Here is a 70,062-nt window from a genome sequence, read left to right as displayed (position 1 = left end):
TAATAAGACATTTCGAGCTGGACTGGCTTCTTCACTACATACAGTTATTAGTTATTTCAAAATAGCGATATTCAACGTTAAATGCATACAAAATTATTTATTCTGATCCTAGAGGTCAGTGCCAGGAGCTACATTTTATTAAAGAGAAACGAAAAATGTGCAACGATAGCACAGCAGAGCAGGGAAGGACCTAAGAGAATGAGAAAAGAAAGACAGCAAATCTGCATGGTGGCCATTTTGGACCGCATGACCATTTCCTACGAAAATACAATGTGATAAAAAACAGGGAGTAAAAAGTGCTCGCCACAAAGCTGATTAACAACGTACAGAGCAGTTAGCTTCTTCACTAATGTCCTGATTTTTCATCACAAATTTTGTTATGATAATTGTTAGACAAAAATATATATACCTCCAGAAAAAAAAAGAAAGGCCACCAGAAGGCCAGGCTCAGTCGACAATGAGTTGTGTTGATGGCGTGGTGCCCTCCACCTCAGACTGAAGTCTGAGTTCCTCTGTTTCATGCACCAAAGCCTCCATTTCTCCTTCCACCTCTCTCTCCATCTCTGTGTTTGAGGGTTGATTGGGGTGGTCCTCCGGCTGGGGGTCGGGAGGACCCGTACCTTCCTCCTCCGGATCTTTAGTTGCACCCTGGATGGACTTGAGTTTCTGGTTCAGGTCATTGCGTTCTCTCTGCAGGGCCCTGCAAAGCTTCTCCAGACGGTCTAGCTTGCCTTGGAGGGCTTTGTAATTGTTATCTCGCACCGTTTTCTGCAAGAAAAATTCAACTTTTTATGTTTAGGCATACCATACATGTTCTTACTACTAACGCTGCTTTGAATCACTGTTCGTTGCATAAAGCCCTATATAAAAAACGGATTTAAATCACACCTGTCTTTGTGGTAGCCCGAGGCAATGTAAACATCAAACAAAATGCAACGGGAGTGGCCCATGCTTTTTATTGCCAAAAAACTAGCCAATTAGACATGCCCTCTGCCTGTCAATCATTTGTCAGGTTTGCTAACAATGGATGCCCTGACATGTCTAAGGAGGGCAGGATTTTGGAAATGTGGTGAGGTTAAAAGCATGGGTGGTGCCCTAATTTTGTGTATATTCTTGCAAAATTGCTGAAATCGTTCAGAACTTTATTTTATAAAGCATTCTACTTGTTCCTCTCACCTCTTCTGCCATCTGCAGTAGAGTCTGGTTGTTGGTCTCCCATTTGGTCCTCCATAGAGTGGTCTCTTTCTCAAGCTTCTTGATCTTCTTTGTCATCTATTCAGTCACAAACACAAACCGGTGTCGTGCGAAGCGGGTCTTTACATATAGATTTTTTCAGGAAATGTGTCACGTATTTCATTAAAGAATCAAGTGAAACAAGCATATAAAGGTGGAGGGATGCTGCTCACTCACTTTCTCCATCTCTTGCCGGAATGTGGTGAAGACCTCATTGCTCTTGGCAAGGGTGGTCTGAAACTCCTCAAACTTGTCCATGTAGAGAGTGAGCTGCTGCTTCAGCTGGTGTTCCTGCTCTTTCATCAGCTCACATTTATGTCTGGACTCGGTTGCGTCTTTTAGGAGCTGAACAAAGAGCAGAGACAGACAACAAAGGACACGACACATTATTGGACAATTAAAGAACCATACTTAAAGGGGTCATATGGCGCGAATACGTGTTTTTCTGTGTCTTTGGTGTGTTATAAGTTGCCCATTCATGTATTGGACATGTAAAATTGCAAAACTGTAAGTGTCTGAACAAAAGATGCATTCTATCTAAAAGCGAATGCTCACCCAGACCTGCCTGAAACACCTCGTGTAACCACACCCCCACAAATCTACGTCAGTTTGTGGTATGATTTGACTAAGACCGCCCAAATGTATACGCAAGTAAGGTGGGCGTACCTGTCAGTACAATTGCTTTTGAACCTGATGTTCCAAATATGGTGAGGCGCTACATTTCCGTCACACGCTTGCAGTATTCGACCAATCACTACGCACTGGTTAACTGGCCAATCATAGCACACCTCACTTTTCAGAGGGATGAGCTTTGAAAAAAATCTGCGCGTTTCAGAGAGGCGGGGCAAAGAGGAGATACAAACATGCACGGTGTGTGGAAAATACAGCATTTATGAACCTTAAATCGTGTATACACATTGCATTACATCTAAAACAAACCATAATATTCGTAATAATAGCTGTGTCATATGACCCCTTTAATATAATTTATTCACACAATATTTAATTATTTACATTTACTTGTTGATATTTATAACATTTAATATCAGGATCTGTATTTTAACAGTCTAGCATTATGGGTAAAATTCTCCCTTTGTGTTAACTAAGGAGATGTTTACAATCCTATTTTTAAATAAAAATGGAAAACTTTTCGTTTTGGTCATTAATTTACACTGCGTTCCAAATTATTATGCAAATTGGATTTAAGTGTCGTAAACATTTAATTTTATATTGTTCAATTAAACTTATGGATGGTATTGTGTCTCAGTGCTCTTTGGATCACTGAAATCAATCTCAGACACCTGTGATAAGTAGTTTGCCAGGTGAGCCCAATTAAAGGAAAACTACTTAAGAAGGACGTTCCACATTATTAAGCAGGCCACAGGTTTCAAGCAATATGGGAAAGAAAAAGGATCTGTCTGCTGCCGAAAAGCGTCAAATAGTGCAATGTCTTGGACAAGGTATGAAAACATTAGATATTTCACGAAAACTTAAGCGAGATCATCGTACTGTGAAGAGATTTGTGGCTGATTCAGAGCACAGAAGGGTTCGTGCAGATAAAGGCAGAATGAGGAAGGTTTCTTCCAGACAAATTCATCGGATTAAGAGAGCAGCTGCAAAAATGCCATTGCAAAGCAGCAAACAGGTATTTGAAGCTGCTGGTGCCTCGGGAGTCCCGAAAACCTCAAGGTGTAGGATCCTCCAGATGCTTGCAGTTGTGCATAAACCTACTATTCGGCCACCCCTAACCAATGCTCACAAGCAGAAACGGTTGCAGTGGGCCCACACATACATGAAGACTAATTTTCAAACAGTCTTGTTTACTGATGAGTGCCGTGCAACCCTGGATGGTCCAGATGGATGGAGTAGTGGATGGTTGGTGGATGGCCACCATGTCCCAACAAGGCTGCGACGTCAGCAAGGAGGTGGCGGAGTCATGTTTTGGGCTGGAATCATGGGGAGACAGCTGGTGGGCCCCTTTAGGGTCCCTGAAGGTGTGAAAATGAACTCTGCAAGGTATGTAGAGTTTCTGACTGAGCACTTTCTTCCATGGTACAAAAAGAAGAACCATGCCTTCCGTAGCAAAATCATCTTCATGCATGACAATGCACCATCTCATGCTGCAAAGAATACCTCTGTGTCATTGGCTGCTATGGGCATAAAAGGAGAGAAACTCATGGTGTGGCCACCATCCTCCCCTGACCTCAACCCTATTGAGAACCTTTGGAGCATCCTCAAGCGAAAGATCTATGATGGTGGGAGGCAGTTAGCATCAAAACAGCAGCTCTGGGAGGCTATTCTGACATCCTGCAAAGAAATTCAATCAGAAACTATCCAAAAACTCACAAGTTCAATGGATGCAAGAATTGTGAAGGTGATATCAAAGAAGGGGTCCTATGTTAACATGTAACTTGCCCTGTTAGGATGTTTTTGATTGAAATAGCTTTTGATTTCAGTAAATATGACCTCCTAATGCTGCAAATTCAACAAATGACCATTTTCAGTTTTTTACAACCTATGAAATGTTTTCAAACTCTGTTGTGCATAATAATTTGGAACAGTGCATTTTGAGTTTTTCATTTTTTAAATAAATACTGTTGTCAGTGGGAGGTTTGTTCAATAAAATTCCAAATGTACCCTAACTGTTGATTACTTGAAAATTATACTGACTGTCATTTGCATCGACAAATTAGGAAAACCAGAGAAAGATATCATTTGCATAATAATTTGGAACGCAGTGTACATGTCAACTGCGTTTTGGGGGCCTAAGGACTCCTGAAAAAGGAGACATTAGTTTTGAAGTGCAAATTTTTGAAAATAATACTGTTATCGTTTCCTTGTAAACTACAAAACACAACTTTGGGAAAGCACTGTGATGTCATGTACATGCATAGTACGTGTTATTTTACAAAGTGACATTGCCAACAACAGGCGTGGCATAATACATTGCATTTAGTTGTTTTTGTGGATCCGTATTAACATAAGGACAACAATGCATAAGTGCAATAAAAACTGGTCTCAGTTAGCCTACCACAGTATGCGAAACTAAATCTTTTTTTATAAATAGAAAAAGTAGAAAAGAACTATATACTATTACTACCTGTACATTATAGATGGTGTCATTGAACGCACGCACCTGGCCCAAAGTTAACATCTGGTCTGTGTTTGGTTATCAGTCTGGCTAATAATATAACAATATATTTTAGATTAATTTTTAGATTAATCATTTATTGTATATTAATTGTATTAAATTAAAACTACCCAACAGTTATTGATTCTTTGGGGAGGTCTACCAGAAGTTGTTGTTGCCACTGAAACCGTCTATAGAAATTTACATTTATGCATTTGGCAGACGCTTTTATCCAAAGCGACTTACATTACATTATCCTATACTTTTTTTTTGTTTCCAAGTATGTGCAATCCCCCGGGATCGAACCCACGACCTTGGCGTTGTTAGCGCCATGCTCTAACCACTGAGGTACAGGAAAGCTAGCTAGACAGCTCATAACTTAAGATTTTGTTTCTTTGGTAGCTTTCCCAACATTGTTAACAATCCTTCAGATGAACACTGACTCTGATCTGGTCCTGAACATACTCACAAACTCTCGTTCTCTCTGCTGTTTCTCCTCCACCTCTCGCATCAGCTCGACCGTCCGTTGGAGTTTAGCATCCACCAGCTGCTGCTGAAGTTCCTTATGTTTGAACACCTTGTCGATATGCTGAAAAAAGACCAACGTTAACAATGCGCTTCCAAATACCGCAGCACTTCATTAAAAAAAACTATAACATTCATTAAAAAAACAAAAAGGACAAGTGCTAATTTGAAATTTGACATTACCACATCCTACTACAAAACAACTACGTTCTATCTAGTTTGTGAAAATCAGATGACACTAAAAATCTGTAAGACAATGTCAAATTATAAAACACAATATTATTCGAGGCACAAGGTCAATTTTATATTTAATAACAATTATAACCTAAACCGAGAGTTACACCCCATGACCTGATAATGCAAGCATGCATAATCTCACACACATGGCTGGATCATCATGATTGCTTTCGTGGTTGAACCGTAGGACTGTGCTCAGTCTAACAAGCCCAAACATGCAAAACAGCAAGAATGCATGCGAATCGTGCAAAATTAAGCAAATAAATGTAAAACCGTGATTTGGCACGGCACGAAGAAATATAGAAGGAAAATCCATATTTCTGATCACTCACATCTGATCAGCAGTGTAAACGATGAAAGAAATGAAACAAATAAAACAGACCACTGGTCTGAAGCAGAGCACCTCTGAACTCTCTACGCACTCAAACAGAGAATCACAGTCAATTTGCATATTTGACAGATGTTGTCTCACCTCCTCCCGCAGCTCGTACTGCTCGATGAGTTTCTTGAGTTTCTCGGCCAGCTCCATGTTCTCCTGCCGCAGTTTGCTGTTGTAAGAGTTATGCTGCTCCATCTGGGCCTCGATCTCGTTGAGCGTCATCTGGAAGTGCAGCGTCGCCTCTTTGCGCCGCTCCTCGTACTCCCTAAACCTCTGAGCGTTCTCCTCCTGCCATCACGACAGCAGAAACACGTTTAGACACATAGTTCACCCAAAAATGAACATTATTTCCTCATTTACTCACTCTTATGTCATTTCAAACCTGTGTGACTTTCCTTTTTCAGCAAAACACAAATTTTTTTTGTATTTTATTATATTGAAGAATGCTGGTCCCCACTGATTTCCATTGTATGCACACAAAACAATAGGTTACTTTCGTAACCCCGGTTCTCTAAAACATCGAGTGGAGAGATCCACCTATGGGAAGGGCATCCGTACCTGACCTCTGTAGAAGCATCCAATTGCACCAAGTCTAGCTAGACAGACAGAAGCGTGCAGCCAATGCCAGGTAAGGCCCCACCCCTTTACCTGAGAGCATATAAGGTCTGCCTGCGCTGCTGTTCTTCAGTAAGTATATTTGCTTCTCGTGCAGCAAGCGGGGCAAAGCTGGTGGATCTCTCCACTCGATGTTTCAGAGAACCGGGGTTACGAAAGTAACCTATTGTGCTCTTTCATCATCTCGTGTTGGAGATCCACCTATGGGAGAGACATGGACAGCTCCCCGATTGCCCAATACACTCACAGTGAGGTTCTGAAAGCCAGAAAAAGGACGCTCACCCCCCAAGGGGGCGGTGCTTGACGCGTCCCATAATCATGCACCTGGCAACCCTGACGCACACACATAGCCGCTGTGCACATGCAGGACAGGCAACATGTATGAGGCACACACATGTAATTAACCCAGCAGCACATATACAACACCCAGGTAGGAATGTGAATGCATGCTTTGTGACATGAATGTGCATGGCCCACCGGCCCGTTCAACATTCGTTACTACAACAATGTGTAAACAGAAGGTAAAGGGATATAACAAGAAGGGGCTATGAAGACCCTACTCCTAAAACAGAATGTGCTACCAAGGTTTTGGTGACATCCAATCGGTAGTAACGCACAAACGTATGGGGAGAAGCCCAACTGGCAGCAGAGCAGATGTCCTGCAGTGATACTCCCCTGAACAAAGCCCAAGAGGCAGCTAAGCCCCTTGTGGAATGAGCTCTGATGGCTCCTGGGGGCTGCACTCCCTTTGATTCATATGCCAAGGCTATAGCGTTCACAAGCCAATGTGAGAGGCGCTGCTTAGATATGGGACTCCCCTTGTGAGAGGGCGCCCATGAAATAAAGAGCTGGTCGCTCTTCCGGAAAACACTGGTCCTGGACATATATGCCTGTAATGCATGAACAGGACACACAGCATTCAGCCTCTGATCCTCCACAGAGGAAAAAGGCGGAGAGAGAAAAGCGGACAGCTCCAACACCTCCGAAGTGAACGCAGGGAAACACTTAGGCATAAAAGCCGGGTTAGGCTTAAGAAAACCTTCTCTCCACTCAGAGAGAATTTAGTGCACGAAGGATGTACTGAGAGTGCATGTAGCTCACTGACACGTTTGGCTGATGCCAACGCCAAGAGCAAAGCCATCTTGAAGGACAACAGCTTCAAGGAAATACTACCCAGGGGCTCAAAAGGATATTGAGACAAGGCCTCCAGCACCAAGGAGAGGTCCCATTCAGGGACGGTTCTCCTGATGACTGGCAAGGAGCGACGGGCACCCTTCATAAATCTGCGGATTAAAGGATGCTGCCCGAATGTTGAGCCCTCAAAACCCACATGACAGGCAGAAATAGCTGCCAGGTAGACCTTAATTGTGGAAAAAGACCTGCCTTTATCCATAAGGTCCTGTAAGAAACACAAAATATCAGGAACTGAGCACTGATATGATGTGAGACCGCGCCCATCACACCACCCTTCAAACACTTGCCACTTACAACCACATAAGGGCCGTGTAGAAATGGCCCTGGCATTTTGTATAGTAGCAACCAAGCGCGTTTAAGTTTGTCCTCTCACGGGCCAGGCCCAGGCCCTAAATCTCCCCGTTCGCCTGAGACAATAGGTCTGTGCGGAGGGGGAGGCGCCACGGCTGGGTATATAACAGAGGGATTATCTCTGCCAGCCACGGTGCTTTGGGCCACCTGGGAGCTATTAGAAGGAGAGACAGGCCCTTCTCTCTCACTCTGACCAACGTGGGAATTATCAGGCAGAGAGGAGGAAAAGCATACAGCAGCACCTTGGGCCATGGGTGGGCCAGTGCGCCCACCCCGAGGGGCGCGTCCAAGTCCTTTAGCGAGAAGAACATAGGACAATGGGTGTTTTTGCACGAGGCGAATAGATCTACGGTTGCCTGTCCAAATCTCGGAGGTGCCAATCTCCGTAGAGTGGGTTCCCCTCGATAGAAGATCTGTGCCTGTGTTCAGGATGCCTGGAACATGAGTCGCGCGTAACGACAGGAAAACCACACACCCACCAAGCCACCCACCCCACTCCACTCCACTCCACACCACACCACACCACACCAAAAGCTTGTGAGCTAGAGCGTGAAGTTTCTGCGAGCGTAAGCCGCCCTGGTGATTCATATATGCCACCGTTGTGGTATTGTCGCAGCGTAAGAGCACATGATGTCCTTGCAGGCGAGGCAGAAAATAATTCAGAGCTTTCCATATGGTCAGGAGATCTAAATAATTTATGTGTGCTGAACGTAGTCTGCTCGGCCACAAACCGTTCACCCCAGCCTGTTAAGGACGCATCTGTCGTCACGACTTTCCGCATCACTACCGTTCCCAAACGGGTTCCCTGTGCGTAAAAGTCCGCGTCCCTCCAGTGGCGAAGAGCCGCCATGCAGGCACTGTTACAGAGCGGCAGAGATCGCGTAACGGGCTGAAATGTAGTGACAAAACCCATTTCATGAATGCTCTCATTCTCAGGCTGAAGCCCTAAGACCCTGCAATCTGAGGCATGTGCGATACTGCACTCTCGCCCCCTCTCTGCACTGCGACACACAGCTAATTAGAGAGAGAACGCACTCCTGGGAGAGACGCACTCGCATGCAGACCAAGCTCAGCTCCAAGCCCAGGAAAATCACACTCTGACTAGGTGTAAAATTGCTTTTGCTCACATTCACCCTGAACCCGAGAGATGTGATGTGTGTAAGCACACTGCAGGTGTCCCGCAGCACTTTCTCTTCCGATTCGGCAACGATGAGCCAATCGTCCATGTATGTCAAAATCCGTGATATTTTGACCGATAAACAGTGATATCGTAACATATGCCTAGATAGGCGAAACGAAGAAACTTCCTGTGTGGCGGATAAATGCTTATGTGGAAAAAAGCATCCTTGAGATCGACCGATGTGAACCAGTCGTTCTGTTTTATGGTGCGAGCCAGAGTGCTGTGGGTTAACATTCTGAAATTGTATTTCCTCAAATGTTTGTTCAACACTCGGAGTTGTCCAAGATGGGGCGGAGAGAGCCGTCCTTCTTTGGGACCAGGAAATAACGGGAATAAAACCCTTGATTTATCAAGCTGAGAGGCACCACCTGAATCGCTCTCTTCATTAAGAGAGAATAGATTTCTTCTTTCAGAATGTAAGCAGAGCTCTCCTCTGTGTGAGAAGAGAGAACGCCGTTGAAAAGCGGGGGTTTCATTACAAACTGCAGTCTGTAACCCTGCATAATTGTTCGCATCACCCACTCCGGAGGCNTGGGGCGGAGAGAGCCGTCCTTCTTTGGGACCAGGAAATAACGGGAATAAAACCCTTGATTTATCAGGCTGGGAGGCACCACCTGAATCGCTCCCTTCATTAAGAGAGAAGAGATTTCTTCTTTCAGAATGTGAGCAGAGCTCTCCTCCGTGTGAGAAGAGAGAACGCCGTTGAAAAGCGGGGGTTTCATTACAAACTGCAGTCTGTAACCCTGCATAATTGTTCGCATCACCCACTCCGGAGGCGCAACGGTCTGCCAGGCTGACTTACTATTTGCGAGAGGGCCGGTGAAGCGCCGAATTCCTCGCATACGATACTCTTGCGATGCAATGGCGCCATCTAGTGGACAGACTAGGGGCGGCATGCTTAGATTTAGAAAGAGGTTTTCTCTCTGCAGAGAGACGTACTCTCTCTGAGACGAATTCAATAGATTTGTTTGTTTCTTTGTGTTTTTTGTGTGTTTTGTGTTGGGGAACACCAGGGCCGAAGCCTTTATTAGTTGGGTGAGGGGAACAATGTGTGTGCTGTGTGGTGACACTGCTTGAGCACATTTCCTCGCAACTGATCCCCTGAACGTGGGGGGAAAGAACACAGCGTCCACTGAACGCACGGGCTGGGAAACCTCTGAGGGGGGGTGGCAGACCCCTCCACAAGAAAACCTCTCGGGACAGAAAGAGAGTCCGATGAGTTCATGGCTCGCGAACGAGGACTCTGTGCCCCTAACGGTCGGACATCAGGCCGGCCGCTTGCATTTAGAGTCGGTAGGGGTTGGGGGGTTTCCCGGTCGCGGCGGGAGACGGTCTTCCCAGAGGGTGGGTTACTCTGCTGTAGAGGGGGTTTGATGCGCGTAGGGTGGGTTACTCTGCCGCGGAGGGGGTTTGATGCGCGTAGGGTGGGTTACTCTGCCGTGGAAGGGGTTTGATGCGCGTAGGGTGGGTTACTCTGCCATGGAGGGGGTTTGATGCGCGGTCTCTCCTTGCTATGATGCGGGTTTCGCACCACGACGGGGGGTTAGGCAAACGCGCAGTGGGCAACTGATGCGGAGCTGCTTTCCTGGGGAGGCACAACTTGAAAGCCTCATCCTCTTTCTTTTTGTCGTCGCACCGTTGCTGCATCAAAGCCACGGCAGGACCGAAGAGAGCCTGGCCAGGCTCAACTGGAGCGCCCGCAATGTGCCTCTTCTCACTGTCAGAGAGTCCCGAAAGGTTCAGCCACAGAGCCCGCTCCCCAACCACAGAAAGTGCCATGGAGTGCCCGCAAGCTTGAACAGCCTGACGAGCATTGCGGAGGACGAGGTCGTTGACCGTAAGGTTCTCCTTCCACAAGGTTGGCGAGGGGGATCTTTTGTCCAGCTGCTGCCCCAAATCCTCCAAAATTTCCACCTGGTAAGCGGAAAGCAGGGATTAAACATTAAGAGCCCTGACAGCCAAGGCCGAGGATTTATAAGTGGCTTGATGAATGGAGGCAGAAAAAACGTCCATTTTCCAGGCAAGACCGGCTTCGGGGGGGGACGAGGCCTGGCGGGCCCTTGAGATGCCTGGCGATCGACGGCTCGACAGCGGGGGCTCACCCAAGCCGAGAGCCGCCATGTTTTTCACCTCCAGATCCGCGAGACCGTGTTTGAGGTTCAGCGGGTCGCTCCAGGAGTGCCTCATGTGCTTCGCGCACGCTGGCAGGATGGGGAAGAGTTGTATCCTCGGGCCGGGAGGGGGTCCCAGCACTTTCCCATCATACACAATTCCATCCCCAACCGAGAGCAAAGACTACTTGTCACATTAATGCTAAATTTACAATACTTGGTATTTAATGCTAAACTTACATCACACGACAGCAGTTTGAAGTTATAGCTGCACTCAGTGACTTTGATTGGAGGTTGCTGGGTGGGTGTTGTAGGGAGTGGGGGGGGCTTGTTGGTTGTGGTTTTCGGGGCGTTTCATTTGTTGGGACTGTGTGGGTCTGGTCTGGTTGGTCTTGTTTTGTGGTTGATGTCGGACAACAGCGGAATAAAGTTAATTATGCCATTACTATTTTTCCCAGGTTGTTCCTCTGTTGTCTGTTGTTGATCGCGGAATGGGACCGGGTTGGACCTGCACGGTTTCGGCGGGTGGGGCTTCCTGGGTCGCGGCTCGTGGGCTCTCCCTGTTCTTCGTGGACGTTTGCTCGGTGGCTTTGGTCGGGGTCACTGAGTGCAGCTATGACACGTCAGAGGAGATCTGGCCCTCCCGGCTGAGCCTGGTTTCTCCCGAGGTTTTTTTTCTCCATTTATTCATCATTGGAGTTTGGGTTCCTCGCCACAGCAGTGCAGTGTTGGCTTGCTCACCGGGAGACTGCATTTATTTATTTATTCATTTATTTATTAGATATTATTTATTATAATGATCTTGCTTGGTCTATAAACACCATGCACTGTGCTGTGTTTTACCTTTCTGTGTTTTTCTTATTTGCTCCTGTAAAGCTGCTTTGGAACAATGCACATTGTGAAAAGCGCTATATAAATAAAATTGAATTGAATTGAATAGAATACACATCCCTCTACTGGTCGGTGGCGCTCTGCGGAGCCAGCCATGCAATGTCAAGGAGAGCGGCCGCTCGTTCGCACACGTCCAGGAAGATGGACTGGGGTAAGGCCGCGGGGGGTTAACCTGGGGAACACCAGAGAGTGGGATGGCCTCCTCGTCCTCTGAGACCCCAAGAAGGCCCGCGTCATCGGCGAACGGGAGGTTGCACGCGAAGATATCCTCTTCGGGGAACGCAGGATTAGGCGGTCAGCCCAATTAAGAGATGTCGCACCCCGGGAGACCCCCGGAGTTGCGTCGCCGTCACTGTGTCCCCCATCCCAGTCAGAAAGGCCAAGCTCGATACACTGGGTAGCGGCAACTTTGAGTCGACAGCGCAGGAGCTTTTTCGGCAGCACAAGGCAATGGCTGCAATGCTCCGGGTTCTCCAAAGCCTCTTCTGCATACTTGAGGCCCAAGCAGACCTTGCAGAACTCGTGAGAGTCCTTAGCAGCGATGAGAGTCCCGACCGTGGCCGGGCAGGCCCGTGATGAGCTGTTCCCGGGAGCAGCGGCAGATTTAGAGAGCGACATACCGGCAAAAAACTTGTTCAATTCCGTGGCGGGCAGCCGTGGAAAGTAAAGGGGGAGCAGGTGAAAATAGCACGAGCGTGGGCGGCTCAGGATGTGAAAAACACAGCTAACCTGGCTAAATAGACGACTGTCACGTCTGGCGGAGGCTGATCAGACGATATGTCCTCCTGAAGACACGCAGTGAAAATCCAACCGAACTGTGTTACAGCAGAGATCGCGAGAAGCGAATGACAACTGAAGAACAGCAGCGCAGGCAGACCTTATATGCTCTCAGGTAAGGGGGTGGGGCCTTACCTGGCATTGGCTGCACGCTTCTGTCTGTCTAGCCAGACTTTGTGCAATTGGATGCTTCTGCAGAGGTCAGGTACGGATGCCCTTCCCATAGGTGGATCTCGAACACGAGATGATGAAAGAGAACCACCGAGACATTCCTCAAAATATCTTCTTTTGTGTTCCACAGAAGAAAGAGTCATACAGGTTTCAAACAACGTGAATACATGACTGCAGTATATTATTTCTAGGAGACCTATCATTCTATTTTCGGAAAAGATAAATGAGTTGTGGGCACCTTCAGGGTCTTGTTATGACGTTGAAGTTCTCTGCATAGACTCTCCAGCTTGCTGCGTGCCAGGACGGCCTTGCTGTGCTCGCTCTGCAGGTGAATCTTATCTTTGAGCACCTGGTTCTGCTTCTTCTGCAACACCTTCACCTGTTTCTGCATGCTGCGGCTCTCCTCCAGCTGAACCAGGAAGAATGACACTGTAGTATTTCACGTATGGACTATTTTATGATACTTTTTTGTCTTACATGAAGCAACATATACATACCAGGTCAGCATATTTCTTACAAAGGGCTGCAAGTTTCTCTTCTGGAGTGGCCAAAGCATGAAGCGCCTGCATCAGCAACAGAACTTCTTTGCCTGTGACAACAGAAATGAAGTGTGATGTGTAGAAAAGAACCTGCACATTTCTTTCAAAATACAAAAGGCACATGTTCAATATCACAACCAACACCAACCAGCTTTTTGTTCCATGGTTTTCTCAACACAAGGATCCAGCTCTTCAGGGTTGATATCCTCCCTTCCGGGTGTCTCCCCTCTCTCCTCACCGCTCACCCGCCCCACAAAATCCTCCTCGCTATTCTGGGATGGAGTCCCTACATCGGCAGGGGAACTGCTTCCTTCAACAAGTCCCCGGGCCTCTATGCCGCAGACCCCGATGACATCAGCCTCCATTTTTTCAGTCACCTACATTTGTGAACACAATAATATACAGATGACATAAACAAGTTGAGATTGTGACACTGATTTAAACTCGACTGACTGCATCCAATACAGCCCTATGTTTGTTTTTGTTGCAGGTCCATAAACAGAGCGAAGTGCAAACACACTGGCAGAGAGAAAGAGAGAGAGATACGACCACGTGCTGCAGAGAGAGGCAAATGCACGCGAGACAGAGGCTGTGTCTCACTGGTGACCTCACTACTTCCACTGCATATTTCGGTCATCACTGGCGCGTGCGAACGTGCTACCTAGGCAGGCAGCTCACTAGGTTTTGGGACACGGCAAAAAGTTACAAAGTAACTAGCGCAAGCATACTAAACGAGAGATTTCTAGACCTACAGATTTCTTACTGACAACGTCAATTTGTTTGTTTACAGCAAATTAAGATTTTTACACCGATTGCAAACAAATTCCAAAATGTATGAGCGCACTTCTTTAACCATTTTAATCAGTCTTCCGGTTTAAAATTAACTTAGCACTTCAAAACCATCATATTATGCAGTCAGAAAGCCAGACAAACTCGCTACCTCCACATTCAGCACCTTGTTCAACACACATGCGCATGAACTCAATGCTTTTATGATTTTGACACTACATCAAAACAAAAATCCGTTCTGTCATTACTGTGCCAGCACTATTATTAAAACACGGCGCCGGTGTAGATTCCAATGTAAACCGCGATATGCTGATAATGTGAATAGAAAGTGCTCATGTAAATTGGCTTGTCTGATGGTTAGCGCGCTAAAGCTACTTCCTTCGTAAATAATACACATTTGGGACGACAAGTTTCCATCGTATGTTTATAGAAGGTCTTTCATAGTTAATGTCTTACTGATTACGATATATTGGAAATAAATATGTAGCAAAGAGAAGGATGGGATACAGTACCTGTGTGTTTTCAGTATTTAAAGCGAGCCTGGCGTCTGAGCGCGTCGCCATGTTGTGACGAAACGCAGAAGCGAAAATAGAGGCATGAAGACTAATTAAAATTCAAACAGTCAAACACGTTTATTACATTTGCAACGTACTTTATTAAAAAACCGTGCAGTCATTTCTTAATAATTCATTAATCATCTCTTTCAATTTTGACAGATTAGTCAATCGTATATTTAGTAAATATCAATTACATATAGATAGTCTATAATGTGTTAGTTATGTGTTTTTGTGAAATAAATAATTACCTACATTATGCAGTACAAAAATAGATTATTTTTACCTTTTTATTGTTTTTTTTACATTCTTTCATGTTGAAAAACACAGAATCACGTCGTGTCAATTAACAGATTGCAACTTTTGCGTTTTAATTCATATCTTTAGACGGTTGAGTATCCTTATTAAACAGTTATTTCTGTTTCATAGTTACTGTACAGTATGTTTTAGAAGCACCTTGCTGGAATGTAACTTTTTTGCACTTCTCCAGAGTGGCCTGTAGGGGGCAAAACTACACTGTGAACAGCTCGAGTCGAGTCTACCAATGAACTACAAGAGAAGAAGAGAAAAACCTCTGGCGCGCCAGCGCGGTTGTCAAATTGTGTGAATGCAGTGTAGAGTTTTTTGTTGTTGTTGTTGTGAATAACAGTTGATCGCATTGCATGATTCTTCTATGAACTATTGCTGAAGGACTGTGGTTGTTTCTACAACTACGCCGAACAGAACACGTGGACTCGGGGTGCTGTTGATTTCTGAATGTGAGCAGTGTGATTCTAGGGAAAATGCCTCTTCTTAAATTCAGAGGAGTCACTGTGGACTTTCCATTCACACCATACCCGTGCCAGGAGGACTACATGAGTAAAGTCATCGAGTGCCTGCAGGATGTGAGAATAATATATAGGCATATATAAAAGTCACGTGTTATTATAGAACATCAATCACATTATAAAGTTCTACGTTTTCATTGTTTTAAACTTATATAACTTTTTGCATTAGAAGTCTCTAATTGTCATAATATTGGATTTCTTCTTGGTTACTTATCCTTTGATTTATATGTAATATGCAGACTGTGGAATTGTAATGTACTGATTTAGCACAACTGATTCATGCAAGGTCACACTGTGCTGTTCATTTTCCTTTAATAGCAATGATTTGCCTTGTTTCAGAAAGTAAATGGAGTTCTTGAAAGTCCCACTGGCACAGGTAAAACGTTGTGTCTGCTGTGTGCGACACTTGGGTGGAGAGACAACTTTAAAGACACCATCTCTGCCAGCAAGATTGCTGAGAGAATGGGAGGTGCTGAGATGTTCCCAGACAGACCAATGTCATCATGGGGAACGTCAGCCACAGACGGAGACACACCAAGTATTGTTTATTCATTACTTTAGCGTTAATACCCTATGTTAATATTTATTATTTGTTCATGTGAAGTAGAAGCTGGCAGGTGATTAACCTATAATGATGTTTTTCTTTTGGTTTAGCTTACTACACTGATATCCCCAAGATCATTTATGCATCCAGAACACATTCCCAGCTAACACAGGTCATAGCTGAGCTGAAGAACACATCATACAGGTTTACTTCTGAACTTACTTAGTGGAACCATTTTTTGTTTTATGCAGTTTGCATTAAACAATAGGCTGTTTTGATTCTGTCTGATTCTTTACAGGCCAAAGATTTGTGTTTTAGGATCTAGAGAGCAGCTTTGCATAAACCAGGAGGTGATGAAACATGAGAGCAACCACATTAAGGTATAAACACCAACCCAGTTAAGGAACCGGATTAAGGCTGTCAAACGATGAATCTCGATTAATCGCATCCAGAATAAAAGTTTGCATTTACATAATATATGTCTGTCTACTGTGTATATTAATTTTGTATTTATAAACATATAAACATACATGCATACATATTTAGGGAATATTTGCATGTATATGTTTATATTTATTTATAATTAAAATTATATATACACATTTTTATATGTTATGTTTTTCTTAAATACTGTATATGCATGTATGTGTATGTGTTTAAATACAAAATCAATATGCACAGTACACAGACATATATTATGTAAACGCAAACTTTTATTCTGAATGCGATTAATCGTTTGACAGCCCTAAACCAGATCGGGATCTTAACACATTAATGAAAGCATCATGTCTCTTCCACAGGTCCACATGTGTAGAGCAAAAGTGTCGACACGCTCCTGTATGTTTTATAACAATGTTGATGGTATGAAACAAACATTGATGACATGTTAATTTAAATGGTGTTAATTGCTAATGTCTGGCTTATAATTTTTTATTTTTTAATTTAGAGAAAAGCACTGACAAGGACATCATGAATTCTATACTTGACGTGGAGGATCTAGTGAAAATTGGCAAAAAGCAAAAGTTAGGCATTAACGTATTTGTGTCTGTAAAAATCTGTTTTTGTCTCACGTTTCAATGAGTTGTGAACAGTGACATTGATCGGGTTGTTTGTTTGTAGAGTTTGTCCATACTACCTGTCACGTTCACTCAAACAACACGCTGATATCATCTTCATGCCCTACAACTACCTGCTTGACCCAAAGGTGAGACCCCCCATACAATATATTTGTATAATTGTATATGTATAATTACAGTATAAATGTAATTGTGTATTTCCTTATAATTGTGTTGTATTTATATATATTCTTTGGGAATATGCTTTGTGCTATATTGTGATGATTGGATATGATTTTGTTTGATATAAAGAGTCGAAGAGCACACAACATCGAGCTGAAGGGAGCTGTGGTTATTTTTGATGAAGCTCATAATGTCGTAAGTGTCAAAGACCTATGGCTATGTGGCCATTTTTAGTCATTTCAACTAAGAACTTTTATTTGTGGGTTTTTTAATGTTCTGTCCAACGTTTGTCTATGCTTCTAGGAGAAGATGTGCGAGGAGTCTACCTCATTTGACCTCACACCATATGACCTGATATCTGCCATTGACGCTGTGGATAGAATCCTGCGAGAACAAGCATCAGAAATCAGCAAAACAGAATCTGCTGAGGATTTTAATGTGGAGTCACTAAACTCTGGTTAGCTTCTCATTAATTTGGTAGTTTATGTTGTCGAATTTATCTCACAAATATACCAGCAGACAATATGAGTTTCAATATGATGAGGATCTCTTAATTTTTTCTCTTATTTCCTTTAAACAGGATTAAAACTGGACCTTAATACAATTGCTAAAATAAAACGTAGGTTGCTCAAATTTATAATTGTGTTGGTAATAATAGGGCTGTCAAATGATAAATCACATCCAGAATAAAGGTTTGTGTTTACATAATATATATCTGTGTACTGTGCATATTAATTTTGTATTTATAAAAACATACACATATATGCATTTTTAAGAAAAATATAAAAAGGAATAAATGTTTATATAATTTAAATTATGGGTAAATATATATAAATACATATAAATATTTCATGAACATTTATACGTGTGTGTGTTTATAAATACAAAATTAATATGCGCAGTACACATGGACACAGGACGTATATTATAAACACAAACTTTTATTCTGGATGCGATTAATCGTTTGACAGTCCTTATTTAAAGCCTTCCAAGTTATTTTCAGGAAAATGTTATTTAGTACATTGCGGCTCAGTATAACGTTTTTTATGTTTTACTAATGAAAAACATTTGAGATTAATAATATGTATATAATGTTCTAGAAATTTTAATGGATCTGGAATCATCTGTAAATGGTTTTGAGATGCCAGCAAATAATCAAGGTATAACCAAACCTGGCAGGTGAGTATTTTCTGATTCCTCAATTAACCTTTGTTCTAAATTCATTTTAACTGTCAATCAACTTTATGTATAGGCCATTTTAATAAAACGCTTATTTTGTCTTTTTTAAGCTTCATTTATGAGCTTTTTCAGATGGCTCATGTGAACTTTGACACTAAGACAGCTGTAGTGGAGGCCATGGAGCAGATCACAGGATATTTAGCTGGAAGTGAGTATTTTTGAAAGATGTCTACAAATTTTGCTCCCAGTGCAAACATGTATGTACGGTCCCATATGTGTACATGATGCTTGCAGAGTCTGGTGCATTCCTGAATACTAGCGGACTGCAGAAAGTTGCAGATATAATCCAGGTCAGCAGTACAGAGCACATTAAAGGGACTAGTTGACCATTTATTTCTACTGGATTTTGATTGTGTTCTGTTTTTCCTGATGGAGTCAGTTAGTGTTTGCAGCAGAGCCTGCAGAGGGCAGCAAGAAACCACAGACAGCAAACACCATGAAGCAGTTTAAGGTTTGCTCTAGATGTTTCACACATTACTACTGCAAGGCAAAAGTAACATGAAGTTAACAGAACAAGTGGCTCTTTTAGCATTTTTACTCCGCTGCTCTTTTATTTGCAGTTGTACAGGTGCCAGTGTGACAGTCTTTTTCTTTATAAATTTGTAGTCTATAAATACAAATACGACAAATACAGATTTGCGTAAGATGTTGATTTGTTTATTTCTTCTCTTTCATTTCCCTTCTCATTCTCAATACAGGTTCACATTCATCCAGACACCAGCAGCTTCAAGAAAAAACAAACTGCCGATGTTTGGGCTTCATCCTCTACTAGAAAACAAGGTATGAGACTTACTTAACAGGGACAGTAATATATAGCACAGTGGGTTTCTTTTGACCTCTTTATTGACCTCTTGCATCTTGGAAACCTCTGATTTTTTACTGTAATTTTCTTTAATGAAAAGATTTTGATAAGTGGTCTTTAATAAATATTTAGGTAAATGTTTTAGTGAAACATTTATGATAAATTGTTATATGCGTAGATCACAGACAAAAATGATTTTTTTTCAGGTGGGCTGGGATATTTCAACAAATGAAAATGTTCACATTTAGCTGTGGGTGGGATGCATACCAAAAAGTGAAAATTTACATCTGTGTGACTTCGAACACAAGCTTAAATCCTCAAAATGACCTTTATCATATTTGTCATGATACTTAACACAGTCATGAAGGCAAAAGCAAAATATAGCAATCTTTTTTTTTACAATGTCCCAATAGTGCTATATTATTAAAAGCAAAATTATTGAAAGGCAAATAAATAATTTATTTAATTTTGTTCCTCGATATCCCAACAGTGCTGTTGTACAAAAGCAATTACCCACTCAAGGTTGTGTAGCTTTGTCATGGCTGTGTTTGTTGTCTTTCACTTTATCGCTTTAAGTGTTGTTTGCATTAAATATTCTAACTCCCTGCAACATATAAACAAAGCTTGATCTGACATTTTAAACTTGCATGTCAAAGCTATAAAAGATTCAAATGGTTTGTGTATATTTTATAGGGAATGTTCTGAGTTACTGGTGTTTCTCTCCGGGGTTCAGCATGCAGGAATTGCTCAGACAGGAAGTGCGCAGCATCATTCTCACCAGTGGAACTCTCTCACCACTCTCATCATTCACCTGTGAAATGCAAATGTTTGTACAACTCTCTCTTGGGTTTGTCAGCTGATGCAGGTTGGAGTCTCTGCTCACTGTTCTTCTGTTTTCCTCAGTCCTTTCCCTGTATCCCTGGAGAATCCTCACGTCATTCAGCGTGATCAGATCTTCGTCAGCATCATTGATAAAGGACCAGACGGAGTGCAGTTGAGCACAGCCTTTGACAGGAGGTGGGGCTCGATCAAACACGGTTTAACCACTCTGATATTTACCAGGTTTTCATTGGTAGACATGCTTCTCTTAAAGGAACAGTGTACCCTAAAATGAAAAATCTATCATCTAGTCACCCTCTTGTCATTTCAGACCTGTATGACTTTCTTTCTTCCGCAGAACACAAAAGAAGATATTTTGAAATATGTTGGAAACCGAACAACGGCGGTACCCATTGACTTGCATTGTTTTTTTGTCCATACAGTAGAAGTGAATGGAGTCCGCTGTTGTTCGGCTACCAACATTCTTCAAAATATCGTCTTTTGTGTTCTGCTCTAAAACAACAATATTCAAATAATATTTTATTCAGCTCAGATGTGTTTTATGAACACGACTCTGTTTTTTTTTTTTAAAGGTTTGTTCCTGCAAACATGTCATCTATGGGAAACACTGTTGGTGAGTCATACATCGCTTATATGATGGTTTGATGATTGTGATGATTTGATCTGGTTATCAGTATTATGGTTGTTTATTGTTGCGTTTCAGTCAATCTGTCACGGGTGGTTCCTCATGGACTGCTGGTGTTTTTCCCCTCATATCCGGTCATGGACAAGACTATGGAGTTCTGGAGGGTGAGTGTCTGTTACAAATTGAGACTTTGAAATGTAACATGTTGTTGACAAAACAAAGTGATTAGTAAAAGTCATTCCAAACCTGTATGACTTTCTTTCTTCTGCAGAACACGAAAGAAGATATTTTTGTTGGTAACAAAACCGTTGGTCCCTATTGACTTCCATTGTATGGCACAAACCAAGAGACATTTCTCAAAATATCTTCTTTTGTGTTCCACAGAAGAAAGAGTCATATACAGGTTGTGAATGACATAAGGGTGAATATTTATCCCTTTAAGTATCCATTTTCCCATTCTCTTAGGCTAATGGACATGCAGATCGCATTGAGCACGTGAAGCCCATATTTATAGAACCCAGGGGCAAAGGCACATTCACAGAGGTAACCTGTCCTACTAATGGGTAATAACTTAGCTCTAAGAATAAGCACGAAGGGTATAAAATAATAATGCTAACACAGCCTGACTCTCTCGAGCTGTCAATCAAACCGCTCTGTGTTTCTCTGTAAGGTTATTGATGGTTACTATGATAAGGTGAACGACCCGAAATCCAATGGAGGAAGCTTCTTTGCCGTGTGTAGAGGAAAGGTTAGACCATAAATCTTTCACCATGTTGTTATTGTGATCACTGGGGCTTCAACAAACATCACTTACACCAACACATTTGCTTCTGTTGTTTCATCAGGCAAGCGAAGGGTTGGATTTTGCTGACACGTACGGTCGAGGGGTCGTGATCACTGGACTTCCTTTCCCCCCGAGAATGGATCCCAGAGTGGTGCTCAAGATGCAGTATCTGGACGAGATGTGCAGAAATAAAACCAGCGGAGTGAAGGTACTTGATCTTTGCGATCCTCGCTAGTGGTTTTGCAGTGCATTGCAGATATTCTTCTCAGACACAGACCTTTGCATAACATATAGACTCATCTAAAATAAAACACAGCACTTATGGTGTGTCTGGTTGTTCAGTATCTGTCTGGACAGGAGTGGTATAGACAGCAGGCGTCTCGAGCTGTCAATCAAGCTATAGGCAGAGTGATCCGCCACAGAGAAGACTTCGGTGCCATCTTTCTCTGTGACCACAGGTCAGGGGTTACACTGGAACATCTGCTTTTGACTGAGGACAATTGTATCATATATTAATGTTTTGAGTTTGTAATCCAGATTCAAAAGCACCGAAGCCCGGAATCAGCTTCCTTTGTGGGTGAGACCGTACGTTAACACGTACAATAGCTTCGGTACCATGGTCCGCGATGTGGTTCAGTTCTTTCGGACTGTGCAGAAAAACGTAAGTCTGCTTTTTTGTATTATGTTTGCGTTTAGCATGAACTTCCACAATTCCAACTTTTATTGGGGCTGACACGCACCTTTGATTTGTGTATCAGAGACCAGTCCCTGTGAAAAAAGGAAGAGCGGAGGGGTGTAAGAGTCAGTGTTCGACAGACACCAGCTCGTCGGCCACAGGCTCCAGCCGTCCTGTTAGCAATGGCTGGCTCAGTGACCCCTCACAAAAGGCCAAAGCCATAGACGCGCACGTCCCCAGCTTAAAGAGGAGAAAATTGGGTGAGCTCACCTCTATTTCTCTTTTTTTTGGCAAAAGGTTTGTCAGAGGTTCTGGGGGAAATGTATTAGTTACTGTAAAACATATTCCAAAAGGCAATTAAAAGTTGTGGATATTACGATGTCGCCATCAGTGTCATTAGTGACCTCTATGGATTTCCAACTTGGATCTGGTCCATATTTTCATTGAAATGGTAATCGATATAGAAGTTAAGTAATTAAGCAATAATTTAGCATGTAATCTCATTCCGAGTCAGTGATTTAGATATAAACCCAAGCTAAATCAATTATGCATTAGCATAGATTTGGAGGCAATTCTGTTTAATAACAAAATTTAACTTTGAGTAAACCTTCATTTTACTTATGTTAGTACACAGTATTGAAGTTAAATAATTTGTAGTCATTTCACAAAGGCATTGTTTTTAACTAACTGCTGTCGGTTAAATTTGATTTAAGTCTTGACATAATGTTTCTGAGTTAGATGAGCATTCTGGACGTGATGGAACAGCCAAACTTTGCATTCAGTATGAGATGGAGATGACAAGTAAGAGGAAACCTGTCAGTTTGCTGGATGCCCTGGAGTACAGCAACAACAAAGGAGAGACAGAAGACAGTATGTTTGGAGAAGAAAGGGTGAGATGAGAATTTGTACATTGTACAAATAAAGCGTACAGTCAAACATACTAGGGAATGTATATTGCTATACTCTGGCAATAGCAAAAAACAACAACACACACACACGCATTAATGGAGTAGTTCACCTTCAATATTAAAAATTCTGTCACCATTTACACGCCCTCTTTTCATTTCAATCCTGTATGACTTTCTTTCTTCTGCAGAACACAAAAGAAGATATTTTGTGTTTTACTATTGTAACCAATACAAGTGAATAGGGGGCTGTGCTGTTCTGTTACCAACATTTTTCAAAATATCTTGTGTTCTGTGGTAGAAAGTCATACAGGTTTGAAATGACAAGAGGGGGCGTGTAAATTATGCCAGAATCATTTCGAAGATGAACTACTCCTTTAAAGGAGCCTCTGGTCACGGATAAATTAAGAGACCATTTCAAAATTATTTTCAGTTTTTCTGAATTTACTAGAGTAATTATATGTACAGTATGTGTTTAGGTAAAATTCTGTGAACTAATAACAACATTTCTCCCAAATATCAAACAAAAATATTGCAGAAAATGAATACTGGCGTTTTCTGTATTTTTTCAGGCCTCAAATAATGCAAAGGAAGCAAGTTCATATTCACTTTTAAGCAACACAACAGTTTAAATATATTAAATATGTATTTAGGAAAAGTTCAAACATCATTTTTTATGATAACCTTGATTTTCATGTGTCTTGTCATGCTGTCAGTCTTTCACATTGCTGTTGGATGACTTTGTCACTCCTGAGGTTTGATTTTGTTGAAATTCAACAGACACTGGGCTGGAATACATCTAGAAATGTTGATTACATAAAAATGTGGAGTGGTCTCTTAATTTCTTCTGTGGCGGTATTTTTGTCCTTTATATTAATGGAAAAGGGTATCTTCTATGTCTTTTACAGAGAAAAAATGAAAATAAAACGGGGTTAAAATATGTTTTGGGTGACTTTTTAACTTCAACAACTGTTTTTTCATGAATGTTTAGTTCAAGGTAAGGAAGATGAGTCTGAAAGTAATTGTTCAGACAGTGTTTATTTTATGAGGACAAAGCTCCACTTTTCTCAAAAACAGTTGAAGTGAATTACCCATAAAATATTTTTTTGCAGGAATATGAACGTGTGAAAGAATAGTCTGGCAAGTCATAATCAGTTTATGAATAATACATAATCAGTTTATGAATAATACCTTTAATCTCTTTTTATCGGCTTCTCTGATCTTTTTGTTTTCATCTCATTGTCACACTTTTCCTCATATTCAGAATCATTGCTCTATATATAATCCAATCTTCACTTTCACTAATTTTCCTTTCTCTCATTGGTCTTTGACCCTGCAGGCGAGTCGCTTATCTACGCTCTCACTTCAGCATGACAAACGTCTAGATGATGAATCGAGGGGTGGGAAACGGAAAATTAAAGTAGTTCAAGAACGGGTGAGAAATGCTTTTCTTTGCATCATGATTGAATTTGTGCCTGCTGTGTGCTTGTTAGGTGCTCTAGTATATGTATTGTTTGTCTGTTCTTTAGACAACAGTGGATTCCAGTTCTGCTAAGACTGGTAAGGCCTTCATGATAGAGCTGAAAAGATGCTTAAGTCATGAGAACTTTAAGATCATCATGGTGGCGCTACAGGCGTACAAAGCAACAGATGACCTCAATGACCTTTTGACTAATGTGACTGAACCCCTCATACAAGACCCTAACACACACAGTCTGTTAAGAGGTAAAAAGCCTTAACTATTCCATATTCATGCTTGTGCTTTTCTCGATTCATACAGTATGTGCAAACAACTTCTATTGATGTCTTCTGTTTTCTATTGTCTAAACAGTGTTTTTCATTTCTAAGCAATCAGAAGTTGGCAAATAAATTTTTAGATTCAATGTCTAAAAATCTTTGGCAAAGTGTATATTTTGGATGTTTTGCCATTCTAAGTGACCTTTGCAGTTCACGTAAATAGCCCTTCAATGCTGAAATCTCATTTTTAAAAGTACAAATGTTTCATGTACTTTCCATTTATAAGAGGTCAGAAAAAGAGCACCAAAATCATTATAAAAGTTTTAGATGCTTAAAAAATGAGCTGCAGTGAAGTAAGCCACACCGCAGTCATTGCCTTAAATGTCATTTCAGTTGTCCACAGTATATATTTCTAAACTCGTGACTGGAATCAAAACTAGCACCTATGAGGTTTGCACTAAAGGGCATTACATTTTCTTCAATAAATATTTTTTTGCCATGATTTTAACAAACCAATAATTTTCTTAAGGTCTATACCAGTTCATACGACCGCACCATAAGAACGAATTTGATGAGCGTTGTTGCGGTTTAACGGGTGAAGGGTGTGGATATAAACCTGAACACTCGCTTTCTAGAGAAGAGAGAGAGACTCTCAGACAAAACACAGGTAATACACCTTATCAGCAAATAATGTGAAAGTGTGCAAGTTAAAGGTCATATCAAGGGAATCAAGAATAAATGTATGTTATGTTTGAACTATTTTTAGTGAAAGTTGAAACGTCACAGGTAAACCCAACCTGTGAGCAGCTGGATTCGAGCGGACAGCTGAACCAAGGTGGTTCTCACTTGGGAACCATACAACTGAATGGAGGGAGTGGTAAGATTGGAGGTATATTGTTTAATAAATCTCCTGACTGATTCTTGAGACATGGGACAAAACGTGTCAAACGTCATTATTAGATTGAGCTTAAAATCAGTTTAAACCATCCCGTGGGGTTTATTGATGGAATAGAATCCAAAATGATCAGTATAAAATATTCTTCACATTATTTTTGATGGAGTTGATAGTGACAACCTTTTTAAGGAAATGTGAAAATGTGTTTCGTGCCAGTATGTGAGAATCACTGTTATGCAAATAATGTCTGCCAAATGTATATATGTAAATCATTCTTTGAGTTGCTCTTATTTTGTGCAATTTTCTTATAGTGAATGTGAGAAATGAAGAGCAGAAGCCCCAAACATCCATCAAAGATGGTCTGTCCTGCTCGTCTTTTCTGTCGGACATTAGACAGGCCATTGGTGCAGAGAAAACTCGACAGATGTTTTTAGCCCTGCAGGCTTACAAAACAACAAACAATTATGAACAGATGGTGTCAACCGTTGTGAGTTTATTGACAGAGAGAGATGAAGATATCACACTACTAACACGTTAGTCCATTTCTGTTTTGATTCGTAATTGGTTTGACATTTTCGTCAAATTTTGTCTCAACTTTTGAATGAAATGTATATCTGTTGGAAAAGAGGCTGAACGTTTGATTTGTTTGACTCGGTTTAGGGTTAGCAGTGCTCATTCGACCACAGCACAGGACACAGTTTGATGAGTTGTTAAAATCTTTGACTGGAATTGATTCTGCTACACACCAAGATTCAGACATGGGAGCATCTGTTCAACCAAGTCAAGGTAGTTATTCTTGTATATTTTATATGTTCATTTATTTAGGATTTGTGTATGTTCGTTTATTTAGGAATTTAGTAGTACGTTTTTCTTAACTGCATTTTCTCTACAGCTTCCCAGTTATCTGCAGGAAAGACTCAAAGCAAGATATCATCCTTTTTCTCCTGAATGCTGCTGGCAGGCTGTTCGTTCATTTTGACCTGTCTAATGTGAAAAGCTCTTTGAGATACTGAATCAATATCCCCTGCTTTTTTACTTAGACCATGCATACGATATTTATGCAGGAAAATATACGTTGAAATGTTGCTCAACTGACATAATTATTACATATTATAATTAAATGTATTTTACAATAAATAAAGTTTTTTTAATAAATAAAAGGTGTTATAATTGTTTATTTCTTTGTATTGTGCATGCTTTTTTATTTAGAAAAAAAATGGTTTGAGGCAGGGTTCTGTGAATGCACACATCTGTAATGTCCTTTACCAAAAAGTAACATTGTTTCATTGTTGAAATTATCAAAAAATTGTATATGCCATGTATACATTGGCAGAAAATAGAATAAATAATAATTTTTAACATATTTTATGTAAATATGGTACCAGTAAAAAGAACACAATTAGTTCACAAACATAAAAATCGAACAATGGAAAAGACAGTAAGGTTAAGTAAAAATACAAGCATTGCATAATTTGCAATAAAAAATAATAAAGCAGAGCTTTTAATAAAAACAGACCTTGATAAAGGGAATGAAATACTTGTAAATACAAATATTTAATAAACCAAAATAACCGTCCTTTTTTTAAATATTTTATTGAAGATAACATCCAAATAGCAAAATAACCATACTTTTTTTTTTTTATTTAAGACAACATCCACATAGCAATAGAAACAAGAAAAATCAGATTACATATCATGCTAGGGGAAGATACAAACAATATTATTGGAATACTTCAAAAAGTGCACAAGCTCGTACAATTCTTATTGCCTTTAGATTCTTTGAGGGCATTATGGATTCACAATAAAGTTTTACTTCATTTTGAAATACTAAAAAATGGTTTCTTTCCTAAATATTTACATTTATGAATGTGAAATTTGGCCATTAGAATAATAAAATTAATAAAGTAAATGTGTGTTTGTTTATCTTTACAAGTCACACTAGTACCTAAGAGGACATCTTTCCACTGTAAAACCAAATCTTCCATCAATATTTTCAACAATAAAATGAAGTACATTACGCCAAAAATACAAAACAAAAGGGCATTGCCAAAATAAATGAACAATTGTTTCTGGCTTTTGTTTGTAAAAGCTACAATTCTCATCTATATCTTTTTTATATTTAGTTAAATAATGTTTAACAGGATAGATTCTGTGTAAAAGTCTATAGGTCACTTCTTTAATTTTATTTGTTAAAAGATAGCGATTATGTTAGGTAGATCCAAACTTCTTTCCAGTCCACATCATTTACAAAACGATTCCAGTATGCAATTGCATTTGGTTTCGAAACAATATTTTCCTGAAAGAGAGCTCTTATAGATTTATTCTTAGCATGAGAGAAAAAACAAATGTTACCTATAAAGGAATGGTTGAGCGAGAATGGTTGGAGTTGCTGATTTTCTAATCTGTTTTGTTGCTTAAATAGCATACAAATTCCACTAGATATTGCACCAAAAACAATTGCAAATTCTTTTGGTGGTATGGGAATTTTATATTTTGATAAAAATTCCTCATAGGTTAACAAAAGGCCATCTGAGTTAAACAATTGATCCACCAAAAGAATATTATTTCGAAACCAATTTTCAAAGAAAATAGACTTCCGTTTATATAGAATGTCCTTATTATTCCATATAAAGTATTGCTGAGGTGAAAATTGTGTTTGTAGATTAAACACCATGCTCTAAAAGCTTTAAGATGAAATGCCGAAAGTGTCATAGGTATGCAAAATAACCGTACTGGGGTGCGTTTCCCGATCAACGACATAACTCGCTGGTTGACCACCATAGTACGATGCATCATTGGAGAAATTAACGATGCAGTTACGACTAAATACGTTCAGATCGAATTAATGTCAAATTCTTGCTCTAAATAACATACATTGCATTTAAGGACTACTTTTGTTATCCTATTTTTGTTATCTGTTGTTTTATTTCATGATATTTAATTAATTTATAAGTGTCCTCCTACGTCATTCCGCCCAGCGATTCCACAGGGTCCTAGCGCAAGCAGATCATGCGCATGCGCACTTTTAAAAAACAGCACTTTCCTCGACAAACTAAAAGATGTCCAATTAAATTTGTATATATTTTGAGTGATGGATATGGAATGCACTGCATGTTGCTTGCTTAACTTTGATCAAAAGCTTGATGCATGTAAGTCTACATGTCATAATAATAAGGAACGATGCTTCTAACCACAGCTCTAGACCTGTAGTTCCAACTACGCAACTTTGCGATGCTGCCTGCGATTGATCGTTGTAACGATAGTTTTGGGAAACACTTAAATGGTTGATCTATGCTGGAACGACGGAACTTGCGACCATAGTTGGCTAACGATGCTTTTGGGAAACGCACCCCTGGATGACAGGAAGTGCTAAACGATGACGATACTAAGGTCAAAGTTGAGGATCGCCCAATGAGAAACAGACGAGCCTTACAGTCTGTCACTAAAGAAAAGCAAAACAATGCCAAGGAGCCGATCTGCAGATTTTAAATGTAGGATTCTCAGTCTTCTTTTGTCTGTATGTGACTAAATTACAGTTTGAAAGAACTAGTTGAGTGCGTGCGTTAACTGCTGGTTTAACTTCTAACGTTAGCATGAAAGCTAACTAACCGGTATCATGGAGTTCATTTCACCCACAGCCACCCTCTGAACTGATGATCTGCATCAGACACACTGACCGATAAGACGATTGATATATGCCTAAAATGTTTAAATAATCAAATTCATTTAAATCTGATCTATTCCTGCAGTTCACCCACAGTAAGATCCTGTCATCCAGGATCAGCTCTTCATCATAATGGATGAAAGCAGCCTGGAAGAAGCTATCAAGACCTACAGCGCACAGCTCCAGCAAGTGGAAGTGGCGTTAGCCGCTGGTCTGGGTTCAGCTGAGCAAGCTGATCTTCTAAAACTAAAGGAGGATCTGCAGCAGCTCATTGAACTCACAGAATCCAGCCTGGTGTCTGTCAAAAAGAGCCTGTTGCTGGCATCCCTGGAGGATCCCTTAACAAACCAAAGTGTCTCATCAGTTACTCATGAAACTTCTAAGGAAAACACTCTAGGTGACGAGTTTGCTGCTTTCTATTCTGAACTGACCGAGAACCCTGCTGTGGTGAGACAGAACGTGCAATCTGATGATGAGCAGGAGGAGAACGGCGTGGAAGAAGAGGATCTAACTGGAACAAAAGTACAAGCTCCGTATCGTACGTCGTGGGGAACGTTAGAGTACCACAACGCCATGGTGGTCTGCCCTGAGGAGCCTGAAGGGGACGAGGCTCGAGTCAGAGTGCTTTACCTTCATCCCACCAACAAATCAATGAAAGCCTGTGGCTTCTACCTAGAGGACAAATGCCGTTTCTTGGACAACTGCAGGTACAGCCACACCAAATTTCTTTTTTTCTTGTTCTTTCTCTTTTCAGTTTTAGCATTTTAAAAGGAGTACAGTATATTAAGTTTGTTAAGTGTATTTGTATTCACATATGATATCCTTCTGTTTACAAATATCGGCCAATTAATAAGCCTGGATCATATACCAGTTTATCACTAACTAAAATGGTGTACATGCGTGTCTGTCAGGTACTCTCATGGTGAGGTGGTGTGTGTGTCTGAACTACGGGACTTCCTGGAGGCTGACATCAGTAACATGGAGTCAGGCTCTGCGTGTCTGGCCAAGCACGAAGATGGCATCTGGTACCCAGCCAGAATATCAGGTGCAACACTAGAGTTATTTCACCACCATCTACTCAAAACAGAAGTACACAGATTGCTACATAATAGTTTGTTTGTTACGTCAAACACCCTACTACAAGACAGAGAGGTATTTTATTGATCCTTTAAGACACATTTAATGAAAAAAAAAGCTGAAACAAAACTCAACTATACAGTACATGCAGTCAGGTGAAACAGCTGACGGTGCAAAGTTGCGAGACGTTACAACCGTGCTTCTCTGTTTTCAGAAATCGAAGGTGGTTTTTACACAGTGAAATTTGACTCGCTGCTGTTGAAAGAGGCTGTGCTGGAGGCTGATGGAATCATACCTCCTCTTCGTCAGGATGATTCTTCCTCATCGGACTCGGAGAATGATTCTGACCAGTGTGATGGTGGCTATGCTAAAGGTGTAAATATGTGCATTAATTATACTTCACATATTATATACACACACTACCAGCCAAAAGAGAAGACTTACTCACTTGTTTAAGCACGTTTATTTCACATTTTATAGAGTAATAGAAACTCATTTCAGACATATAAGCATATACCTTTAGATCAAAACCTTTTTAAGATAAAACATTTCACTCAAGTGTTCTCAAACCATATGTATAATGGGTTTTTTTTGCATGTTGACATGTTTTCATGACAGTTAAGCACAAGTCTTTTATATTAATTTAACATGACATTTATTTATTATAATTTATTATTTAGTCTAATTATTTATTATTTCATAATTTATTGTTTATTTCATAATTTCTGTTCTATACATTGTGATAATATGTGTCATTTCTGTAAGCGGTTTGAATAATTAAACAGTTTTAATGTGTGAACTGTGGGAAATACTGACCTTTTACAGAATAATTTTCCAAAACATCAGATGAAAATGGGTCAAATAAATTCACAGAAAAAAGTTGTGCATGATACTGTATTACTAACATGCATGTATGTTTAATCAAATGTTTGATTTTTTTTAGTGTTCACTTCATCTAAAGAGGACATGACAAAAGTAAACAGTGCTGAGTTTTGTGGTTGGGAGGCTCATACGCGTGGCATCGGCTCTAAACTACTGCTAAAAATGGGTTATGAGCTTGGGAAAGGTAAGTGTCGTTGTCACACATCAACATAATAAATACTAATTACCCATAGGGCTTAGCAATAAAGATGGCTAGTTGCCGAGGGTAATGAGGACAGTGAATGTTTCTGGCTTTGGGCCTACAACAAAAGTCCTTATTGATGAGGCCTTCACAATGATTTGTAACATATTTCTGACTGTGTATTTTCAGGTTTGGGGAAAACACTGTCTGGTCGAGTAGAGCCAGTTCAGGCAGTTGTTCTTCCAAAAGGCAATTCATTGGACCAGTGTGCCGAATTAACTCAGAGAAAAACAGCTGCTGCAATCGCTAAGGATAACCCAGCTTCCCGTAAACCAAAAGCTAAAAAGAAAAAGGCCTCCGTGTCGACACGGCATAACGTTTTTGACTTTTTGAACTCTAAACTTAGCGATGAAGCTCAACCTGTGCCTCATTCATCAAGCTCATCGGTCACTGGTGACGAGGCCTACAGGGGTGGAAAAAGCACCAAGCGCTCCCTAAATGTTCGTCTGTTCCAGGCCACAGAAAAAGTAGCTCAGGTGGAGAAAGAAATTCAGCAGCTCACAGAGTCTATCCGCAGACGAAATGGAAGGTAGGCTGTCCAGTTACTACTTCCCCTTTTGATTTCAATCGAATTCAGTTTTTTCTACACAGTTCTTTCATTTTTTTTGTCTGTCCTCAGGGATGCTACAGTGGTCAGTCGAATAGAGGAGAAGCTCGCCGCCTCTCGAAAGTTGCTGGAGCAGCTGAAGGCACAGGAGCGGTCAATCCAGGGAGAACATAAGAAAGCAGACACACACAAGAAAATGACCGAATTCTGAGAAAAACCTTTTTTATACTGTTATTTTGTTTGTTATTAACAAATGTTTTATTTACCTAGATGAATCTTTTATTCAGTTTAAATTAAAGCTGTGTATGAATAAACATGAGGATGTCTATTCAGGATTCTTTTTGGTTCTCTAATGGCTGATATCATGTAATGAACTTTGCTGTGTCACACATAGGAAAATATTTCACAGTTGTTTTCAACATTTCCGGGACTAAGGCTCAAACTCTTTGTTTTACGGAAGCATGAAATAAAACCGTTTCATACACTAAACAGTATTTTTAAGCTCTGTATTTCTGAAGCCAGAGAAGGGTAAGTTCTTCCATTTTTAATGTCTATTATTATCATTGGATCATTGATATTCACAATATGTGTTAAGGATTTATTCTTGCTAATGGATGAGACATCAGCAACACAGGAAGCAACCTTCAGCAACTGAGATCAATGAGATTTATTGGAACCTCAATGTGTCAAAATGTTATACTTCATATATTTAGCTAACATAATCAATGTCATTGACAATCTGCTCCACAGCTTGTTTTTCCTTTAACCAATATTGAGTCAATAATTCCTTTAAATGTCTTGCATATTTTGTTTGATTCTACTGTAATTTGTGACACCCCAAACATTTTTGCGTATTACAACGTCATTTACGGTATTTAGCTGCGGGGATTTTTAAATAACTTTACGGGAAAGTTTCAGTTAGTTTGCAGTGTTCCCATGGAAACCGAAAACTTGCACACAGCTGCCGCTGAGGTTTGACCACACAGGTACGAAAAAATTTCACAATAATTAAAATACAGCAGTTACACATATTGTACTTCACATCTCTATCTCAGCATGATACTTTTATTAGTGGTTGTTCTCTTTTTTTTTCACATTAAGTTAGCTTTTTATTCGTCTTTTAGCAAAGCAACGTCTGCTTTACGTCGCTTTAAGAGCTTGTGTAAAAAACAAATGTTTTGTTTGTAAATAGACCTAGCAGCCGATATTTTCAGACAAAATACCACGGTTCTGGCGAAAAGCTTTGCTAGCTAACGTAAAACAAACCTGTTATTGATATCTTTTGCCGTGAGTTCAACTGTCATTCACAAGTGTTTTGCGGAAACTGTTACCATAGTAAATTTTTATGGTGTACATTCTGGACACGCAAAAGTGAAAGACGCTTCTTGCATATTATTTCCAATAAGACCGATTGTATGTGTTTTTCTTTTAATCTTAAACTGTTAAACTGTACCTACACTTCTTTAATTACGTAAAAAAAAAAATTCTTCATTGACTACTTGCTAAAATTACTCGTGTGAATTAGTTTATTTAGTAGTTACTAAGCCTCTAGTGTGGACTTTACGTTCACGTTTAAGAAAGAACTTACGAATGGCTGGTGCAACCCTACCCTGATCCTTCTGCTCGCGACGCGATGAACTTCCATGGTACACAGACAGTACACTGTCACGAAGCGAAGAGGTTAGCAGCTGTTCAGATAATAGCGCTCCGACTGTTTGCGTCAGTACGTCAGCGTATGACATCATATTAACGCGAGAGTAATGTTCTCGCGTTACTTTCAGTGCATACGCTAAATGATCTGCGCAGCACTCCGTAAACACAAGCATCTTAAAACTGCTTCGCACAACAGAGGTGGCCAGATAGGTGGCCATCCATCATTCAGGGGTAGCCGTTGCCACCCATGGCCACCATGTAGCTACGCCCCTGTGAAATAACCCAACGTTTTTATCAATTACTTTTATTTCTTGCCAGGATAACATGAAACATTGGATATCTTTCCAGAATATGGACTTTGTGAATCCTTGCCAAATTCTTGGTCCAGTGAATCTGTGATTCACTGTGATTCACTCCACTGGCTTTAAATCATGTCATCGCCCAAGAGAGAAGCTCAAGGAAAGAGCTTTTCGAGACCTGCCAACACCCAAAGCAAAAGAGGAAATATAATAGACCGCTCATCAGATTATAGTTTTGATCCTGCATCCCCTCACGTTCAACAAGTATCTCATGAATATTGTACACCATTACCAGCATTTAAGAATGAAGCAACATCTTTTCACAACTTTAGTATCAGGGCACAGTCTACATTGCAGAGTGATCTGTCTGTTGTTAAACTGCCTCAGTTAGTATCAAAGGTGGGTGTTGAACTGGCACTCAGAGAGTCGGTGTGGAACGAAGGACCCTGTTTTGTGGCATCAGCACTTAGTGCTGATATACCTGTGAAATTATTTAAGCACTTGAGCATCCAAACATTCAAGTAAGTTCAGACACATTCCTTATGCAATTGTTTCCCTTCGTTCAGTTTAATGGTTGTTTTTCTGATTTGTTTTTCAAGTGTCGACGATGAGAAGCCCGCAGCCAAACAGGATAAAGCTAAAACCAGACGAAAATGCAAACTCAAACCCAAACCACTCACTGGAACTGAGGTGTTTGAGATATTAACCAAGAAAAAACATCTGGGGGAACATGAGTTTTACTCTCTGAAGGCTTCTGAAGATGGTCCTTACAGGTGCCTGGAATTACATAGATATTTCTATTCACGTTTTCATGCCGTGGGCTATTTGATATGATATGAATGTTGCTTTCTTTAAAAGTGAATATGTGTTTGATATGCTAAATAAGTCTATGCTCTTATATCAGACCGTATGACTTGCACGTGGTCCCTCACAGTGCAGTGGGCAGGGACTACTACAACTTCTCTCCCACAACTGTCATACATGTGCAAGACGGCTGCAGCGTTGAGCTGTGGACTCTGGCAGGCTGGTATCAAGAGTCTCTGTTGTGGGAAGCTGTGAGACACATCCCATTTTTCAGAGATTTTTTACTGCGCAGGACTTTCAAAAGGTGATTTGTCTTATTTTAATAACACTGTGAAATGTTTAGTTCACGATTAATCGTGATCAATCACATCCAGAATAAAAAAAACCTATTTAATACTTTTCTTAAATAAATGCATGTATTTGTATGTTTTTATAAATGGAAAATTAATATGCACAGTACACAGACATGTAGTATGTAAAAACACAAACTTTTATTCATAATGCGATTACACAATTAATCGTTTCACAGTCCAAGTTTTGTTATACTTTATACAGACCTATACAGTATAATTAACGATTTTAAAGTTCCATATTGTAAAATCTTATATCAGCAGCCACTGTCTGACAATCTGACGACATTTCTTCTTTTTAGATGGCACAGGAATGTGCAAATAGCTTCTGTCAAACATAGGACGGACTCCCTTCCTTCTCAGCTGCTGTTGGCAGTTCCCCAATTCAGAGACGCATTACTACAACTATCCAGGTTTTTGTTGAAAACATATTTCACCTTAGGACACATTCAGAATTACATTAAAATGTGATAGATGTCTTTTGCTAAAATATTACACATTTCACTTATCTTAAAACACTTGAATGTTCTTAGATTAATTGAGGAGATAAAGAAAGTCAGTTGGCTACCACAAGACAATTCCAGGACTTATACGCTGCTCGATTTCCAAACTGCACTGCTGAAAAAGAACCAGGCAGCTCAAGTTTCTCTAAGCAGTTTCCTACATTGTCATGCTGCATTACTGGATATGGTTAGTTGTGCATTCGCATAAACAAAAGCTGTGCATTTATCATTTATGTTGATAAGTTATACAGTGCCCTTAGTAACATGCAGATACATCATACTATATGTTCAAAGGCGAAAAATAAAAGTTACCAAGTACATCAAGAACTCCAGATGGAAGTGGAACATTCAAAGCTTTATCAGAGCAGTCAGTCACTAAACCTTCAGCTTACCAACCTCAGAAACCTCCAGAAAGAACTCAGCCAGGCCGAACAAGCCCTTCAGCGTCTGGGAAACCTATATGCTCTAGCTGACTGCATGATTGTTCAAAACCTTGTCACCATCTCAAAGCAAGAGATCAACAGCTTCCTAAACAATGTTTTGAAGGTAAGGCAAAAGATTTGATCTCTGAATTGAATTTTGATTTTTAAAGCTATACGTGAAAACATTTGACTGCTTTAACATGCAATAAATCCTACCACACAACAACAGTTTCATCAGCATAACAGAGTTTGAGATAGACCCAACTTTTGAGTTTCCGCTTCTCTCTTAAACATATTATTTCTTTTTAACTCATCAGAGAGATCAGGAGCAACAGGGTGCTCTCTTCCACGCAGAGATTGTATTTGGAGCAGATGGTCAGCTCACAGTTTTTCCTCCATTGCACTTGTTCCAGGAGGTTTTGCTTGAAGCGTTGCTATCAGTACCAAATTCTGTCCTTCAGGTGAGACGTCAATGACAAACAACATTCACTGTGGTTTTAAAGGAAAAAGCACTTAACTGTTCTTATTTTTAAACATTACTCATTTGCAGTGATGTTTAAAAATGAAACAAAAAGTTTTTCATTCAAAGTAATTGTAGTCAGGTGGAAGTGCCATAATAGCTTTGTGCTGATGCCTTCTGGATCACCGGGGTTTATTTTGCGGATAGCTGTATGTGCATTAGATCCTTAACCTTTAGTCAGAATCCTGCATATGCTGAAATATTGATTTGATCTACAGGTGTTTGACTCCTGCAGTTTGTCACGTGATTCTGAAGTCAGATTACCCAGCGGTTCTATGTTCATCAGTGATGCTCAAGACCTCACTGCAGGTACCGGCAGAGCATGTACCGGCAGGAACACTGAAACTGCAGGTGACTGACTGTTCATTACGGAATGTTAATGAAAATCTCATTTTTATTCCTGAAGGTAATTAAACTTAAAATGAAACCAGTGAAGTTAGTAAAGGGAGAAAAACTATGCTTTGCAGAAAAGGTTTTTCTGTAACATTTTTAAAGAAGGTCATATCATGAAATATATGTTTTAAGAAAATATATTGATGTAACAAAAGAGAATCTTAAATCCTTCAACTGGGAAGAACATTTGAAGAAAAAAAAACTAAATTATAGTTTTGGTGCAAGAAACTATTAGCACTTTGGGTAGAAACATAAAATTAAACTTTATAACATGACCCCTTTAACATACAGCATAAACAACATATAGCATAACATCGTCGTTTTTTGTATTTTCTGCACCGACAACGGTTCCAAAGTAGCAGGTGCTGGCAGTGTTTTCTCCCAAAAGGAGCCTAAAGTGTCACCCCAAACCATTGTGCCCGTCAAAATGAAATCCCTCAGAGTTCAGGCGCAGAGAGTGCGAGGCCATTATCAGGCTCTGCCCCGGAGACTGCTAGAATGGCATTTGAAAGTCCACACTGGCACACAAGTAATCCAGAACGAGCAGGCCAGAATAACACAGGTACTGTGACTTTATTTAACAGTATGTGTTTAATAGAAAAGTTTCCATTAGCATTATTATTGTACAGAACAAAATCACATTCATGACACTTTTATTCTCTTGTGTAGGAAGCTAATACAGAGGTCAACCAACTGTGTAAGGGCCATTCTTGGTTGACAGATGTGCATTTGTTCACTAACCAGTGGGGTTCAACATCTCTGGAGGCTCTGCGAGGATGCTCCTCTCTAAAATATGAGGAGCTTATCAAGAAACTTCATTTTTGGATGGATAGAGTTCACAGCATGCCATCATCCTTTACTACATCAAATAAGTTGTTCGATGTTAAGATCTACAACATCCTAGAGGAAATGGGTATGTTTAAAAGGTTATAAAAATATGTTACAAGACTGTGGACTAGTTATTTTCAGATCAGTGTTTAATATAACTTCTAGTGTGTTTTGCTGATTTTGTGTTTGTAGGTTCCACGTTGAGCACTATTGATAAGGATGTGCAAAAGCTACTTTGTGAAGATTTGCAGTCCCGCTCTGAGAACTTGACATCTGAGCTGACAGAAGCTGTGGAAGTCATGAAGTCCGAGCCAAACACCTTTGACAGTTTCACAGCTTTTTCAAAAGTGGTATTGACTTCGACAACAATAAAACTCAGTCAATCTTGCACTATTAATCTGAACTAAAGATTAATCAACATGATTACATGCAGGTAAAGCACAGTGTGAACATGTCAGATGATTTAAAGAAGAGACTAGAAGACCTCCTCTCTCTACAGGAGACTGTGCAAAGAAATTATACACACATGGCTCCAGATGGGGGTTTCTTAATGAAGCAGGTACATGTAGAGATATGATCATTGAATTGAATTGCAAATTGAGTCACAAAATCTAATAGCTAACTCTTCTTGCAGATAACTGACTTGTGGAATCAGTTTGTTCCGCTTTTGAAACGGGCTGCAGATATTGTTTTTCACCAGCTTCCTTCAATGGTCAATACACTGGACAGCAACTTCTCAACATTAGCAAACAAATTAGAGCACCTGGTTTCAAGAGCTTCATCTGAGCCCTATCTTGACCCTGACCAGAATGCCAAGGAAATGCTTATCCAGCTCAATGCATTGTGCAGCCAATTCTATGTGATTGCTGGAAAACTGAATAATCAGAGCAGAGCCAGTGAAACCATAAGGGGTGAAAACGAAACTCTTGGACTCTTTGTTTCGATACAATGAAAGGCAATGGGGGTCAATGTTGTTTGGTTACGAACATGCTCGACCTGATTTTGCCAAGTGGTTGATGTCCTCAGGGCAACATATTTTGTAAATATTTTTATAAATAAAACCCTAACCCACACCAAAGCCCAACCCTAACCATAACTTACCCATAAAATCAGAGGGAAATGATAAGTGAAAAACAATGGTCTAGAAGCACCTAATCCTGGTTGGAAGATTCAATTTAAAACAAACTGTAAATTTATTTCTGAAATCTGATTGGTTGATTTAAATGTCGTCCCAGGGTCAACATGATGTTGCCCTAAAGACATCAACCACTTGGCAAAATCAGGAGAGCCTTACCAACATCCTTCAAAGTATCTTCTCTTCTTACTTCTTCTGTGTAACTGATTGATGTTTTATGATTTATGTATTTCTCATATTGTAGTTTTATTAGAATGGTTTCATGTCAGTAGTTGTTTTATTTCTTTTTTTTTAGGACAACTACTGGATCTTACTTTTGTGACTGAAGCCCAGCAAAAGATTGAAGCAAGAAGAGAACTCTGGGAGCTGATGAGTGTATCCTCAACACAAATCCAGGAGTGGACGCTTGGAAAGTTTAGAAAGGCATGTACTGTATCTACACTGTATCAGAGAAACTCATGAAGAAACATTTTCTTCATTTACGTTTTTTACACTTGCAGTTTGTGGTGGGTAAAGCTCAAGACAAGATTAGTGAATGGCTACATCAGGCGGAAGCATTCGCAGGAGTTATTCCTTCCCATGATGCTGTGCTACAGAACACTCTACAGACCTTGCAGGGGTTTAGCAAGCTAATCCCTGTATTGAGTAAACTAAGCAGCCTCATGTTGAATCAGAAGCACTGGAGAAACATCTCAAAGGGTAAGATTGTTTTTAAAACACAGAGAGTTATCATTTCATTTAAGATAAAAGCACAGGAAGGGCTAGTAGAAATCTTTATTAGCTTATATACAGAATATTATTCATCCAACCATTAATGTTATTGTTTTTGCAGAAATCAACCTGCTGTATGATCCAGAAAGGAAATTAACATTGGGCGAGCTCATGTCCAAAGAGCTACTGGAGAATCAAAATCGAATCAACAAGGTTAAGTAGCACTTTCACATTCTTTATTAAAGGCTTCATAAATAATCATAAATAAATAAATAATCAGTATAAATAATCAGTGACAGTGCTTAAAATAAACTGTGGATGTGGGTTTGCATTGGCTTTCAGATCTATGTGGAGGCCATAGCCGAGGCAGATATGGAACAGACATTTAAAACACTTCAGAGGCATTGGAAAGGAGCCGTTTTCCGCCATACCAGATTCATTATTGCTGTGCCGCAACAGCAGAGTCCACGAGAAGGAGATGCAAAAGAGAAAAATACTTCCCATTCCTCTGTCTCACACCTCAGCGCACCAAAGCATCACATTAAAGATGGTGAAACCTTCACTATTCTTGGTAAGGCTTGTACAATGCCAATGCCTATGCAACATATCTCAACCATTGATCTTTATCATTCAGTTTATTCTTCTCACATCAGGTTTAAAGAGTACTTTGGCTCAGGTCAAAGAAAGTGTTCTGAACGTTTCTGACATCCTACGTTCTCCGCAAATTGCTGATCTGCAACAAGAAGTTAAACACTGGCTGTCGCTGTTACAGGAGCTGGGTATATTCATGAGCTCATAGCTATACAATATATTTTTCAGGCACAATTGTGCCAAAAATACGACTCAACATCCTTCCCCCCCAACATACTGGCCTGCACTAGTCACTTTATGCAGCATTGGACTGCTCACTAACTCATTCAGCATCGGTCTGCCCCTCTTCAACTACCTCTTCTGACAGGTTAAACTAAGCCTGCTCTCTTTGTCACTTTAAACAGGCTAATAAGCTCTTTGCACTACCTCACATCTGCACTGTTGTATATTTCTCGGGTTTGCACTCTGTCTTCCCTTACCAATCTTCTTTTTCTCTTTTTAAATATCACTGCTTGTAATAGTTGTATTTTACATATATATAATAATCTGTTTTTATATGTATTTTTTAAAATATATTTCTTTATTCTGTGTAGTGTTATTTGTATGCACCATGGGTCTGAGAGTAACACAATTTCAATCCTCTATATGTATGTACTGTAATGTACTTTTAGCAGAATTTACAATAAAGCAGACTTTGACTTTTGACTTTGACTTTGACTTTGACTTTGACTTTGACTTTTGACTTTGACTTTGACTTTGACTTTGACTTTGACTTTGACTTTTGACTTTGACTTTGACTTTGAATTGATATGAGGATAATAAGTAGTATTGGTTTCTTTCCTATTTGCAGATAAACTGCTTGATATTTTTGAGAGATTTCAGCACAGATGGATCTTCTTAAGTAAAACATTCAATGAAACATCTGCCATCACTGAACAATATGAGCTGGTGAGTTTTTAATGTAATCCTTAGATGTAATCCTTAGATAACTTTCTGCTGTTTGCTGTAGTTCTGTCAAGCTCATTAATTTGTCTAACTTATTCGCTGTTGTAGCAAGAGAAGTTTCACCCAGTGGATAAGATGTTTCGAGACATCATCGGGATCACAGTTAAGGACCCTCACGTATTAAGCTTTCTTCAACTGAAGTTGACAACAGAGGCCAGTCACGATTTCCAGGGGCAAAGTCTATATACTGTATTAATAAACGGACTCACAACAATGGAGGAGATTTCCAGTCAGTTACTTTTTATCTTAGAGTCAGCACGAAGCCAGTTCCCCAGACTTTATTTTCTAAGTGATGAAGAGGTGATGCAACTTCTCTCCTTGCAACTCCCAGCTCATTCTTCCCTTTTACCATTGGTTCAGAAATGTTTCAGGGGAGTGAGGCAGCTTGATGTTCATGGTGAGCGTGATGTAAGCCATGACTTGACAGACCTAAGTAATGAGCAGGTGTTGGTGCGAGGTATTTATGGAACCTTTAGGGAGCATGTTCCCTTCTTTTACAATCTTGAGTCAAACTTCAACCCTGTGGCTTGGCTTAGACTCTTTGAGGAAAAGTTACTTCAAGCAATGAAATTGATGATTCTGAAATGCACAGATGCCCAGCATTGTTCAAATCTAGAAGAATGTGAGGACACCTCTGTTTTGATTGGGAATTATAGGAAGAAAGATTTTGAGGTAGCTCATAAACCTCCTTCACTCCTGCAGCTAATATCTCTGTATCCTCTTCAGTGTCTTATGGTGGCGGAGGAGATTTTGTGGTGTACTATGATCCAGAAGTTGTTCCATAGCCCAAATGCTGCCAAGCTGGCACCAGTCAAATCCCGAAATACTTCAAAACTGCAGTATTTGTGTCAACAATTGAAAGCCCACCTAGCAAATTCAGACGAAGAGTCTTTAGCATCCCAACGCATCATAAATGCTTTGCGGGCTTTGGTAATGCTCACCATGAAGCATTCCCAGCAAACCGATAGGCTTGTTGAAGTAAAAGTAGACTTGGATTCTTCTTTTGAATGGCACAAGCTTATGAAATATTTCCTTAGCCCAAGTTCTAATGTCACTCAAGATGACCTACTTCCACCCCAGGAGGATTCAGCCTGTGTGAACAAGTCTGTCTATGTTGACATTTTATGCACACAGCTTCCATATGGCTATGAATACATAAGCCCTGAAAACTGGATGATGGTAACAACCCCCTCAACTGAAAAAGCGTGTATGGGCATAATCCTTGCTCTGTCAAGCTATAAATGTGCTTTCATCAGTGGACCTCACATGTCGGGCAAGAAACATGTTGCGGTGCAGTTGGGATATGCTTTGGGGCGACAAGTGGAAAACATGAAGTGTTGCTCAAGCACAGGTTCCTCTATTGTTTCCCAAATGCTTCTCGGGGCTCTTCAAAGTGGAGCTTGGCTAGTGTTTGATTCAGTAGATTTAATGGAACAAGGGACACTGTCTGAGTTGGGACAGCACCTGACAGATATTCATCAACATCTAACCGTAGTTCAAAAATCAAAACTCAGTCAATCAGAATCAATCAAAAAGCAGAGCAATATAGCGAATGAGGTGGAATGTCTTATTGCAGGAAAAAATATTTTGGCCAAGTTAAGTTATGGATGCATCACAATTGCGGCAAAAGGGTACTCAACGGAGATACCAGAGAACCTGAGGGTTGCTGTCAGACCTGTATCGTTGGTACAACCACACTACAAGATGATTGCAGAAGTGATTTTGGTTTCATTAGGATTCTCTGAAGCAGCTACCCTAAGTCGACGTCTTGTCTCTCTCTTTAGCCAAGCTAAGGATTCACATTGTCTTCCTGATTTTGTCAACGGTCATCAGACCTCTTGGCTTGTCCTTCTCAAGAAGGTGCTTGCTGCATCTGGGACACAATTGCATCACGAATGTCGTTTGAGAGAAACCAACACATTTAAATCTGTCAGTCAGGCTATTGCAATTATAAATGAAGAGTTGGAGGAGCAGGCATCAATCAAAGGAGTTCTTTCAGTCATGCAACATACTGTCTCTGATCCAAAGAGAGCATTACAGTTTCATACAATATTTGAGGAGATCTTCCCAAAGGCTAAGTACTTTACAGGTCTGCAACAGTTCATTGATGAGAAAGAGCTAAACATCCTTGAAAATGCAGTGAAAGATGACTTGCAGCAAAGAGGATTTCGTGCAGACGCTCTAATACTTCAGAGCGTGTTGATCTTGTATCAAGCTTTGAAGTTCTCCAATGTCGTATTTCTAGTTGGAGCGGCAGGCAGTGGCAAAACAACTTTGTATCAAGCTCTTGCAAATGCACTTCAAAAACTTTCTAAGGCTGTAAAGGTTGAATCTGATGATCTCAAAGGTACAGACATCCAACATCATTCCTGTTGGACATCTGTTAGCACAGAAGTTTTATTCCCAAATGCCTTGTCCCACAAAGAGTTTTTTGGTGGTTACTGTGACCAGAACAACTCCTGGTTTGATGGAGCTTTCACCAAAGCATTAAGGCACACAGAACAGCCATCAGTTATTCCTGTTTCTAGGCGCAAACAGAAAAATGTCCAAATACACAGCGTAAGATGGATCGTGCTGGATGGTGATCCACAAGGCAAGCCTGCTTGGTTGGACTCTTTGAGTACTCTTTGTAATCTCGAAAATCCCTATCTGTGCCTTTCATCGAGAGAGAAATTTCAGTTATCGGGAGGCAAGCTGAAAATACTGTCTGAGATCACTGACCTTGGTGATTCAAGTCCTTCTGTAGTGACACAGGGCAATCTAGTGTATGTTTCAGGAGAGAATCTGTGGAAGGCTGTGTTAAAGAGTAAGATGGATGTGCTCGCAAGTAAATATAATGTGGATCGGATTACTCTAAAGATGTGGGATCACCTGGCTAAAGACCTTTTCCCAGACACTCTCATGTTTCTCAGAAACAAGGAGCTTTTTTCAGTGATGGCAAGTATTGGAAGTGAAGGCAGGCCATCCTCCAGGATAACAGATAGTTTGCAGGAAGTGATGTCATTAATTAGAATTCTTCACGCTCTTCTAGAGCATTTTGCAAAGGAAGGAGGCTTAAACTGTACCTCAAGCCAATCTGAAACAACAGGTAGAATTTCACTTTTTCTTCATTTATTAAAATTAATAAATGTATATGTTCTGGGTGTGATTTCTTATATGATTTTACCGACAGAGCTATTGGTATTATACTTTGGGTATATTTTTTATCGTAATACTAATACTACTTTAAACTACTATCTTAAGAAGGTAACACAGTTCTCAAGCCACACTCTTTTGATGCCATGGCTCCCTCTGCTCAGTGGGGTGTGCAAGCAAGAAACCTTTTCCTTGTGGCTTACATTTGGGGATTTGGAGGTCACTTACACACCAGGTATTTGTGCAATGTGTAGATGCTAAGCCCATATGTACTGTATGGTTGTTATATAGAAAAATATATCTGTTATGTTCTCATTTTAGACACTGGCCTCAGTTTGATCTTTTTGCACGAGAGGTCTTATATAAAAGTCACTGCAAAGTTGAGACTCCACCTGATGGCACAGTGTTTGAGCACTTCTTTGAATTTGGTGAGGAAATGGGAGACACAACCAATTTCATCAATTGGAACAAGCGAAAGAGTCCACAGCTCTTCACATCTGTATCTCAGGTTTGCTTTCTGCCACTCTCCCACATGGTTTTTGTTAACATCAGAATTAATTTGTCTGATTTTTCAAATCATGGATTAAATAAATGGTCCTTGTTGTTCATTTACATAGTATGAAAGGCATGCTTATCTCCTGGATATGCTACTGGATGCTCATCAGCCAACACTTCTTGTGGGAGAATCTGGCTCTGGCAAGACAATGTTATGCAAGTCTTTAATATCACAAGCAAGACCACACTTACATTTACCAGCTGGTCCGGGTCTTCGACCTTCTGACTTGCACAAGGTGCTTGAGAGAGTGAGATACCAGAACTCTCAACAGAGAAACTTGAAAGATGCCGTAAAGAAACAAGATTTCCTTATGTTCATTGATGACCTTCATGAAGCACCATTTGGTGAGTTGTTAACCAAAATGGTTTAACAAGCATGTTTATTTATTATACAACCTTTATGTGCTAGCTTCCATACATCCAGTATGTGAAGAGGAAAGGCTTAAGATGTTAAATTTTTGCTCTCTCTCAATTTTCCCTTTGCAGATGTAAGTGAGGTGTTGCGTCAGAGTATTTCAAAAGGTGAAATGTTGACTACTGACGGCACCCACTTTAAGCAGCTTCAATCAAAAGCTATTGATTATCTAAGCACTTGCAGCATTCCTTATTTAGGCACTCGCAATCGCATTTCTCCACGTCTCTTTCGACTGTTTACCCTCTTGGCTCTCCCAAGCATGACTTTGGAAATTTTGTTTTCTGTGCATTCTCCAAAATTGCAACCATGGCTGAAAGCAATACAGCCCATGCAAAGAGTTGCAGATATGGCAAACTGCATCATCACTTCAACTGTTGACGTATACTTTGCTGTGCATGAACATTTCTCTACTGCTTCGAACTGTCGAAGCACCATGTATTGTTTGCATGATATTCATAAAGTGTTTCAAGGAATGTATCTCTGGTGGCCAAGGCTTGATGCCCGAAAGAATCTTCAGAGTGGTCAAGGTGTTAGCACATTTCTTCCAGGTATAACCAATGAGCTCAACATCACTCGCCTGTGGATGCACGAGTGTTTGCGGACCTTTGGTGATCGCCTACCTTCAAATGAGGCATGTCAAGAACTTATTTCACTTATGGCTAAAGTTTCTGAGAAGAATTTTGGAACCAGATTGTGTCACGAATTCCAAACACCCCCAGCCGATATATCCAACCCTACAGGTGAATCACCTGCTACAAGCACATGTAATCTGAAACAACAAGTGCTTTCAAACCCTTTCCATGTAGAAGACAGTGAACTTGACACAAGAGATGTTCAGTCAGAACCGACAGAGGAGAGCCATGTTTCAGAAAGCGGCTTTAGCTTACGTACCTCAGGTGATGAAGAGGACGCATTCTCATACAGTAAGGACAAATTGAAAGATGAAAATGTTAAGAGTGAATCAGCGACATTAGAGTATAAATATGAATCTGCAGTTGAACCCTCCACAAGTTGTCCACCTCAGCAAGAGTTATTCACTCAACATGTCCCTTCAACAAGTTGTGAAAAGATCACCCCAAGAATGATTATTCAACTTCTGCAAGATATAGCTTCTTCCATTCATAACATTGTCTTCGGTCCAGACTTTTGTGGGCCATTGAACAACATCCTTCATCATTTTAAGCGCAACGCTGTGTATCAAGAGAGAGATGCTGATGTGCTGGTAAACCAGTTACTTTGTGCTATTAAATGGAGAGAGGAACAGTTTGCAAACAGTTACTACATCCCCAGACTGACTGTGCATCATCAGAATGTCTATCAGCTTGTGCATATTCTCAGAGCGTTTTTCATTCCTGGTGGACATGGAGCTCTGTTTGGAGCAACAAGAAAAACAGGAAGAAAGACCATGGTGCGCCTAGCATCCAGTCTACTAGGATGCCAACTTATTGAGCTTCATCCCGGAAATGAGAACAAGTTGAAGGAAATATTAAAAGAGATTGGAAGTCAAATTGGGGTGGATGGAAAAAAATTGGCTGTAATGGTTCATGAGGATACCAGTCAGGCTGCTAAGAATGAACTGCTGTTAATGATGGGGAATGGAAACGTACCTGGACTTTACTCAGATCAGGAATTGAAGAACTTGATTCTCAAGATGAAAACTTGGATGAAGAAAATACACTTTCAGTTGAACGATGATGAGGTTCTTGAAATGTAGGGCATAAGCAACCATTTCATTTTATTTCCTTCATTTTATACTACATATTATAAATCATTATTAAATTTTGTTTTCAAGGTAAAGTTGTATATATGTTTTTCTTTTTGTCAGGCATTTCAAAACCATCCAAACCAATATGCATGTATTTCTGCTGTATCCTCTTCTCTTGGACAACAAAGAATCACAACCTGAAAAATCATCATCTTTACAGTCGCACATCTCTAAGGCTTTGAGTCTCTGTTGTTGTGTAGAAGTTTACCAACCGTGGACATCTGAGGCTTTGGTTGAAAGTGCCTTGTATCATTTAAAGGACAATCATCATGTACCTGAGTTAAAAAATGCAGGTGAATCTGTTTAATACTGTTGAATATGTTAATTGTTAGATAAAACATTGATAATAAATTATCAATTAAATACTGTATAATATTTTGATAAGATTATTGTTATTTGGAAAAAAAAATGTTTTTGTATCTGTGTATCATTGCTTTTCTGACTAGTTGCCAAGGAGGATAACTTACTGGCTAGCGTTTCCCAGATGATGGCAGAAATATATAAATCGGCTGTGAAATATGCCGTCACACATCTTAATTTTCAACCGTTTAGCCCCCAGTCCTATATAGAGCTGATGATTCGATACTTCTATCTCTGCAGTCATTTATTTGAGCAAAACAGAGTCCAGGAGAAGCGGTGAGGTCAAACACTTTCTTTTTCATGTAACATATTTCATATAATTTTATTGATGTGTTTAATGCATTTGAATGTTTATTGAAGACACTTTCTTTACATTTTAGGTTGGCAAAGGTTTTAGCAAGTGTTAAGGGCATGACAGACACAGCAGAAAGACACACTCAGGAAGTTCTGAGTTTAAGAGCCAGATGTGAAGAAAAACAGAAGGTATGTTTTTGACACAGTGGAATATGTTAGTATTCGCCAGGGACGGCGCTAGGGGTTGGCTAAGGGGGATGAAGCCCCGAAAGTTTTCAGTAAAGTCCCGAATGTTTTTATTACCATGCCCTGTATGAATAACTTAGGGGCCGTTTACATTTTGTGTTTTTTTGCATGCGGAAGTTCTTTATTTTAAATGTAGACGAGCTGCAAGCGCACAAATAGAGAGCAACACGGTCACGGTGCGCATGTGGTGCGGCACACTCTTTATTCCTAGCACGTCAGTGCTCAAAATCCATAGATCCTTTGCCGGAACCTTCACGACGTGCACAACTCATGGTTGCTTAGAAACGGCAGATGCCACAACAGCGCAAGCTCCCGAGCACTTTGAAAAAACGATAAAGCGGCAGGCTCACGTTTTCCACATGTTTTCAGATGCAAAATGTGTATTCTTACACATTTATGGATGTGTATGGGCTAATCCCTGGATCTCTAGTCACCCTAGAACTTCCCCTGGTACTACAGTATTTAGCAAACTCTCATATTTGTCAGATGTTTGCCTCATATATCTTGCCCAAGGGTTTTACTTCTTGAGTCACCCTTAGTTTGTGTTCGAAGTCAAATATTTTGGTGGTAGGACTAACGCAACAAAATTCAATGCCAGGGATCAGCATCTAAACCAAATGTATTGCAGAATAATATAATAATTTCATATCATTGTGTGTATTTATGTATAATTTACTGTAGTTTCTGGAGGAGCTGCAGGACTCTTTGGACTCTGCACACAAAATCTGGGAAGAAACCAGCCACCAGAGTTTGCTAGAAGAGAAGCAGCTTTCCCAGCTAGAGAAGCAATCACGTCAACTTCAGCAGCAAGTTCATGATGCTTTTAGACAGGTCACACTCCATCTGTTTACCATGATTGTGATACATTATTTAAGACACATGGAAATAGCATTTGTTTTACTGTTTCTTGCAGGTAAGCCCTCTGTTCCAGGCAGCTGTGGAAGCTCTGCAGTCTTTGAGTCACTCTGACCTGGATGAGGTGAGTCGCTATAGGACGCCCCCTGAAGGAGTCGTCGCAGTCATGGATATTATATGCATGTTATTCAACCATTCACGTGGTTGGGAAAATAGCAGGCAACTTTTAATGCAGTCTAGTTTCTTTGAGGTAATCTTCTAAACCCTATGAAAGTGGACAAAAGTGGTTTGAACAATGTTTTCTAATTGTTCTGTACTTGCAGGAACTGGAGTTTTTTGACTGCTCTACATTAAGTGCTGAGATGATTAAAACATTGGGGCAAATTGTGCAGGCACCTAGCTTTCAACCAAGCTTTGTGCGAGATCTAAGTCGGGCTTGTGAGTCTTTGTGTTGCTGGTTAAGAGCTGTCTACCAGTATGCTTGTGTACAGCACCGCATGGCCCCTCAGATGGCTCGAAAGCGGGACTTAGATGAGCTCATGGTTGAAAGTCGAGCAAGATTGAGGGTTTCTAGGCTGCAAGAGATGTCAGAGCATGACAGGCTACAAGAGCTGGAAAAGCATTTAGAACTTAACAGACAAGACATGATGTTGCTAAAGCTTGAGCTTTGCACAGCCGAAGAACATGAGAGGGAGTCATCAGCTACTCTCAAACTGATAGAACGTCACATTGAAGACTGGAATTCAGCAGAAAAGGTAACTGTAAATAACAATGATCCATTTGCAGTGTTCTTTCCTATGTTGATGCCTTTCATATTAAATCTGGAAGTTTGCGAGAACAAATTAAATGTGTTTACAATATTTGTTATAGTCAGACTTGGGAGGGTTACTTTAAAAATGTATTCCATTACAGTTACAAATTACTTCATTAAAAAAGTATTCAGTAACTCAATCCAAGCACCAAAAAGTAAAGTAATCTGATTACTTTTGGATTCCTTCAAGGTCACATATATAAATACTTTCGATTAAGAAGAATTATTAAAAAACTGCCTGTATTTATTAAGGATTTGATCCAAAATGTAAAATATTCGATGCAAAAGATAACCTATTTAAATAAATGTCATTTAGCTGCAAACTTTGATAAAGAAATTATATTTTTGTATAGCTGGAATGCATAGTTTGCACTGCAGAACCATGTTGTTTGCATTTTCTCGAAAACAAAAGAGCTGTCAAATTTCCTTGAATTAAAAGCTGTTCTATAATCAAGCAGCTCTCAAAAATAAGTGTTCTTATGCCAAAATGTTGATTTATTTCGCTTTAAATTAAACTATTGTAATCTTGGTAGTATTCCCATTTTTTACAAAATGTAACTGTAAACTGTTTTTTTGTTACAGTTACATGTAGTTCGTTACTCCCCAATCCTGGTTATAGTACAGCAGTGACCAAAAGTGATGTCCGGAGAACATATTTGTAAAATATTTGCTTTTAATGCCTCTTTCTGGTCAGATTAAACCATCAAATATGAGGTGTATGGTTTGAAATAAATAAACTATTCTTTGGTTAAGGTTTTTCTTTGAAAAAAATGGGAAAACTACAGTGTATGAGAGAATCAGGTTTTTTTTCTAATTTACAAAATGCATAAAAACGCACTGGAAATAATGCATACCTTGACTCTTTAATAATATATTTGAATAAAAAGCAAACTTGTAAAAAAATGTAAGTTCACCTTTGGTCACTAAAGTTTGTCTACAGTCCACAATAAAGGACATCATAGACATAGCCACAAAATAAATTCTTAGTTTTTCTGTAAATATCTCATTTCGTCAGTTATATAAGCAATGTACACACTGTATGTCAATAAAAAATAAACTATTTTTTACAGAGAGTAAATTTGGACTGGCATAACATTCCAGGCGATGCCCTGATTTTGGCAGCTACTATAACATACTTGGGTCCATTTAGGCCAGATGTTCGACAGGAACTGCTGCAAAAATGGCACAAACTTTGTCTGACTGGTGTCATACATGATGTAAACCTCACAACCTCTACATGTGTGCCCATTCCTGTGAATAAGGAATATCAAATATCATTGAATCGAGTGCTTGGGCTGGATCTGTGTCTCATTCCTGGAGATTACTCTGATCTTGTTCGAAGTGTTGTATCATGGGGACACAGAGTTGGGCGGGTTCAGCGCTGGCCCCTGTTGGCAGATGTACATCAAAACGAGTTAATGAACTCTCAGACATTGTTTCCTACAGGTCAGTATTACAGTCTCCCTGTTCTCTTACAACTCAGAAATATCTTTCGGTAGAGAGAGAATTCACTTCATCTTTAAATCATTACATAGGAGGTAAAGAAGAATGCCATAGGGAGGATAAATATGGACTTGTAGTTTCTGCCGATGATCCAGAGTTACTTGACAAACTAAATCACGGAGCAGAAGAAGGTCAGTCGTCTATGCAGCATTCCTCCCTGACCTTGATGTTATTTGATTTCGAGTTTCATCATTTTTACATCTGCGCTGTGGATGATTTACACTCACCTTGACTTTTATTCACTGCAGGTCTAGGTGTACTGGTGACACATATTGAACGAGCAATGGCAAACATAAAGATTCTTCAGCCGTTTGTTCAAACGGCAGCTTCTGTTTTTCTCAGTCAGAGCCGCTCAGTCAAAGCTGCTCATCCTGACTTTCGTCTCTTTATGAGCACTCCCCTCCCAGTTCCAGCTCTGATAAATGGTGAGATTTCAGATACTTCAAAAAGCAATAACTATTTAGAAAATGAATGTTTTCTGGTGATGCAGAATTCTTATTAGCTCTGTTCCAGATTCTAGTGAGCGCTGCTATTGCCTTCTGCTACTGAAACTATGGTTCATTTGGAATACTTCGGGGAAAAATGCAAAGATACTTGTTTGCAGATTGTTTCCAATAAAGTGTAAAATGATGCAAAGCAAAACATATACACAGCACACAAAAATATAAAGTGAAAACAAAACTCAAGAAATTATTGTATATATTTCACATTGATCAAAATACTGAATATTTGTAATTAACCTTGCTTTTGACTTTCACCAATCAAGACAACACAGTACATTTTGTTTTGCAGTTTTTTAAATTAACAATGTTTTTGATCTTCTTGGATGTTTTCACCAAGCTTCAGTGTTTTTCATAGGTCAGGGTCTCTAACTTTTGATTACTGGCCCGGTCTGATGACGGTTTTCAGATCACCTTAAATTGCTTTCTAGGCAGCTTTTTAGGTTTTAAAACAGATCTATAGCTTGCTTTGTTTCTTAGTTTTAACCCTATCGTGTTTAAACCTTTTTTTGTATTTTGGCTGTGTTCATGAAAACAGCATAAACAGCATACTTTTATTTGAATTGTAATATTTGACTCTAATTTGATTTCATGAATGTTTTTTAAACTAGGTACACAAAATTGTTGCACCTAATTGAAACCCACTAAAACTTCACATTTTCATTTAATCATACATTTTGTACAAAACTGCTTTTGTTATGTTAGTAAGAGTTCAAAATGTAAAGAAAACATTAACGCTAATGAAAATTCAAGGTTTTCAAATGTATACTATTTCCCTTTTCGTGATGCTGTTTTCTGCATTTTAGTCTATGGAGCAAACATTTTTGTACATTTTGGACCCAACACCCTGTCTACTCTGGGCGTGATGTGACGCGACCAAAGACAATAGAACCCATTAGAACACATTTAAAATTTTGTCCACACTGAATGCGGCACGATGCAACGCGTCAAAAGCCATGTTCATAATGGGTTTATCGTGTCATGTCGCGCTGCGCTGCGCTGCTCGCGTCTGGTGTAGACAGTGTGTAAGTGTACGTTTTTTAAATTGATGCAAAAGTTAGTTATTTTTATTAGTATTTTATTCGTTATTTGATGTTTGTATCCTTTCCCCCCACATTTTTCTGCTAGAAATTCACCATTCATTTTTGGATGAGGTTCAAATAATCGATCTGTCTTTGAGCCCAAGTGAAGTTCAAGACCTTATTCTCACAGAACTGATGAAGTCAGAGCGCTCTGAAGTGTGGACACTGCACTGCCAATTACAGACAGAAAAACTGACACTTAAACACAAGCTTTCTCAAAACGAGGTGGTTAAGAATTATTAGCCTGTTTTTTAACGCTATATGCCTTATAAAATATTAATTGCACTAATGTACTATCATTGCAGGTTTCCTTGATGGAGTATGTCATGCACTCCTCCACACCGCTGCTCCAGGATCCTGAGTTCCTCCCTCATGTGCACACATGTCAAAGTGTCTCTCTTAAACTTGAAGCAAAAATCAAGGAGTTGTCTCAAGAGATAGATCGGCACAAATCCCTGATGGCTGAATGTCATCGAGTAGCAGACCTCACCACAGCCCTTTACAACGCTCTGCAGGACGTGGCCCAACTTTCCCCTTGTTATCTTTTCACTTTACGCCGTTTCCTCTTGACTTTACGTTCAGCCTTAATAGAGGGGAGCCCAGACGTGAGCATTCATGGACCCACAGCAGTCATAGCTGACATTACCAACAGACTTGTGTCTCATTTGATTTCTCAGTATAAATGCTGCTTGTTTCAGAGCCATGCAGCATTACTCAGATTATTGGTATCTGTTGCGCTTATTGTGCACAGTGAGGGCTGTTCTGAAGCTGAACAAGATATTTTCCTCAGAGGATTAAGCAAAGAACATTTTTTATCTCCCTCCACACAGTCTGTCCCCGAGCTGCCGAGCTGGATTCCAACACACGTTCAGGCTGATGTCTATCTATTAGAGACAATTGCACCCTTCGGGGGTCTAGTATCATCTCTGATCAGTACATCCAAGCTGTGGCAAGAGTACCTGCACTTTCCTTCATCCACTGTCATTGGACCCGTCCCTTGTCAATCTCACTCGCATTTGTCCACCATGCAGCGTGCCATTCTCTGGAAGACGCTGTGTCCTAATTGGCTAGCGGCTGTGGAGGAAGATCTTGCAGCTTGTACGCAAGGTCATTTGCATCCAGTTGTTGCCACAGGCCCCCCAATGGGCTGTCCAGAAGAGCTCTCCCAACTTTTGTCCAAAAATGTAGGTCCTGTAGTTGTACAACTGCCGAACAAAAATGAACAAGCGCAGATGAGTGTACATCCTCTCTACTTGATTCAAGAGGCTGCTCGATACCAATCACACAAGAAGGGGGTAAGGTAGAACTAAATGAATAGTGGGTGTAATGGTTTAGGGTTCTAGTTTTGTGCACTTCAGTTTTTAGATTGAAGTTCATGCACCACAGTCTATTTTCAATAGCAAAATAGGTATGGCAAGCCGAATTAGCTTTTAATCATTCTAAGGATATGCATTTTTGATATCAACAGTTCTATTTTTACTAGTAAAAATTATAATTCTTGATATCAAGAATAGAATTTCTACTAGTAACAATTACTATTTTTGATATCAGTAATTGCATTTTCACTAGTAAAAATGTAATTGTTGATATAAAAAATTAATATCCTGAGAATGATTAAAAGCTAATTCGGCTTGCCATTTTTGTATTTTAAATTGGGCTTGTTCATTCAATTAATTGATACACAAACTGATCTTTTTATTTATGTCATTTTTTCTAGTTTAGATTTAGTTGTTGTTTTCTAGTTATAAATCTTTGCTCGGTGCTCGTGATTCAAGAGTGGTCGTTATTTATAATGCACTGTATATGTCGGTTTTTTCCTTGTTATAATTGTCAACAGGTGGAAGTGAATGTCATTTCTTTTGGATCTGTTTGCCATCGAGATGCTGTTCTCTCAGCACTGGACAGCGCTGTGCAGAATGGACATTGGCTTGTCCTGAACAACTGTCATCTTCTTGACGGTTGGGATGTCAGCGTTGTTGATAAGTTAACACAATTAGTGTCTTGCAAAGGTGACTGATAACCACATCTTAATCTGCAAGATCTTCCAAGCTATTTTCTGAATCATCATTTTGCTTGTATTCTGTCTGTTCAAACCTCAGTGCATGCGACCGATGAGGAGACAAATGGACCTTTTTTAAATAGTGTAAGTGCAGGAAAGACTGTGGATCCCAATTTCAGACTGTGGCTCATCACCAAAGGTGACAAGCCTCACTCAGTCCCTGGTAGGTAAACCTCGATTTTAATACATATTGTGAACTGTGAAATTTATTCATCATTACGCACCCTCTTGTCATTGCAAACCTGCATGACTGACGTTTTTATGATATTTTGAAGAATGTTGATACCCAAACAACATTGCTCCCCATTGACTTTCATTGTATGAGCACAAAACCACTGACACAATTCTTTAAACATCTTCTTTTGTGTTCCGCAGTAAAAAATGTGTTGAACCATGAGGGTGAATAAATGATGACAGAATTTTTATTTTGGGGTGAATTATACCTGTAAGGCTGACACCTCGTCTTCATCCATTGGTCTTTATTTGTTTACCCTAAAGTAGCTATATTTTATGTCTTGTGTTCAGTGAATTTATCATTAACAGAAAAAAGTCTCAATTTAAGGGCGGTTTCACAATAGTACTTTTGGTGCACACCCGGGTTCGATTAACGTTAGAGTTTGGATCGTTTGGATGATGTGAACGCTGTCTTCCGAACCCAGGTGCGCACCCGCAAACTGTACCCAAGTCCGCTTAAAATGGGAGGTCTGGGGTGCTGTTAATGTGAACTACAGTACGCTTCGCTGCTGATATGAATGCAATCGTGAAGTGAATCACTATTAATGACGTATCATTTGGTAAAAATGTGTGCTTGTGTGTGTTTCACTCACTTTTCTGATGAGCGTGACTGGCGCGCTCCAAGCAGAGAGTTGTATATTTCATTTTATGATCGCCTTCAGCGTTCTTAAGAGCATTTGCAGTACATTCACAGATGAAAGTGCCGTTATGTACTGAAGCTTTGGAAACAAAACTAACGGTTCAAAAACATAAATGTATAAAAGTGAAGCGAGCAATGTTATGCATTTTGCCGCCTTCTCCTGCATCGTCGTTACAACCGACAGGGTAAACAGCTGCATGCTTGATGACGCAAAAGATAAATAATAATATGAACGCAGTCCAGCAGGGGCGGGGGGAGTAATCAAACTAGGGTTCGGACCAGGCAATCGAACTAAATGTGAAACGAACAGCATGTTTCTTGTAAGAGAAAGTTGCATTCTTAATATTTATAGGGATGCTCCGATACCATTTTTTAAAGACTGAGTACCAATTTTCCTGGTACACGCTGAAACCGATACCAATACCGATGCCTGCACCTGTATTTTTTTGGTGAGGTGGCAATTTTCCAAGCACAACACACTGAAACTAATAACTCTGCCTCAAAACACAAGACAATTTTATGTGCTTGTCACAAACTTTCAAGTCAGGTATGTCACGTGAGGTATCGGTCTACATGAGTACATGAGCTTGGTATCGGGCCTGATACCGATTTGTACAATTGTACATTTCATTCCCGATGTAATTGAGGAGTCTGCTGTATTCAGTCAATCACTGATGTTTATAATGTATCATCTGAAACAGCTGCTGTTAGGATCAGTGCCCTGCACTTGGTGTGTGATTCCTCCTGGGACCTGAAGGATGTCTTGTGGTCCTCAGTGAGACAGGCGCTGTCTGCATCAGACACTTTCTCCTCTCCTGCACATACTGAATCCACAGTGAGATCTCTTCAGCAGTGTGCCGTCCTGCACTCAGTCCTGCTGCAGAGACAAGCATTCAGACACCTGGGCCAAGGGCAACTTTACCTCTGGTGAGGATTTACCAAGTTCTAGCAGCCCCTGCACACATCAGTGCAAAATACAGATATGTGTTCTAAAAAATGTACACGAAACATTTCTTTTTGTAGGACTCAAGATGATCTACTTGCAATGATTGATGCACATGACCGTATAAGCAAACACTGCAGCGAGACAGCTGAAGCATTAGAGTACATAGCAGGTACTGTAAATGTTCTGCATGGTTTTAATGCAAGTGTAGTTTAAACTGTTATCAGTTACCACAGAAAATAATTTGAACAAGAATAAAGTTGTGTTAACAGTTATTTTAAAGGCAGAGGCTATTTGCACTAAGTGTAAGTAGCAACAGATGCTATTCACTCTAAGTTTAAATAGCAGTAGGTATTCTGTTTACACTAAGTGAAAATCGCAGCATTTGTTAGCGATACGCTATTTACACTAACCGTAAATATCTGTAGTTTCTTTGGATTGAGTATAAATAGTAGTTAGATGCTATTGGTTCTTATAATAGTGGCAGAGAACGTTACTATTTACACCTCATGTAGTGTTGTGCATTAAACATTATGCAATAATAACAGAGTGTAAATCATTATATTTATAAAAATTATTAAAATGATGACAACTTATTGAGATATTAAAGTCTTACACCTACCCCTAACCTTACCCTAAACCTAGGTTAAGTCTGTGTATGGTCCTCGAGGGAATTTTGACCTTGGTGTAGACGGGCCAAACGGACTGCTGGATCCATTGTCGGTCTGTCGTTCTGTAACATTGAGGATGACAACTAGGCAGGGAAGCGGATCCACATACAGTGTTAGATTTATTAAACATGAGACAAAGTACAACCTAAAAATAACAAAGAAACAAGAAACTAGAGTAATCCAAGAAAAACAGAAAAAACAGGGACGCCGAAACAGGCAGTAACATAAGTCCATAACATGAAGAGGAAACACATGATAGCGGGTTATTTGAACTCAGTGTAAATAGACTATCTGTATTTGAAATTAACCTAAACATTTTTTTTTAATTGAAATCCATTATTTTAGCTTTTATGACCACACAAAGTTGGTAAATTCAGTATAATACCAGAAAAGGATGTAATGTAACTCTTCATAAAGTACTGTTTACATGAAGCACATTCTACTCACAGGAGTTATGCCGGTAACACATAATTAGCAGTTTGTATGCCCAAAAAAAGATTTAATTGATTAGTATTTCAACAGCAATATAACTTTCAAATTTCTGCTTTGAACCCTCTGGAATTACTTGCCCTATATATGCTCATTGCTAAAAGAACAATTTACTGTAGATAACTGATCTAACAATAAAAGCAAGTCAAACGATCTTGGAATGATCTCCCTCCACAGGTCATCTAGTGTATGGTGGGCATGTGTCAGACCTTGCTGATCTGGTAGCTGTGCAAAGTGTTGTTATGGTGTGCCTCAGACAGTCATCTGCATCATGGGGGCGTGGTCCTCACAATCTTGTGGATATCATTAGCTGTACAGGACATTTTGGTATGCAAACACCACTATATTGATGAAATGTTTTTATATTTAAATATTATAAAATGTGACCCTGTCTGTGCTAAAGTCTTATAATCGAAGTATAAGATTAGAGAATAGATAATGTGTGCTTATTGCTGTTTGATTAGGGTTAGTACTATAGGAAAATTAGTATTGCACATTTCTTTGTTCTGTTGAACACAAAAGGAGATATTTTGAAGAATGTAGGAAAGCAAACAGTTCTGTGGCACCTTTGGCTACCATTGTATTTTTTCCTACTATGGGAGTCAATGGTGGCCAAGAACTGTTTGGTTACAAGCATTCTTCCAAATATCTTTCTCTGTGTTCATCTTAGAACAAAGACATTCATGCAGATTTGGAACAACTCGAGGGTGCGTAAATGAAGACAGAATTTTTATTTATGGGTGAACTGTCCCTTTAATACTTATTTACACACAAATACTCAAAAACCATTTCCTTGATATTTTGCAGAAACTGGGTCCCTATTGAAGAGCTTGAGTCATCGTATTCAACGCATTACTGACAGCACAGACCCAATAATTCTGGGTTTTAGTCCAGACATGGCAGGTGAACTGATGAAGCTAAAAAGTCAGACACTGAACATTCTACGGCATCAGTCACAGATCATCTATAGAGATATTAGAGAAGACACCAGGATTTTAATGCAACCACAAGAACTTCCAGAATACAAGCAAGCTTGGGAAAGGTTACTAACATTGCAAGACAAGTTAAGACAGAAGATAACCGACATTGGTGTGGACATGGGATCTGCATATCTCAGTCACTTGCGTCAGTTTCTCCAAACAGAATGGCAGTTTCTGTATAAACTGGTGTCGTTCGTGCTTTGGGACAATTTTCAGCCGGCAAAGTATAACATGACAAACTCCACTCCTGTCAATGTCACATCAGCAGCTCTCTCACGTCTTGAGAGTCGAGCAGATCTGCTCGGATCATACTTGTGGGAGGAGTCAAGCAGACCTCATGCTTATCAACTGTCTGCCTTTCTGAATCCTCAAGGCTTTCTGGTAGCTCTAATCAGAGATGTAGCCAGCATCCAAAAGAAAGAAATCAGCGTTCTCTCTTTGCATTTCCAGGTAAATCAAGCTTTTTCAAACACTCCAGCAATGAATACATGCAAAATATTCATCTTGTTTTTGTCACTCAGGTGCTTAAAGATACATCATCGCCATCCCCTCCATCCAAAAATGGTGTATGCCTGTGTGGACTGCAGCTGCAGGGGGCGCTATGGGATCCGGGATCTGGGGTTCTTAAAGACACGTTCTCCACCAAACCTTCCTATTTCCCACCCCTCTGGGTTTGTGTTGAAGAGAGGACAGATGATGAGAGCTTGAATTCCTCCACCCTGCCTCTCTATTCCTGCCCACTGTATGTAGACAGACAAACTGCAGATGGATATCAGCGTCTCTCTGCCGATAACATTATCACTCATGTTCCACTTTCAACCAGGTTAGATCCTGTGCTCTGCACTATGAGACGGGTTAGGTTAACTAGTACTCTCATACAACTCCAACAGTGATGAATGGGTTAAAACACTATATGCTGTGTAGTTCAATTATAGATAAATCTCACAGAAATGTGATCATCTCTGCCATTTTAGCATTCCTTCCTGTTATTTTCATGCATGTTAAAATGAAGAAGGCTATTAAATCCTGTACATCATCTTATGTACCGTACATTGAAACTCTACAGAATCGGTTGTAAATGTCAGAACATTCATTAAAAAATAAAAAATAATGGAGGAAGCTTAGAAAGTCATGTTGGCTCTGGACTCTCATATTTGTGTTCTTAAGTGTCATTGGATCAGTATCCTCCTACCTCCACAATCTCCTACATGTGTGTGGGTGAACCTCGTGAAGCCTGTGTGAACATATCAGCCCAAAATCTAAAGAATAGAGAAATGATTTTATTTGAGTCCTGAACTTTCAGGTCTTATTTGCAGTAAAACAAACCTGGTGCTTGAAGAGTTTAAGTCTTTTTGTTACCAACTACTACTACTGTACTTGCTTTCTTCGAGCCTACATTAGCTGTCATTGCATATCAAACAATAAAAAATGCACAAAAAATGTTAATGTTAATGCTTTACATTGACATCCCATAACAACATTGGTTTTTATGAACTTGGTGATAATCTCAAGCAGGCAGAAAACACCAGACTTGTAGAGAGAGCAGTGCCTCTCTGAGCAGATGGAACAGAAGGTAGACCAGCATCTTCTTCGTTATTCTCCACTCTTTCTCTCTTTTCTCTCTCTTTATCACTCTCTCATTATTTCTCCCGGGTTCCACTGTTCCTTTTCACACTATAGAATGAGTTGTTCTCTCTTTCCTCTGTCCTCAGGGATTCTGCTGTGGTTTGCAGGTTTCTGGGGCCGCTGAAGGCTCGGGAACACGAGTGAATGTGAAATGATCACAGTCTCGCCTGTGAACGGAAGGAAATAATGAACCATTGCTCCTTTCTTTACAATGACCTGGCACGTTGTGTTTTTGAAGACTCCTCTTGAGACTCAGTTATCATAACACGTTATACTACTTCCACCATTACGTTTTTATGGAACGCATTGCTAACACATATCTGTTATTTGGTTAGTGTGGATATGGGCACAAATAATTGATTCTCATGTCCTTGTGCTCCTCGGTATTACAGCAGTAGAAAATTGACTGCCTGAAATGTTTATTACATATTGATTATATACAACTATGGGGAAGATCATTATTAATAGATTTAATTTTGCAGTGTTATAACCGAGAGCTGTGTATGACCGATGTGCTGATGTGTAGAGTGTGCTCTCCGTGTTTTTAATAGGGAGAATGTGTCCTCCTCCAGGATTCAGATGGACAAACTATACACCAAAGTTCATCTTTTTTTCACACCGGTCTGAAAAGTAACTAAAACTGCAGCTGAGCAGCATTTGCATGCTTGGATCACTCTAATTTTATTTGGATGGAAATTCAAGTATTGTTAATATGAACCAACTCAAATATGGTAGATCACACTAACAAGGTTAGTTTTATGAATCAGATTTAGTCTTGTTTTTCAGTAAATGCATCTAAAAACATATATTTACAAACATATTTAGATGAGGATGAAACCTTATACAAAACCAAGGTTCATCCTTTATTGCAAATGCAATTTGCAATGCAATTTGCAATAATATAAAATCAAAAATAACATAAATTATTAAAAATATAAGCTCATAAATATATATAAAAAATTAATTCTTACGATGCAAAAAAACGTTAGCTTTCTCAATGGATAAGGCACAAAACATTTTTGGACTTGTGTATGTGAAAAGCAAACTGAATACTTAAAAAATAGAATTTTTAAACATTTTCAGGAATCTACCAGACAACTGACAATAAACTTGTTATTGAACCCATCAAATATTTATTTGTTGCCCATAAATTCATTTATAAAGACGTACCAACAGATGAAGTGATACAAATAGTCCATGTGTTAGAGTAGTGACCTAACTCATTTATCTGACAGGTATCACTGGGGGTGGATGCTGAAATCCAATATCAGAGCTGCAGGTGCATGTGATTGGGGATGTGATGCTCTTAAAGAGAATGACAGCATGGGTTCAGTCTGACTGCCTGAGCTTTCATCTTGCCTGAAGCACTGATTTAACTCAACCTGTGACCTCTCCTCTTCTAGGTCAACTCATCCACCACCTGAGGAGGGAAAAGGGTTTTACAGCAGATTTTCTTTGACAGGTTTGTGCGTATTGCTCAGGAAAGCATCAGAACAAAAGCCTTCTTAGATATTTTATTGGTAACATGTAATGGCAAGATCTTAAAACAATTGCAAAGCAATTGAAAGTCAGAGTACCTCCATTTCATGGATCGTATATGGCTTTGTTTCTGTAAGTGGAATATTAGCTCTTCAAACACAAGATCAGTGACGAAATAGTGACTAAATTCCAGGTGCTCGAAGAAATCAAATAAATTACAGAGAGATTTTTAACATGATCATTTTTGCGCAATTACATAAAATGTGATGCTATTAAAATAATTGTGAAATTGCCAGTATTTCTTTATGAACATATTATTATGGAAATTGTTGTTTCATCTAAAATGTAAATATAAATATTGCACGTATACAGTATAAGTACAGTTTCAGAATTGACAGATCTGGTTATTCTGACCTCTTCAATTTGATTGATTCAATATGTGACCAATCGTAATGTGCTATTTGCTTTGTAAAGCTAAATAAATGAAATACAATCAGACCTTGATGAGAAAATATGGAATCCACATGACCTTTAGAACAGGATTAAACGTGAAATTTTATCTCTGCTGTCCCCCTCTTAGTGCAATTGTGCTGAGAGTTGCCTTTTACACTTCAAATCTATTAGAAGTCATACTCACATTATTGAAATTAATGTGCTGTGATGCAATGCTGTGTTAAAATAGTGAAACTTGATGTGAATAACTGAAATCCGCAATGTCACATTTAGTATTTGAGAGATTTGCACTTGCCGTGCCAAAGATGACAGACAGAATAACAGAAATAACAAAAAACAGAATTGTGTTTGAAAATGTTGTGTGCTGTTGTCATTTACCACAGGAAATTATTATTTGTCTGTTAAAACAAAGAAAAACAAGTTGAGAAACACAACCTATTTGCAATTAATGGAAAAAGAAGCAATAAAAGTAAATGTTGATATTCTACTTTTTTGCTCCACAGAAGAGAAAAAGTCATACAACTTTTGAAAAAAACACATTTTCTGATTGAAACTTTTGGGTGAACTGTCCCTTTAAGTGGTTTAAGTGTGGTGTTCTCTCTTCTGTTACACATAGAAACAGTAACATAAAAAAAAAACTTAATTTACATGACAAGAGATGTTTAATAAAGTCAACCCACTCAGATCCATTCTGACAATCTAGATCATTCCAGCCAGCCAAGGTGGGAGGAACAGTCCGACGGTCCCCAGAATGCACACCAGCACAAACATCCAGAGGAATATTCTATCAATCACCATGGCAACGTATTTCCAGTCTTCCTTGACCTGGAGAGGAGAAAGGAGATTCGTTCGTTTCAATCTCATGCTGTATTTCCCACTCATGTCTTTTCCTCTCAGAATTGATTTTTTTGGATGACTGCTTTCCCGTGAGAGCTATTTTTGATAGTTTTTATTATAGTACAAATCTTGATTAAAAAAGTAATACCAGTATCAGAGTCCAGTTTAAAGTGCCTAGTGTGAACCTTGCTAGAAGAATCCTGCTAGAAGAAATCTGTTGTTTTTTGGCTTATAAATACAATCAAAAACATGTTTATTCTTTACAGTTACTTTTTAATTATATTAAAATAAAATATTATGTTTTACATGTTTCTAATCACTCTTACATGCAGTACTTGGACTCCATTGACTACCACAGTACGAAACATGACAGTGGTAGTCAAAAGTGCCCCAGAACGGTTTGTTTTCCTACATTCCAGAACAAAGAAATGTATAAAGCAGTTTCTCCTTCAATGGTATGCAGTAGTGGCCAAGCACTGTTTGGTTACAAGCATTCTTCCAAATATCTTTCTCTGTGTTCATCAAAACAAAGAAATTTAAAAGAGACATAAAAGTCCTTGTGTGTGTTGCGGAAGAACGTTGTACTAGTTTGGACAGACATGAGTGATAAATACATAAAAATAAACACGGAACTTTCATTTTTTTGGCAAACGAAACTTTAAAATATTAAACTCACTGAAAAGTCCAAATCTTCCGCTCTTAGATGATCAGCAATGTATTGAACTCCCTCCAGGGCTTTTATTAAAGACTGCGACAGATTATTGAGTAGCTTTGCTGGATTTTGAGCTTTAGCGCCATCACTTGAAACGTCATGTCTAGTACACATCTCTGTATCGTCATGGTCAACCATCTGCATATTCGTCCCCTTGGATGCAAGACGATGTTGACAACTCCCCAGAAAACTCTGTGTGGCATCCACAAAGACGCTCTCAGCACCATGGCCTTGGATTTCACAATCCGTACACCCAGCTCCATCCCGTGGTATGGTGTGTAGCAGGATACCGAGGGTTTCTTGAAATGATGAGGGACTGGAGGCAAAGACATTGTTTGCGTACGTACACGTGTAATTGAGAACTGGTGTTTGAGGTGTTTGTGTGCTGTCTTCTTGCAGGACGGAATACTGGCTGCTGGGAGAACTGCTGAAAAGCATAGGTTTAGGGGAGGAGTCACGTTGAAGTTGATCCACCTGGGTGACAGACGCCACGCCCACACCCACATGGGGGCTGGGACTCTGCGGTGGGATATCCAGCACGGTGGTCCGAAGAAACGTTGACTGTGTCTCCGACGCCTTGTGCATCATCTCGATGAGTTTCCCACAGTTTCTTTTACCTGACGCAGGTGGACGTTTCATGAAAAGGTAACGTGGAACCAAGTGAAGGAAAAGCTGGCGGACCCAGTAGGGCATTCTGTGCGTGCGGGGGGAACGGTGATGGACGTTGAGCACAAACACGGTGATGATGATGGAGAGAGTGACGAAGATCATGGTGAACAGGAGGTACTCGCCGATGAGCGGGATGACCAGCGAGGTGGATGGGATGATCTCGGTGATAAGAAGGAGAAAAACGGTAAGAGAGAGGAGGACGGAGATACACAGTGTGATCTTCTCCGCACACTCGGATGGTAAGTAGAAGACCAGCACGGTCAGGCATGAGATGAGCAGGCAGGGGATGATGAGATTGATGGTGTAAAACAGAGGAAGACGTCTGATGATGAACGAGTAGGTGATATCCGGGTAGATTTCCGTACAGCATTCATACTTTTTAATGTTGTAGGTGCCCACGGCATTTATGATGACCCATTCTCCGCTCTCCCAGTAGTCCATCTGGTCCACATCGCTGGCCATGCTCACCAGGTCGATCTTCGCCTGGTCGTACGTCCAAGAGCCGAATTTCATCTTGCAGTTCTGCTGGTCGAAGGGGAAGAAGGTGACATCGATGCTGCAGGAGCTCTTGTAAATGGCAGGCGGCTTCCATTTGATCCTGCCGTTGTAAAACACCTGGGCTTTAGTCAAGTGCGTCACGGCGAAGTCTCCATCCGCACTGCAGATCAAACACAAAACCATCAGAGCAATCATGCGAGAAGATGTCTGTCGTGTTAAAGTGGTGTCAGGGTACGTCACAGCGAGCTAAACCATCAATGACTCCCAAATGGGTTTAATTGGCCCATTAAGATTTCTAGTCTCTAGAAAAATCACACAGCTGGGAATTTAAGAAACAAGCTCTATTGAGGAAAGTATATAATGGCTAGGATGTTAGATTTTACCATTCGTTTTAATGACAGGGATGGTTCACGCAAGGATAGTTCAACCAAGAATGAAAATTCTTTCATCATTTCAAGCCTGTATGACTGTCATTTTCTGCAGAACACGAAAGAGGATATTTTGAAGAATGTTGGGAACCAAATAACATTGGGGCCATTGACTTCCATTGTGTGGACATAAAACCACTGAGACATTTCTCAAGATATCTTCTTTTGTGTTGCACAGAGGAAAGAGTCACATACAGGTTTTGAATGACATGAGGGTAAATAAATGATGACCGATTTTGTATTTTTTGGATGAACTATATATATGGTCAGTTGATATTATGTATAAATGAAGTGGTACCGACATTACCGGAAAGTTGTGTAATTTCGCTCACTTCAGCCTGACTCCTATGGGATTTCATAGATCAACACTCATATGTCATAAAAGTGGACGTCTAATTTCCCATATCCGCTCCTTTCACTTTAAAACTAGAAGAATGTCTTGGTTAGGATGAAATGAGCTAATTCAGCATCACAAATGGAACAACTGAAGCATATTACGCTGCTGGAAAACAGGAGGTTAACAGTGCACTGTAAAAAAAATCCCGTGAAAAAACAGATAAAGTACTGGCAGAAAATTACCAGTACATTTTCCTTTATTTTACGGACATTTCCATTAATGCTAAAATGCAAATGAATGCAGTGCAAACTGTAAAATACAGGTAAAACAACTGTAAAAATGAACACGGAAAATTCCTTCATATTAATACAGTATATTGTGCCCTATTTTTAAGGCTTTTTTTTAGAGTGTGTGTAAGAATACAGATTTTTAAAAATGGGCTTGGCTAAAGTCCGGATTGGTAAAAGCCTCACACACTTGTTATAGAGCACAATGTCTGGCCTCCAGATGATCTCAGAGGGGATCCTGATGGAGGTGACATTCTCGTAGTCCTCTGGGTTCCAGCGCAGCTTGTAATCGTTCCACTCCTGCAGGGAAACATGATGCTCATCACTGCTCACGAGCAGCAGGTATGACAGGGGAAGGAACAGGAGCCCAGTTCTAATTAAAAATCTCATTAATGCCTAATTATGATAAAAACATACCTGTTTCACCCAGACGTTTGTGGTCATCATCTGATTCTTCTCGTCCTGATTTATTTTCAAGCAAAATGTGATGTCCGTGCGCATGAGAATGAAAAAAGGGGATCGATCATGGTGAGCATATTTAATTTGAGCATTTTTTCATTATTATGACAGATGTCCATTGGCTTTTGTTAAATAACGGGGATCATCTTTGTAGACTCTGTGGTCCTGTCCTGAAGTGACTCACCACATCAATGAGCTGAGCGATGGATAGGCCAAAGTGGATCAGAACCACATCTGAGATGTTTGCTACAGGACGAGACAGCTTGTTATAGTTACTGAATAAGACCTGGAGGAGTCTTTCTTCTGCATGTGCATGAGCTGGACTGCTGGAAGACACTGCGAAGAAGAGAAGGAAATGAGCTGAACATTTTCACATTTGTATGCACTTACATCATGCTGTTTACCTTTCATGCACTCTAAAAACAGTTGTGTTAAAAACAACACAATGTGTTGTCCTTAACTGAACCCATTTCTGTGTTTCTTGTGACAACATGTTTTGTTTTATTTCTAACACAACTTAACGTAATGTGTTCAAATTAACACATCCATTTTGAGAGTGTTTATAACATTTTCACCCTTGTGATGTTCGAGAAAAAAAATCTGTGTAACGCTATCAAGATTTATATATACAACCTGATTATCTATTTAATAAAAGTTAATAACAGAGTTTCAATTTTAGAGTGAACTGGACCTTTCTCTTAAATCTACACTGTGTAATTCGTAAAAAGGCTTTTTCTATCTCAAGCATTTTTTTGTGAACTGAAAGCATACGGTTTTGCAAAAGTTACAGGTTTCTTTTTCGGCAACGAGTTTATTTGCAAAAACGCATGTTATCATGTTTGTATTGTGTTAGTTAGCTGTTTGTTTGCGTTATTAATACTTAATTAAAACAACCCGACTGTAGTTTGATAAAAAATAAAAAATATGATTTTTGAAAATGATAAAAAAATGTAAAACATGTCTTTATATGATCACGTGCCTCTAAACTCCTTTAAACTCACCAAAGTGTTTGACTAAACACTCCCTCATTCACAACTAACATCACACTACATCAACTAAAGTTAGTCAAGTATAACTCCGACATTACCGTACGGCATCTGCAGACAGACAGTAGAAAGAAAGAATAGACTCCACGTCGCTCTCATCTCGCCCACTTAATGTCAGATTTACTTCCACTTCAGTGCTCAAGAATACCAGAAAAAATTAAAAGCTTTTTTGTCCTCTTGCTGTAATAAAGTTCTTTAAAAAACGACTATAAGAAAACTTGACTTCACAGACAGGCAGATAAGAAAAATAAAAACTTGAATGAAACTCAAAGTCAACGTGACTTTAAAAGGTGCACTTTTAAAAGTCATTCAATATCCAAACAAGTTAAAGAGAAAACCTCTGGCATTGTCTCTCGCTGGCTCTCTCTTTCTCCGTCTCTCGGTTTTGCTGTTTCACTCTCTCTTTCTCTCTGGCCCCTCCACCTTCCAATCTCAGCCTATTAGGCTGAGTAGATGTTTTGTACTGGAGGCTCAACCTTATATGTGAGAATGTACCACATAGAGAGAGAGAGAGAGAGAGAGAGAGAGAGAGAGAGAGAGAGAGAGAGAGAGAGAGAGTCTGTTAGACCGACAGTAAGATATTGATTAAAAGACAAAACCCTTAAAATGACACGGCCAAACACCTTATTTTAGAGTTCTTGTTTACACACTTCATATTTACCTGAAGATCAGTTTTGTTAAGGTGACTATGCAGGCTTTTGTTTTCAGTGAAAGCAATAGAAGAGAGAGAGAGGGGGGGGGTAGAGAAAGGAGGGACATGCAAAGTCAGAGAGAGATTGAAATATGTCTGAAAGTGATCTTACAGTCCAGATCTCAGTCGTGGTAGCCAAAAATCGGGATGCACTCTGCTTATTAATTACAGAGAGAGATTCTGCCCCGGCGAAAGTCCTTGCCAGAATACCTGTGCTGTTAGTCTATGTGATTTATATATATTTATGCTGTATAGGCTATATCTATTATGCACAGCTGCTATGCATGCCAAACATACTGCAGGGCAAAAGCAAACTCTTATGTTGTTTAACAGCACATTCATGTCTTGAAGCGTAGTACCAAGAGCTGCTATCAGGCGATGATTAGCATTAAAAAAAGAGAGTAAATAAAATATTTATCCATGTGCTTTCCAATCCAGCACACACCTGCAATCCACCTAGAGACCATCCAAGAAAATGATTAACCATCTGTCTGGATAGGCGATGAATCAGCCATGTATGACCCAAGATTTTCTGTATGAATAATACACATTTTGTATGAACCTACTGGACACGTGTAAAACAGTTTTAGTCGAGTTGAGTTAGGGTTTGACCACTGACGTTTCTTCTCAAATCAATTCGTTTACGTACTGTAATTGTTGGACACAAACCAGCTGCGAACAGGTATTTTGTGCCTGTGAATGAGAAGCGAGTCATCACCCCTCATAATTTATTATATCAGATGCCATTTGCAAATGTCCACAGAGAACATTGTCCTCCACGCTATGAATTCAACCTTGAATCTCAATATCCAGACATTCATTAAGGTGCTGCAGAAAGGAGACCTGACTCTCTCTATCTAGCTCTCCTCATCCATTTCCCTCGTTCACATATACGCACATGCTCAATCGCAGACATTCAGGATCAATATCATCCTATTGAATCTCAGATTTTACACCCTGAATATGCTTTTTTAATAAATGTAACCACATATAATATAATGTCCGTTTTGAACAATGGACAGATGCGATATGAACCGGAATTAAGTGAGAGTGATTCGATTGTGCTTTATTAGACCGAAATATGAGTTTAATATACCCAATCGCATCACGTGAGATTTCGTTTATGCTTAAAAGTGTGGCTACACACATAACATAACTCAGTCCCCGAACGCCACGTTCACCCTAAACCCACTGAACCGGAGCTCATTTGTAATCAATACTTCGCTGGTATTGGTTCTGGATCCATTGTGTTTTCTTGTTGTTTCAGAGGGTCGCACCTGTTTAGACGACTAGCCCGGCATAATTCGTCTCTGTTATTTGTTTGTCATGGATCCAGAATTACACATGCATCACATCTGAGCCCAGATGTGACCCCTGACCCACCTCAGACGCCACATTTCTGAGGTGAGTTTGTGATGTGTACACATGTTTGACACAGAAAGATTTCAGCTACAGTGATCTAAAACTTACCAAGCAAAATACCCAAGTGTGAAAGGTTATTTACCCCACACAAATCCATTTGCTCCAAATTGATTTTGTGTTAAAACATTCGCTCGGATCTTGTTGGCATGCAAATGAGATTTTCTCTTG

At 39.8% G+C, this 70,062-nt stretch overlaps 5 protein-coding genes across 8 annotated transcripts in view; 3 read left to right on the top strand and 2 right to left on the bottom strand.

Moving 5' to 3' along the window:
• txlng (taxilin gamma) overlaps positions 1–14,714 on the bottom strand; it is a 16,797-nt gene extending 2,083 nt beyond the window's left edge. Inside the window, exons 1-9 of the mRNA XM_057361484.1 lie at positions 14,635–14,714; positions 13,482–13,710; positions 13,292–13,383; positions 13,033–13,203; positions 5,598–5,792; positions 4,833–4,952; positions 1,411–1,578; positions 1,177–1,272; positions 1–768 (exon numbers count right to left, since the gene is read on the bottom strand). The exon at positions 1–768 is cut by the window's left edge and continues 2,083 nt beyond it. Coding sequence (XP_057217467.1) covers positions 448–768; positions 1,177–1,272; positions 1,411–1,578; positions 4,833–4,952; positions 5,598–5,792; positions 13,033–13,203; positions 13,292–13,383; positions 13,482–13,710; positions 14,635–14,685 — 1,443 coding nt within the window. The 5' untranslated portion in view covers positions 14,686–14,714 and the 3' untranslated portion in view covers positions 1–447. The remainder of the gene's footprint in view (positions 769–1,176; positions 1,273–1,410; positions 1,579–4,832; positions 4,953–5,597; positions 5,793–13,032; positions 13,204–13,291; positions 13,384–13,481; positions 13,711–14,634) is intronic.
• A 334-nt stretch (positions 14,715–15,048) lies between these two features.
• On the top strand, positions 15,049–26,929 carry rtel1 (regulator of telomere elongation helicase 1). 3 transcript variants are annotated; one of them, XM_057362694.1, is made up of 33 exons: positions 15,049–15,560; positions 15,843–16,041; positions 16,158–16,251; positions 16,346–16,427; positions 16,848–16,908; positions 16,994–17,069; positions 17,167–17,251; positions 17,415–17,480; positions 17,589–17,742; positions 17,866–17,904; positions 18,386–18,464; positions 18,575–18,672; positions 18,759–18,814; positions 18,904–18,975; positions 19,223–19,304; positions 20,020–20,152; positions 20,230–20,343; positions 20,739–20,779; positions 20,870–20,955; positions 21,257–21,334; positions 21,462–21,539; positions 21,637–21,783; positions 21,918–22,033; positions 22,113–22,236; positions 22,334–22,511; positions 22,990–23,141; positions 24,496–24,591; positions 24,686–24,881; positions 25,423–25,560; positions 25,660–25,770; positions 26,100–26,321; positions 26,449–26,574; positions 26,681–26,929. In XM_057362694.1, the coding sequence occupies exons 1-33, from the start codon at positions 15,459–15,461 to the stop codon at positions 26,734–26,736; spliced, it is 3,537 nt and encodes a 1,178-aa protein (XP_057218677.1). In that variant the 5' UTR covers positions 15,049–15,458; the 3' UTR covers positions 26,737–26,929. The 3 variants fall into 3 exon arrangements, with proteins under 3 accessions (XP_057218677.1, XP_057218676.1, XP_057218678.1); XM_057362693.1 differs by having other exon boundaries at positions 15,052–15,560; positions 25,660–25,782; positions 26,681–26,928; XM_057362695.1 differs by lacking the exons at positions 15,049–15,560; positions 15,843–16,041; positions 16,848–16,908; positions 16,994–17,069 and having other exon boundaries at positions 25,660–25,782; positions 26,681–26,927.
• A 2,114-nt stretch (positions 26,930–29,043) lies between these two features.
• zgpat (zinc finger, CCCH-type with G patch domain) lies at positions 29,044–32,527 on the top strand. The gene is made up of 7 exons (XM_057362096.1): positions 29,044–29,279; positions 29,538–30,159; positions 30,364–30,497; positions 30,744–30,902; positions 31,473–31,595; positions 31,782–32,181; positions 32,272–32,527. Exons 2-7 carry the CDS (start codon positions 29,585–29,587, stop codon positions 32,408–32,410), a joined length of 1,530 nt encoding a protein of 509 aa, XP_057218079.1. The 5' UTR covers positions 29,044–29,279; positions 29,538–29,584; the 3' UTR covers positions 32,411–32,527.
• A 1,756-nt stretch (positions 32,528–34,283) lies between these two features.
• LOC130571635 (dynein heavy chain domain-containing protein 1) lies at positions 34,284–60,060 on the top strand. The gene is made up of 42 exons (XM_057362760.1): positions 34,284–34,672; positions 34,751–34,924; positions 35,056–35,259; positions 35,608–35,718; positions 35,839–35,995; positions 36,103–36,354; positions 36,548–36,691; positions 36,969–37,101; positions 37,503–37,705; positions 37,813–38,056; positions 38,164–38,321; positions 38,405–38,530; positions 38,606–38,882; positions 39,402–39,529; positions 39,607–39,805; positions 39,939–40,030; positions 40,160–40,388; positions 40,471–40,596; positions 41,259–41,356; positions 41,462–44,501; positions 44,657–44,783; positions 44,870–45,056; positions 45,166–45,448; positions 45,590–47,228; positions 47,344–47,576; positions 47,730–47,919; positions 48,024–48,126; positions 48,865–49,014; positions 49,097–49,288; positions 49,362–49,793; positions 50,920–51,295; positions 51,385–51,483; positions 51,601–51,777; positions 52,981–53,159; positions 53,240–54,229; positions 54,772–54,943; positions 55,034–55,156; positions 56,569–56,794; positions 56,891–56,982; positions 58,148–58,297; positions 58,778–59,400; positions 59,472–60,060. Exons 1-42 carry the CDS (start codon positions 34,284–34,286, stop codon positions 59,841–59,843), a joined length of 13,599 nt encoding a protein of 4,532 aa, XP_057218743.1. The 3' UTR covers positions 59,844–60,060.
• A 1,642-nt stretch (positions 60,061–61,702) lies between these two features.
• Positions 61,703–68,210, bottom strand: chrna4b (cholinergic receptor, nicotinic, alpha 4b). 2 transcript variants are annotated; one of them, XM_057362807.1, is made up of 6 exons: positions 67,823–68,210; positions 66,920–67,071; positions 66,694–66,738; positions 66,467–66,576; positions 64,022–65,384; positions 61,703–63,333 (listed from the first exon to the last, which is right to left on the bottom strand). In XM_057362807.1, exons 1-6 carry the CDS (start codon positions 67,878–67,880, stop codon positions 63,208–63,210), a joined length of 1,854 nt encoding a protein of 617 aa, XP_057218790.1. In that variant the 5' UTR covers positions 67,881–68,210; the 3' UTR covers positions 61,703–63,207. The 2 variants fall into 2 exon arrangements, with proteins under 2 accessions (XP_057218790.1, XP_057218791.1); XM_057362808.1 differs by having other exon boundaries at positions 68,120–68,196.
• Between the last annotated feature and the right edge of the window lie 1,852 nt (positions 68,211–70,062).

The sequence above is a fragment of the Triplophysa rosa genome, linkage group LG20, assembly GCF_024868665.1.
Source record: "Triplophysa rosa linkage group LG20, Trosa_1v2, whole genome shotgun sequence".
NCBI classification, from domain to species: Eukaryota; Metazoa; Chordata; class Actinopteri; order Cypriniformes; family Nemacheilidae; genus Triplophysa; species Triplophysa rosa.
The sequence above is the reverse complement of the archived record's forward strand: the minus strand, read 5'-3'. Positions and strand labels throughout refer to the sequence as shown.

What these genes read in the sequence shown, in the direction of transcription:
- rtel1 (XM_057362693.1), top strand. Translation starts at nt 15,459, where the DNA reads ATGCCTCTTCTTAAATTCAGAGGAGTCACTGTGGACTTTCCATTCACA. An exon ending in CTGAAGAACACATCATACAG is followed by an intron (nt 16,252 to 16,345) that starts GTTTACTTCTGA and finishes GATTCTTTACAG; the next exon opens with GCCAAAGATTTGTGTTTTAG. An exon ending in GCAAAGGCACATTCACAGAG is followed by an intron (nt 21,335 to 21,461) that starts GTAACCTGTCCT and finishes TTTCTCTGTAAG; the next exon opens with GTTATTGATGGTTACTATGA.
- LOC130571635 (XM_057362760.1), top strand. Translation starts at nt 34,284, where the DNA reads ATGTCATCGCCCAAGAGAGAAGCTCAAGGAAAGAGCTTTTCGAGACCT. An exon ending in TCTGAAGATGGTCCTTACAG is followed by an intron (nt 34,925 to 35,055) that starts GTGCCTGGAATT and finishes CTCTTATATCAG; the next exon opens with ACCGTATGACTTGCACGTGG. An exon ending in TAGCTGTACAGGACATTTTG is followed by an intron (nt 58,298 to 58,777) that starts GTATGCAAACAC and finishes GATATTTTGCAG; the next exon opens with AAACTGGGTCCCTATTGAAG.
- chrna4b (XM_057362807.1), bottom strand. Translation starts at nt 67,880, where the DNA reads ATGAGAGCGACGTGGAGTCTATTCTTTCTTTCTACTGTCTGTCTGCAG. An exon ending in CAAACGTCTGGGTGAAACAG is followed by an intron (nt 66,577 to 66,693) that starts GTATGTTTTTAT and finishes GTTTCCCTGCAG; the next exon opens with GAGTGGAACGATTACAAGCT. An exon ending in CGGAAGATTTGGACTTTTCA is followed by an intron (nt 63,334 to 64,021) that starts GTGAGTTTAATA and finishes TCTCCTCTCCAG; the next exon opens with GTCAAGGAAGACTGGAAATA.
- zgpat (XM_057362096.1), top strand. Translation starts at nt 29,585, where the DNA reads ATGGATGAAAGCAGCCTGGAAGAAGCTATCAAGACCTACAGCGCACAG. An exon ending in CGTTTCTTGGACAACTGCAG is followed by an intron (nt 30,160 to 30,363) that starts GTACAGCCACAC and finishes CGTGTCTGTCAG; the next exon opens with GTACTCTCATGGTGAGGTGG. An exon ending in ATCCGCAGACGAAATGGAAG is followed by an intron (nt 32,182 to 32,271) that starts GTAGGCTGTCCA and finishes GTCTGTCCTCAG; the next exon opens with GGATGCTACAGTGGTCAGTC.